A 72,089-nucleotide genomic window follows, 5' to 3' on the forward strand; every position below is an offset into this window, starting at 1 on the left:
ATGTATGAATGACAGCGATGCCCAATTCTTCGTGTTCAAAAAGTTGTTGCATGTCCTCCTTTGCAATTATTTCGGAATGAGCAATTCCGAAAACACCTTCATCAAAATCTACACTACGGATGGCGCCGTGCATGATATCGGACTCTTCCACCATTTTCTCAAGACGCATCATAATTTGAGATTTTGTCCCGGACGTCGTTGGAATATCATTACCAGCTTTTTTCAACTTTCGACCGGGAACCTAAAAATTCATATAAATTAAATCATGACTTTTTGTGATGCAACAGAATCGTTGCGTATATAATTCAATGGGTATATATATTTGTACCTCTTTTTGAGATGCAACCGACTCGATGCGTCTTGAAATCCCTTTACCAGCTTTATGTGTGGGTCTTGTAGGAGTCTAACATTACCATGTAATAAGGATTGATTAAATATCATAATTGTAGCTGAATTGAAATGTGAATACTAAATATTCATAATCATTTAGAACATATATACCTCGGCATCTGGGAAAATTAGATCTGACGGCCATCCAACAAAGGATCCGACTGCATCTCGCATCAACGTTGTCTCTGAAACAACGTCAGGTAATGGTAGAAGCGCGTCGGTATCTAATACAAGGTCAACCGAAACTTTCATATATCCCACCGGGAGGAGATTATGGTGAAGTAATTCACCCGAAGTGTTGCGCACTTTTCCCTTGCCAACTATGCGATAAGTTGGTGACGATAGATACAGCTGACAAGGTGTAATGCCCTAAACCAATAATAAATGTTATTGTTAACGTGTATATGTGTCAAGTAAAAAAGTGCTATTTTAATTTCATAATAACATATATAATTACCTCGGGAAATTTCGGTTGACAATTGATACTAGCTCGGTCACTAGTACCTTTTGCCTTGGAACCGCACCTTTCCTCTCTATACCTTGCATTCTCCTTTTGCAGTTCGAGTACTTGTGCCCTTAACTCCGCCAAGGTCTCCATCACCTCTTTGTTGGTAGGATTTTTTGTTTTTGGTTTTTTACAAAATGACGACGGAGTCACACCAAAACCCTTACCCCTCACACGACCGGAATACTCAGGAACATTTAGTACTCGACTAAGTACGCTCCTGCAATCCTGGACCTCGGTTGAAGGTAAGGTTTGGGATAAAGTCTCCTGAAATATTATTAGAGGAGATTAAAAATGAATTATATGTCTAACAAAATTTTCGATATAATTAAAGAAATAATGTTACATATACTTACACATTCGTCATAAACATTTTGAACCGCTTCAACGACAGCCCCATCCTTCCCAACCCGAGCAGCCTTCCACAATACGTGCTCCGGAAGAGATGTTGCGTCACTTTTCTCCTCGACTAGCTACAAATTGAATCAGATTATAAGATCATCAATTATAACATATTGTGACAATGTATAAGCTCATAGCATTTGAATATACTCACAATTCTTTGTTGTAACCGTGCATATCCCGTACGCCCTTTTTTGTACGGATACGCGGGTTTTGATGCCCTTTTCCGATTTTTGTCGCTTACTTCCTGGATAAAAAAGTTTAAGGCATATTAGAACCAAGTAACTTAACAATTGTATAATACCATAATTAATAGACATTACATGGAATTTTTTCGTTTCTTCGTTTGGCGACAAAGTTATCCCATTTTTCGGCTGAAATAATCTCCGCATACTTCATTGGCCGTTCTGCTTCAACAAAGTTTCCTTCCTCATCCTTGAGAAATTTGTTGGACAAAAAGGATCGAAATCCTCGGAGTCTTTTTCCGGCCAATTGAATACAATATTTTTGTCGGCTTTCATCGATGTGAAAGGATCTCTAAAAAACATACAAATGGAGTGTGTTATTATAAGTAATATTATAACAATATATGGTCAACAAATAGTCAACAAAAAAACATATAATAATATATGGTAAGTACCTGTATCTCGGACCATATTTTTTCTTTGTCAACCTTCAATTCCAGACTTCTCCAATTATCACATGTAATCGGAATATGTTGTCGAACAAGGGAACCAATGTAACTTGCCAACATTGAACCGTTAGGCTCAATTAGTTGGTCTTCAACACTCCAATGTACTTCGAATTTTTCACCATTGTCTCTTGCACGAATGATTGACTTCATAACAGTCAATCCTCGTTTGATTTCTTTTTCAACATTGTTACGTGATCCACTCGCGTCATGGGTATCGTCTTGGTTAGCCATTTTATCTGTAATATAGAAATGATTCAATAAGACCCAAGTAAGACAATGACCATATTCGTGAAGCTACACAAAAAACACATTCATATACCTTCCATTTCTCTCATGTTACAACAATCTAAACTCTCTTTTTTTTTCATCATTATTGAATACAAACTCACACACACCTACTGCATACAAAAGACCAATGCAAACTTATGGTGTTTGGAACATGAACAAACTTGCATCCATAATCATCAAACTTCCAAGCACAAGCTCAAACACACTCCAAATGACATCAGTTTTCAATCAGAAATAAAAAACCTTACAACAAGGTGCTCATGAACACCATATAGTGCTCGTTTGCCCTAAACAACATTAATCAACATAATGCACAAAATGTAAAACTCAGTTTAAAAAATGCCCTAATCAAACACCTGAAGAAAGTGAACGGTAACGATGGAGAAGAGAAATACCTTCAAGGTGACGGTAACGATGGAGAAGAAAGTGAACAGCGACGGTGGACGCAGATAACTCAGTGAACGTGAACGCAGCAGCAGAAAAAGGCGACGGCGACGACGACGGTGAGGGAGGGAGAACGAACGGAGGACGAGAGTAATCGCAGTAGAGAGTAATCGTAGTAGAGAGAAAACCCAGTTACGTAAACGAAATAGCATATAGAGAGGGAAAATAAAGAGACATGCAGTATATATGTTATAATTTTAATGTTTAATAAAGGGGACCTTAGAGGGCGCTTGTGTAAAAAAAGCGCCCTCTAAAGGGGGCCTAAGAGGGCGCTTCTAAAAGCGCTCTCTAAGGCTTTCCAAAAGCGCTTTATAAACTGGAAATGTACATGGACTTAGAGAGCGCTTTTTTAAAAGCGCCCTCTAAGGGTACCCTTAGAGGGCGCTTTCATAAACGCGCCCTCTATTGGTGTCCCTCCATTTCCTCATTATTTTTTCGCTTCACTTTAGAGGGCGCTTTGTTACAAAAGCGCCCTCTAAAGTGCGCTGTCTATTCCTCCTTATTTTTCTCTTCACTTTAGAGTGCGCTTCTTTAAGAAAGCGCCCTCTAAGGTGCGCTGTCTATTCCAGTTTTTGGCGTAGTGCATAGTCATCATCCCATCTTTCGGATATTATAGGAGAAACCACTACTCGTATTCCAAAAATATTCTCAAGAGAGACTTCTTATGAGCGTAGTATCGCGTAACAATCGTATCAAATCTTACACTTGAACGACTTTCGCACTACATCCTAAAAATAGGCCAAGATGGGCTTGGTAAACTAAGGTCCTTGGCTTCTAAGGTCTATATTGGAAAGACTAATGTCTAACCACAATACTTGTGGTTAATTATTGATCCCAACATGACCTCCACCAAGTGAATGGACTTGCAAGTCAACTTGCTAAGGAATAACTCCACACAAGTCAACAAGGCTATGTCGTTCTCCTATCCTAAGTGCACTCGAGTTCGGGTATAAAACTCATCTCACAAAGATCACCAAGCACACAAGTTATTAATATCAAGCAAATCAATCATTACATACAATGCAGTAATCCCAAATTGCACAAAAACATGTCAAAAAAACAAATATACAATACAATACAACAAATATGAAAAGTAGGCAAAACCCACTAGGAAAATGATCCCCAGCAGAGTCGCCACTTTTCTGTAGCGGGGTATTCGTTACCATTAGAGATATTGACTAAATCCAAGGTAAACCATACAAGTCGAGTCGCCACCGTACTTCTATTTATCCAAAGGAATGGTTAGAAAGCGAACAAAAACCTAAAAGTTTTAACAAAAACTAGTAAAAGAAACAGAGATCTGGGTAAGGGGGTTGGTTATGCAATGGGAAGGTGTTAGGCACCCAAAACATCCTAGGTACTCCTAGGGAGCCCTTTTCACACTTGTTTTAAGGTTGGTATTTTGTGAAAATTGGTTTGTGCAAACATGATTGAAGAGATGAGAAAAGAATATACAAGTTATTTACATTTTGTGTTTGAATGGATGAACCCATTGCCTACGTACCATCTTATAAAAAGATTAGGATCAAAACCTCGTAGTTCGGGGTAAAAATCTCAAAAAACAAGTTGGTGAATTAATTGGTCCAAAAGCCATAAGGTCTTTTGTTATCAAAGGGAGAAAACTCAACCAAACCACAAATCCACCATGTGAGGATAACTTCAACATGCTAGTGAGGGGTTAACCCTATAATAAGCATGGAAGACTCATTGTCCATCACTAAGGACATAAGTGAGTATTACATCTACCACAAAGATAACTCAAACCTAATAGCTAAAGGTTATGGAAAATTGATTAAGAAAGTGGCCATTGGAACCACAAAAGCACTTTTGAATGGGTTATATTTACCAATTAGAAGTATATACAAAAATGGTCAAAGTTGCCTTAAAGATTCAATTCAAAATAAGTGTTATGAAAAGAAAGTTTGAAAATCAAAAGCATAAGGCTTAGATTTCTAATGTTTGAAAATAGTAGTTAAATGTTTGCACAAAAGTTTTGGCTTGGGTTAGAGTGGAGAGAAGAAGAAGAATGGCTAAGTCCTAAGTAAAGCAAAAAGGTAAGGGATAAGGAATGAAACCACACTAGGAGTTCCTCTCTTGAGATCATATTGATGATCCAAGTAGCTCTCATCCTTTGGAACAAGCAACCACAAAGCAAATATTTCAAGCAATCAAACACAAGGTCATGCTTCTAAGAATCCTCCAATGGCTTTTGTATCTCTCTCTTTAGATGAACATGGCAATGGTCTTCCAATTAAGCTCAAATGGAAACTCCTAGCACAAAAGCACACACATCAAAAGTTCCATGAAGTAAAACAAGAATGGACAAGAGTGAGTTTAGAGATTTGGTTCTTTTAATCCATCTTCATCATTAAGATCCTTTTACTCCAATTTTGCATAAGGAAGGTCCTAGAAACTAAGTCCAATTCTCCATTTCTTTGCATAGGGAAAGTCCTAGAGACTAAGTCCAATTCTCCATTTCTTGGTATGTGGTTCACAACAAACAGACAAACACAAGCACAAAAGATATATACACAATTATAAACCCAAGTGGGCAAAAGGCAAATGGCATTAACATAAACATGTGCTCAAATGAGCAAAAGAAAAAAGCAAATGAATAATATGTGCAAGAATAGTAAATTGCATAAAAGTAAATTGCATAAAGTAAATGTTAATTGTCAATAGTTAGCGTTAGTAGTTAGTGTGCCATAAGGCAAATTTAGCGCTATGTTAAACAATCGTAATTGGACTTATGTAGAAGTCACAACTATCTGAGGCCGGTCAATAATAGTGTAGGCAACAAACACAAGTTAGGAGTCTTGATTAGTGAACCAAGTCCCAACAACTTGCCATGCCAAAAAGAAAATGAGAATTGATCTTGTATTGGTTTAAGCCTTTTGCATGATTTAGGAAACAACCTATCCTTAATGCAAAGCCATTCACTTGATCAATTGATCAAGATGAATTAGATTTGGATCAAGGAAGATTAAGTCTCCATAATCAATGCTAACTTATCAACCTTCAACTCATTGATAAAAAAAAAGAAAAAGAAGAAGAAGAAGGAGATGAATATGAGAAAAGGAAATGACAAAATAAAAGTGCATTAAATGAAACATCATGTACCAATCCTCATATGTTGACCAATAACATTGAAAGCCAAGGTCAAACAATCAAAAACAGAAGTGAGATGAAGATTGGAAGTCAAGAAATGAATAAACTATTTTTGGCATTTTTTAATATTTAAAATAAACTTGAATTAAAATATTAAAGAAAGGTCAAACTTCAAAATCACTTCAAATCAACCTTGAAAGGTTCAAGTGATTTATCCTAAGTTCAACAAGGTCAAACAAAGTTTGACAAATTTTTTAGCATTTTTAAAAGTCAGAAACTATTTTTAATCAATTAAAAATGAATAAAAATAACCTAATTGAACTAAAATCTCAAATAAATCTCAAATCAATTCAAAAATTGATGAGAATATTTTTCATAGATCCATCATCATTCAAATAGGTTAGGAAAATATTTTTGCATTTTTTGAATATCAAAAACTATTTAAAATGAATTAAAAATAACCAGAAAAGAGAAAATTCACAAAAAATATCAAATGATGAAATAAAAAAATAATAAAAATCATAAATAGAAACTAGAATTTATTTGGGAAATAATGCAATTGGTCCCATAATTTTTGGATAAAAAATGAAAGAGATATGATTTTTTGAAATAAAAGGAATTTAAGAAAATAAAAACAGAAATTATAAAAATGCAAAAAAAAGGAGGAGCGTTAGATCTGAGCTCATTAATTGAGTTGGCAGATCACACGCTCCTAAGGCGCGCGCCTATGGTGGTATTTGGTCAATGCATGCACAGGGAAAAGAAATAAAAGTCATAACAATGGATGCCTGGGATCGAATCTGGAAACGCCATCACACGGTCCAGATTTAAACTGGAGATGATGAAGCCACCGGAGCCACCGTCTTCTCCGGTGAGCTCCAGGATTCCGACCAAATTGCAGAAACTCAAACCTCCATCAAAACGTGCGATCTATACATCATTAGAAAGCTGGGATGATGTACATCATCCCTGTACCATCTATTTTCCCTCTAGATCTCCATAGTGTGAGAAATCAGAGATGGAAAAATCTGGTGTTCATCATGAACTCAATGAATTGCAAAAATTAAAAGCATAAACATGATGCCTCTATTGAGAGGACTTCAACCAACACAAAATCTAAGCCAATAGGTCAATGGATTAGGAGAATCGAAGGAAATGCCAGTTGGAAAGTAAGCTTGAGTTCTGGTGATTTGAGCTTGAAACCTTGCTTGCTTTATCAAAATAGAAGTTCAATGAAGTGTATGATGAAGGTCTAGAAGCATTAGATCTAAGAATACAACCAGATGAAGCTGAATTCTAGATCTGAAATTTTTTGAAGAAAATGCAATAGCTTCTTTAGTGATGGTTGGGGAATGAATTCTGCAGCATTTCAGGTTGAATTAGGCGTGTGAAATGGAGGGAATGAAGTCTCTATTTATAGAGGAAATGGCAAGGAAAGTGTGGAATGATCCGTGTGCATGGCATGTGAAGCTTCATTGTATGGGATTGCATGATCATGCACAAGGCCCAAAACAATGCCAAATGAGTTCCGCATACCAGCCAGATGGAATTGGACGTGTAGCTTGCAAGGCAAATGCTCATGTAACAAAATTTCAAGTGAATTCTCCAATTGTACCTAAATAAACATCTCTTCAAAAGTACCATTTAGAAAATCCAAGCATAGGCATATGGGTAATGGTTGGAAAGGTATTTGTATGAGGAACAAATGTTATGTTGGACAAAAACTCATTTGGAGTGTGGAAATTTATGAAATTTGAGTTTAAAGTGTGATGTGCAAAACATGTCAAGGCAAGGTTTCTAAAATTGGCCAACTTTCAAGCCCTTCTGTTTTGATGACGCAAGCTTCAAATAGAAAAACCTCCAACATCAAAGCTGTAGATATTTTCAATACAATCAAAATGGACTTAAATTTTTTATCATTTGGATTTTTGATAAAGAAGGTATGGGCACTTGAAGTTGGACTTTTTTGCCTTTTAATGCCTTTGGTCAAAAAGGACCTATAATGTCTTGCATTATCACATGTATTTCCTTTGAGATTTTGAAATTTTGTTCAACATAAAATCTGATGTAGACATCTTAAGCTTTCCAATGCATTTAATCCCACCTCAAAATCATAAAAAATGAATGAGTTGTGTCCATGGGAATTTGACCCAAAATTAGGGTTTCAGTCAAAATGACCTATAATGTATTGGAATGGCAGATGGTTTTCCAAGCTTCAAATCAAATTTTGATGAACATGAAAGTTATGCATATTGTCCTTAAGAACATTGTTGCTTTTGGACCCATCTCAATTTGACCAACACATAAAACGTTAGGTCTCAGTGCATTTCAAAATAGTCAGATGAATTGACTTATCAACTTTTCAAATCCATAACCCATATCTTGATGAATTGATGATTGAGCACACTAAAATGAGTTCAAACATGCATGAAATGATGAATTAAAGAACTTCCCTTGATTTTATTTGACCATGGGCTGAGGTTGCTTCATGAGCAAGGCATTGTGGTGCACAGATGAATTAGGGCTTCTCTGGGGCACAAACCTCAAATCCCTTGACTTGCTTTGATCAAATATGATGAATTAAGATGTTAGGGAGGAATATTTGATGGATGAGAGATTTGGGAACCATTACCATGCTTGCTTTCATCTCCTCTTGGCCATGTCATTGCACAAATGACCTCCTTGAAGCTTTTGATCTTGTGATTGCTCAAGCTATAAACAAGAAATGTTAGTGACATATTTTTGTGCTTTTCGTTAGTGAACAAAAATAAGAAAAGCAATGATATACAATTCAAGCATGCTTGGTGATCTCAAACCACTCACAAGGAGTCCCACCCTAAGGCAAGGGGAACCAAGATCCTTAAAGATCCTTGAGGCTATGCAATGCAATGTTATGATGCCATGAGGGATCTTAGGGACAAAATTGGGGTCTTACAAGTAGCCTATATTGCCTTTATTGATTGTGCTTCTACCAAGTGGTTAAACTTTGAAGTATCGTTTAAGCTTACTGGTTAAGCTTTATGCCATTTGTTGGCTTTGTTGATGTGCTTCTATCTTATGATAGTTGCTTTGTGCCCTTTGTTGACTTTCTTGATGTCCTTCTATCTTATGATAGTTAAGCTTTGTGTCATTTGTTGGCTTTTTTGATGTGCTTCTATCTTATAATAGTTAAGTTTTGATTCTTCTGTTAAGTGGTTAAGCCTTGAGTTTTGGCTTTTATTTAACGGTTAAGTTTTTTCTCATTTGACTTTGATCTTTGTCGATGTATTTTTGACTTCTATTGTATTTTCTTTCGTTTTGATGTCTTCTTCGTTGCAAGTTAAAAGAGTTGTGAACACCTTTAACTTGTGAGGGACTATTAAAAATTAAAAATATAAGTTATTACATATTAATCCGAGTGAGATAGTAGTATATATATATATATATATATATATATATATATATATATATATATATATATATATATATATATATATATATATATATATATATATATATATATATATATATATATATATATATATACTTGTAATCACCTCATTAAAAAAATACTTTTCTTATATTATAATATTTCTTACTATCATCAATAGTTATTGTACTTTAATATTTCTCTCTCTTTTTCTATGGATACCATGATTCTTAACTGATGCAAGGGTGAAGGATAGTGGTTTAAGGTTATGGTATTTTTTTTAGAAATACACACGTGAGGGAGAGAGATTTGAGAGTTTTAGTGTGAATAAAATGTGTCCATTTTATTTTATAAAATGTGTCATATTTATATTAACAATTAGGTTAACTAAAAGAAGTTTTTTTTTAAATATTCAATTTTTTAAAAAAATAATTCAAAAATAGACATATTTTCAAAAAAAATACACAAATGGGCATTTTTTGCCCTATTTTCTTCATGGGCGCCACCCTAGTTGGCGCCTACCCTTAAAGGTAGGGCAAGTCGGCACTAGGAGTGGCGCCTACACTTGTTTTTTTTTTTTAAATTATTTTTGGATTGTTTTTAATTATTTTTTAATTTTTTAAAAATCTTTTTTAAGTTATTTTAAATTTATTAATTTATATTTATTATAAATTATATTAATTTATATTAGTACATATATATAAATAATATTATTTACAAGATATATATATATATATATATATATATATATATATATATATATATATATATATATATATATATATATATATATATATATATAAATTTATATATATATTAATTTAATTTATAAGTAATTAATATTATTTATAAATTTTTGGGAGAATTAGGGTTAATCATGTTAGGGTTAATTAATCAATTATAATTAGGGTTTATTGATCGGTTATAATTAGAGTTTGGTAGTTATGACCTAATTAAAACCGTAATTCCCCCTAAGACTAATTAATCAAGTGCGACACTAACTAGGGTTAAGTACATTGGTGTACAACCTAGATCTTTTCCTATAAATAAAGTGGTATTTCCTTGCATTTTCTTCACCACTATTTCCTATCACTTTCTATCAAGTTGAGTTCATGGCATCCCCCAGACCGTCATCATGGCAGCGAACATCATCAAGGCGCCCGGATCTTGAACCTGTAATCTTAAAAAGGGATGGGCATGTTATTTTCTCACCTATGAAACCCCCAATGGAGATGAAATTTTGGAACATCCGTTCGTTGGACCAACTAAAAAGGTCCTTGATGTCTTGGTTAGAGGGAGATTACGAACCTAGTGAAGTCATCAGAAGGATTCAGAGGCTTAGAAGAAGTATCTCATTTGAAACTGGAGAAACAGTATGTTCGTGGGTTGATGTTGAAAGAGATATTGATTTCATCCAAATGATGCATGGATCAGACGACATAGTGTTAACTGTTGTAATTTCCTAGATTTTAATGGTTGTTTGTGTTGTGGTTGTTGTATTTGTTATTGTTCTAGTACTTTTCTTGTTTTAGTACTTGTTCTTGTTTTAGTACTTGTTCTTGTTCCAGTATTTGTTTTTGTTTTAGTAATTGTTGTTGTAATGTTAGATGTTTGTGTTTGTTGTTCCAGTGTCATCTTCCATTTGGAATAAAAAGTAAACTTTATTGATAAATAGCATTGGTACACAAAGTTATGAATATGAAAACTATGTTGTGGAACTAGATCCACGATATGGACATTTGTTCTTATTATGCCCCAGTTGTCGACATATGCTACACTTCCTCTACATTTTCTCTGCGACGTCCATTTCAGTTCTAATGCGCCTGCTGTTTGGGCGACCACTTTTATTCCGCCGCATCGATTCGTTGTGCCAAACAATTTCCCCGTCATACTCTGGCCAATATGCCTCCAATGCTACCACTGGAAAGGGATTGTCGTATACATTTAGCAATTGTTGCAACTTTGTAGATGGGAGACACTAGCGACAATGCATCGAAGTGGCTGTGTGAACAAGCTGCAATGACATGGGAACAAGGCATACGATAGTCCTGAAATTGACCACAGTCACACCAACAGTATGGTATTAGGACCCTATACTCTTGTCTGGGCAGCCCCTGGTTGTGGTCAATTGTTTCCTTGACACTAAAAGTGTGGCCATGGCGGTCGAATTTCGTAACCCGGTGGCTGCTGGCTTTGGCAGATTCCTGCCTCATAAACTTCATGTAGGCATCACTATATACTTGACTCGTCTATAACACTTCATGCCAGCGCTTCCCTCTTTTTACGAACAACGTTGCCATCCGAAAATAGGTCGCACTCACCAAAGCGGTTACCGGGAGGTTACGTATGCCCTTAAAGACGCCGTTCATTGATTCCACAAGATTTGTTGTCATGTGGCCCCACCTCACCCCATCGTCGTATGACCTAGTCCACTTTGCTCTGTCAATATTATCGATCCACCTCCCTGCATCAGAATTTGCCAACACTATTTCCCGACGGTAGTATTGGAATCCAGGTTGGTTTAATGCATACCCCGCGTTTATCAAATTTTGCTTCAAGAAATTATCTTTGAACTCCCGCACAAAATTTTGAGCAATATGCCTGATGTAGTAGACATGCGTAGACGGGGGGTCATGCCAACCATTTGCTGGATTATTGTATGCACAGTCTATAGAAGCGTGCCTGTCAGAAATCACACAGATGCCACCTTGTGGAGTCACGTGCGTTCGGAGATTCTTAAGGAAGAAACTCCAAGCAGCAGCCGTTTCTCCTTCTACCAATGCAAAGGCTATTGGGAAAATATTAGAATTTCCATCTTGTGCGACCGCCATCAATAACGATCCTTTGTATTTCCCATACAGCCAAGTTCCATCGACTTGAATAAGCGGCTTGCAGAATGTGAAACCGATGATGCAGGGACAGAATGCCCAGAAAAGTCTATGGAATATTCCATTACCTTCTAGACGAGTTCTGTCAGGGGATTGTGCCGGCAAGGTCTCCATTATAGAAACCGTCCCAGGTGAATACAAATGTAGTGCAGCCAGGTAGCGCGGAAGTTGTTTGTATGATTCCTCCCAATTACCGTATACCAGTTCAATTGTCTTGGTTTTCGCTAACCAAGCCTTTCTGTACGACGGTGTATATTTGAAAACAGCAACACAATGGGAGATAATAGTTTTGACCTTGAGTGATGGGTCAGCTTCAACAAGAGGTATTATGGAATGGCAGATCAATCCCCCCATCAACATCAACATTCCCAACACCTACCACAAACTCAATCCCCCCACCAACACCAATCCCAACACTTCCATCACGACGATGTCCCGGGCTCTTCCAGTCCTCCACTTAGCCGCGACACAGGTATACAAGAGGATTACCAACAAGACTACTACACACCACAACAGACATTGCTCTTTAGCCAACCCGATTCAACCCTCAACTACCAAAGGCCACATTTCGAGGGCGCACCCAACATGAGTCAGTTTGTTCCACCGAGACAAACCTTTGAGGGCGTAGAGGGCACCCGCCTTTCCTACAGCATTGAAGGAACTTCGACCCAACCACAACGGCAAACTGCAAGGGGACGCGTTAGGACTAGGGGTGGGAATAGGGAAGCACCACCACCACGTGAGTCGTCTAGACGAGTCGTTAGACCTCCCCCGCGCGGATCGTACCAGGGACCGCATAATATGTGATAAATCCCAAATTAATAATGCATTTTAATCATATCTTTATAATATTTGTCTTGTGTATTATTTTAATATAAATATATTGTGTTTATTAATATAATTTATATATATATATATATATATATATATATATATATATATATATCTTGTAAATAATATTATTTATATATATGTATTAATATAAATTAATATAATTTATAATAAATATAAATTAATAAATTTAAAATAACTTAAAAATGATTTTAAAAAAATTAAAAAAATAATTAAAAACATTCCAAAAATAATAAATAAAAAAAATAGAAACAAGTGTAGGTGCCACTCCTAGTGGCGACTTGCCCTACCTTTAAGGGTAGGCGCCAACTAGGGTGGCGCCCATGAAGAAAATAGGGCAAAAAATGGCCATTTGTGTAATTTTTTTGAAAATATGTCTATTTTTGAAATTTTTTTAAAAAAATTGAATATTTAAAAAAAAACTTCTAACTAAAAAGCAAGAAAACAATATTGTATGTAAGTGCAAAAAAAAATTAAAAGAATTATTTGCTCAAATTATTTTCCTATATTATCAAATGTGATTCCTTACTTACTAAGATTTGAAAAAAAATAAAAAATAAAAAAGTAAATAGAATAAAACAAATAACATTTTTTTTGTATTTTTATATTTTAAGAAATAAATTTTAAAAACAAAGAATCAAACTATTTTATTAAATAATTTTATATTAAATAAATATAAAAATAAAAGTCCAACTATTTCAAATTAAATAAATACAAGAAATTAAATAAAAATGAAACTATATATTTTTTATTTTTTAGGAGATAACAAAAATCAATTAACCAAATAAAAAAATCTAAAACCTGAATAAAATTGAGATACGACAACATCATATTTGACTTTTCTCCATCACCACCTATTGAGAAAGTGATATAACAACTTAAGTTTAAAATTTTGCAATGTATAGAATTATATTTTAAATAAATGAAAAATATAAGTACTTTTTTTATAATATATTTTTAAATAGTTTTAATTTTAAAATATACAATAAAAAATTTAAACAACTTTTACCTTTTATTAAAATACATTTACAACTATATTTACCTTTTTTTAAAATAAAATATTTAATCCCATTTAAAACTTTAATAATTATCAATATAAGTATATATTATATAATATATGTTAAGTAATATATTCATATTATTTAAATTAATGATATAATATATTATATAGTATTTAATTTGTAAATAAACTTTTATGAACGAAATCAATCCAAAATTACTTGTTCAATAGTATATTTCAAGACTAAAATATAATTTATTCATGAACAAACATTAAGGTACAGTTTTAATTTATTGATTATAGACAACACAAACAGAATAAGCTCCTGTACCATAATCAAACCTACAAGCTTCTTTCTCATTTACGATCCATTTGCAAACTCTGCATGCATTATAATCCCTTCCTTGTGACCACATATCAAACCATTTGAGGTTGGAACCATCCCATTTAAGGCTACAATAATACTTACTCGATTTTCCAACTACTCTTGGCCTGAATGCAAAGTTGAGTTTCCCGCCGGGTGGGAGTATTAACTCGCCTAGATCTTCGCCATATCTTTCGTAGCAATGAATGGTTAGCTTTTTGTTATCAGATAATTTGTTGAGGAGCTCTATGTCCACTCGATGGGGAAAGATAGCTGCTTCTGATACAGCTACTAGCAGTAAAACAAGTGAGAAATGAGCAATAATTCTCATCAGCGTTGGAGACATGATGTATATAATTTATTTCAAATGCATTACACAATTTTTATAGCCACTTCTTATTTCCTTTACATGTATATTCGCTTTTGCATATAGACGTGTCTTATTTTAATTTTAGAGCATATTTGGCACCAAAAAACAGTCCTTTTAAATGAGATATTCTATAATAGACAATTTTTTTGAACATATTTATAGTCGGGAAGTTTGACTGATAATATACTTTTATTGAATAAAAAAACAAATGTATTTAATATTTTATTTCTTTTGGGACTAAAAGTAGTTTTTATAGGAAAATATTTACATATGTTTATTTCTTAGTAAACATTATTTTAATGACTCATTCTCAGACTCCTTCCTAGTTCAAGGATCAGCCACGTGAGGTATATGTTTTGGGGAAATTATTTGTAAATCACATCTCGTGTGCTATGGATTGTTTGGTTAGTATCTCTGTTTCTGCTAGGTGGTATTTCTTAGGGTTGATCTTGAACCATATCTCTTCTCGGTTCTCAGTAGTACCTTGGCTCAATTATCTCAATGTTTACGGGTTATTTATTTCTCTTTTCATTCAGATGTTCTTGATCCTGCTCTTGTGATTTCCTTGCTCATTGATTCTATTTCTTAGCCTTCAAAAGATCACCCTACTTCTATAGTCCCCTTGTGAAAGTCATGTTTCATACTCGAGCGCAGATTCTATTCCGGATAAGATGTCGACGGTTTTCTCCTCTTCTCCTCTTGGTATAGGTAGTTGTGATCCTTGTACTTCTATTGATTTTTGTTTACATGATAGTATTCTTAGACCTGTTCCGGTAGGAGGCTTGAGTTCTCAAGTGTTTTTCTTTATCTCTATGCTTGCAAGGCACTTCTTCGGTGCTTTTTCCTATTTTTTATGACTCTGATTTCATCCTTAGTGGGGTCTATGATGCTTTCGAGAATAGAGTGACAACTAGGGTTCTAAAGGTAACCAACCAATTAAGGTGTTCTTTGGTTACGAATGAGGAGACCGAGTTAGCTAAGTAAGTGGATCTTGAAAAGAGAGATAAGTATAGAATGAGAACCTCGTTGTCTAGAGGTGTGTTTCAATTTTAATTTCCTCTTTTAATTGTCAGGTTTGGGCGGGATGATCAATAAAAGTACATTGAGGGATCTAATCAGGTTTGGGTGGGATGATCAAGTTATCATATATACCTTTTTATTTATTCCCATCTCTTTGGGGAAAATAGTTTGGTGACTAGAGTTTCTCACTGTCTATTGGAAGTAGTCGCGGTCTCCTTTCGATCTAGTGTAGTTCGAAAGGGAGAGCTTTGTTTTCTTTCTCTGGCTCAGATTATCTGCGTACTTGTTTAGGGTGGGGGCGTCTAGCTCTGTGTGTTTTATGATTAATGTGTACTTGATGTATTCTCTAGCTAATAAAATAGCTATGTGGAAGGATCCGATCTCTAAGAAAGCCAATTTTGGAGATGCGCTTTGGTGTGTTTTAGGGGTTTCATTTCAACCTCCAACATTCATGATATGGTTGGAGTGAGGCTCTCTTTGACTTCCTCTAAGAGAGTTGAATGTTTGGAATTTTTGAATTTTATCTCCTGATATAGGTTTTGGATCTACCCCTCTTGGATAGAAAGTTTGCTTAGCTTTAGCCCAAGGGCGGGGCAGCTAGTAGGATTGATCGTATTTAGCCGAGGGAGGCATATTAGTGGACTTTTCTGAAGGATGTTTCTGATGATTGCACCATCATATAGAAGTATAATAACCATGCGTAAGGCCCTAAACCTTTTAGAATTAATAATCAGTGGTTAGTATCGTACCTCGAAAAATGAGAACACGACGCTCACGAAGCGCAATCGCACGCTCGCGTGATGGACTAAACAGAGTCTCCACCGAACTTTATTTATTGCTAAAATGAAAAGGGGAAATATAGCTAAAACCCAAGAAAGAACCACAATGATTATGGTTGTTACAACCAAATTAGGGTTCAGGAGTCGATTACGCAAGGGGAAGGTATTATCACCCCTCACGTCCATTGTACTCAACGGGAACCGTTTGGTTGGTTATGTGCGTAGTGTTAGCTTAGAAATGTTAGGCTTCTCGAGTTATTAAGAGAGAAAGAAGAATAGGACCAAAAAGAAAAGAGAAAATGTTTTTGGAGTTTTTTATTAATGTATCTAACAAGATTAACAAATCCTGCTCTTACGTATCTCCGGGTGCATTAGAGAACTCAAGGCTTACGTAGTTCTAGGTAAAAAATATTTTTTTGTTGGTCGATTTTAGTGAAAGCTACTTTGTGTAAATCGAAAAAAAATATTGTTGGCTACCCAAAGCAAATGGAGAAAGGAACATTTCCATCACATATGAATGTATTTACAAATCAAAATTCGCGGGCAACGTTGCAAGCTTACTCACACGTTCATGTGGACCAAACCTGTCATTTACAAAGAGGGTTTGAGGATCAATCACACTGCTGAGAGAAAAGAGTTTGATTGGTTGAATTTATTTTGAGTAATGAAGAGCTAGGATGGGCGAGATATCCATCTCGAATCTTAGTCTCTGGATCTGGTGGTATCCGCCACGTTTCATTTCCATCTTATTTGCAAAAATGTTTGATATTTCTTAGATGTTTTAAGATATGATTGAGAAAGGGTTTGAAGAAGTTAGATTGAATGTTTTGAATGATGGCGAGAGCTAGGATGAGCGAGATATCTATCTCGAATCTTAACCTCTGGAGCTCGTGGTATTCGCCACGTTCCGTTTCCATATTTATTGAAAAATGTTTAGTAATAATTAAGTGTTTTTGATTTTTGACTTGGGAAAATGGCTTGACGTTGGATTAAGATTTGGTTATCGTTTGAATGGATTATGAAAAAGAAATGGTTTGACGTTGATAATGAAAATAGTTTGATTTGAACTGATTATGAATGAAATCGAATTGATGGTTCAATATCGTTATTGAAATGGTTTTGAAATGATCAGGACATAAGTTGATAAATTTTTAATTAACAAAATTAATGGATTAAAATTTAATTAAATCACTTAATTAAGCTAATCAAAATCAATCATCAAAATTGTTTGATTAAATTAGTGTAATCAAATTATCAAGTTAACTAAAATTGGTTAACAAAATTAACTAATTAAACAAAACTTTAATTCATTAATTAATTTAAATAAAAAATAAGCAACACTATCGAGTGGAAAATAAACGAAGCAAGTTAACCGCAATGTGCTAAAAGTCGGTTTGTACATAGTGACAACAAAATTGAAGTGTCGTACGTAACGATCGAAACACATCGAAAATATCATATTGACGTATTGAAATTTTGGAGGCATAGCAATATAAGTTTGTCGAATCCGCGGATAAAAAATCTGACTTTAAACTTAATGAAGTTTTATTCTCATCATGGTTACAACATTTCCAACAACACGCACCAAATTTGTATCAATACTCGGAATACACGAAATGAAAAAAAAAATCCAACATAGGCTCAACATTCAAGCTAAACCGTAACTTATGAATGAAGATAAGTGAATAATAAATCAAGTTTGACTTGTCGAACTTCAATTTGAAATAATCAGCAGAGTATCAAACACAAACTATTACCACAACAAAATCAACAAACACTATTGGTTATGCTTCCAATCAATGTTGTCATAATCGAGATCTTACATAAAATCGGAAAAGGATATCAAAATCGTAAAATACAAAATCGTAATTAAGATCGAAAGATCCTACTCATTTATTTTTATAGAATCGATAGGGTATAAAAAATCATAAAACATAAAATTGTAATCAAAGTAGTAAGATTTTACCAAAATAAAAATAATCCTAAATATATATTATGTTATATATTCTTAAAAGAAAAGATATAAAAGTTATACGAAAAAGAATATGAAACAAAAAAAAAAAGAAATTAGTTATTAAAATTTCAAAACAAAAAATAATTAAAAAAGAAAAGAAAAGAAAAAGGAGATGTGTGTGGTGGAATGTTTGCGATGTCGTGTCAGTCACACTGCAAAAGAGAAAAGTTAATCTATACTAATATATAAAGGGAAAACATGATTTTGGTGTAGCTTTTTATCCTTCCAAATATACCCTTACCAATTTTATTTTAAATTTTAACTTCTCTTTCCCACAAACGGCGGTTATAAAATGGTTTATTATTTTTCACACTATTATCTTTATAAATAATTAAAAATAAAATTAAAATTAAATAAAAATATAATACGATTTATATTTCATACGAATCAGTATTTGAGAAAGCGGACATACAGGCACGTGAGTGCCCGTCTAGACGCTAGTTTGTGATAAAGCCAAAACAACTCCCTTTTTAAAAGCCCACCTATCGCGCGACTGTAAAATTACTTATGTAAAATGCTTTTATTTCAAAATCAAAACAAAAAGCAAAAAATAATAATTCAGAAGATGAAGAACAAATCTAAAGATGAATGTTTCAGAAGGCAAAACTGAAAACGCAGGTAAACGTAAATGAAGACGAAAATGAAAATGAAAAATGCAGGTGTAGACAAAAATGAAGTTTGAAGCATTCATTCCGGAATGAGCAAAACCAGAGAAGGCCATAACAGAAAAACATCGGGTTGCAAACAGGGTCGAAATTGACCCGGGTATTTAAAGCTCGGGATTCTGAAATATTTCTACAAATAATCTGATTTCACGATCTATTTTCCAAAATCGAGATTTTTGCGCTATTGTACGATCTTGCTTACGATCCAGATCAGTGGAGGTGGTTGAGATCGCAAAATCGTGCGACTCCACGATCTGGATCGCGATTTTGATAACATTGCTTCCAACAAGAAATAACAACAGCTTTGAACATGATACAACCAGTATACCCGAGAAAAGTTAATCGATACTAATATATAAAGGGAAAACATGATTTTGGTGTAGCTTTTTTTCCTTCCAAATATACCCTTATCAATTTTATTTTAAGTTTTAACTTCTCTTTCCCACAAACGGCGGTTATATAACAATTTATTATTTTTCACACTATTATCTTTATAAATAATTAAAAATAAAATAAAATAAAATAAAAATATAATACGATTTATATTTCATGCGAATCAGTATTTGAGAAAGCGGACATACAGGCACGTGAGTGCCTGTCTAGACGCTAGTTTGTGATAAAGCCAAAACAACTCCCTTTTTAAAAGCCAACCTATCACGCGACTGTAAAATTACTTATGTAAAATGCTTTTATTTCAAACTCAAAACAAAAAGAAAAAAAAAAAAATTCAGAAGATGAAGAACAAATCTAAAGATGAATGTTTCAGAAGGCAAAACTGAAAACGCAGGTAAACGTAAATGAAGACGAAAATGAAACAAAAATGAAGTTTGAAGCATTCATTCCGGAATGAGAAAAAACAGAGAAGGCCATAACAGAAAAACATCGGGTTGCAAACAGGGTCGAAATTGACCAGGGTATTTAAAGCTCGGGATTCTGAAATATTTCTACAAATCATCTGATTTCACGATCTATTTTCCAAAATCGAGATTTTTGCGCTATTGTACGGTCTTGGTTACGATCCAGATCGGTGGAGGTGGTTGAGATCGCAAAATCATGCGACTCCACGATCTGGATTGCGATTTTGATGACATTGCTTCCAACAAGAAATAACAACAGCTTTGAACATGATACAACTTGTATACCCGACACAACAATATTGACAATACCGAATCAAAAGAAAATTCACAATTGAAATTCAATCATCATAACAATAACATCGAACACTATAACTTCAAAGCACAAATATAGCATCAATCATCCAGTTAAATCGAAACAGAACTAGAAACGAAATCCAACAGAAAACAAAACGCGGTTATGTTACAGTACTGAGTAGTTTGTTGAGTAATTCGAAACTTCTTGTTTTTGTGAATGTTTCTAGTACTGCAAGCGTGAACGGGGCTTTAAGAACATGTTATGGCTCTAACCCTGATGATTGTGCATCCCACATTTCCGTTTCGTGCTTCTAAAATCAACTTATATAACTATAACCAATTTCCACCCTGCAAACAAACATACACAACAAAAATACATAATAGATATTGTACGCAACTAATTCATGAAATTCTCAACACTCCCTTAACCATTTTGAAACAGATTTGGCAATGAGATATAGAGAGGTCCGTTTGTTTGCTTGAAATACGTTTGAGGGAAGAAGAAGAGGGTTATTTGAATGGCGGAACTTTTGTAAGTTACAGAAGGAGATTCATGGTGTTTATGGAGGTTTAACGATGAGTTTGTGGCTGACCAAAAAACGTCGGTGATGAGATGAGCTTGGCCGAGATAGTTGAATGATGGAGTTAATGGAGGTTTCTATTGTGTGTTGAAGGGTGGTCACAAGGTGAGTTTGGATCGGTGAACAAAGGGAGGTCATTATTAGATTTAATTATTAGATTTAATTCATATTTAAGTTTGTTAGATATTAGATTTAAATATTAGATTTGATTCATATTTAAGTTTGTTAGATATTAGATTTAAATATTAGATTTGATTCATATTTAAGTTTGTTAGAGGCTTATAAATAGGGTGTCAATCATTGTAACTTTTAATCCTTTTTGTAGCCATCATTCTCTGAATAAGAATATTTCCATTCATCATATATTCTACCTTTGCACCAACAATTGGTATCTAGAGCTCCGGTTCGGATTCATTGGGAAACACGGGAAACACGAGTGAACGTGAGGTCTTGTGTGTTTGATTTTGATTCTTAGATTCGTGTTGAATCTTGAACAAAATCTGATCAGAATTTTAATTCTGTGGGTTGGGAAATACTGTGTGAGAAATCTGAGTGTACTGTGCAAGGTAGAAAGATGAACGAAAACGGCAACATGAACACCAAACTTCCAGTATTTGACGGTAAAAACTGGAATCGTTGGATGATCCAAATGCGTGTATTGTTCGGTGCTCAAGATGTTCTAGATCTTGTCACTGATGGTTATGTTCCGGTAGCAGCAGATGCGACGGATGAACAGAAAAACGCGCAGAAGGAAGTAAGGAAGAAGGATCAGAAAGCATTGTTCTTCATTCATCAATGTGTTGATGTAAATGTGTTTGAGAAGATTGCAGATTCAACGACAGCAAAGGCTGCGTGGGACACACTGGTTAGATGTTATGGTGGTGACGCATCAGTGAAGAAGGTGAAGCTTCAGTCCTTGAGAAAGCAATATGAGAATCTCAACATGAAGAATAATGAGAAAGTTTCTGAATACATCTCCAGAGTGATTCTGATCACTAATGAGATGAAAGCGTGTGGAGAAACTCTTTCTGAAGAAACAATCATGGAGAAGGTATTGAGATCCCTTACCTGTCAATTTGATTACATTGTGGTAGCAATAGAACATTCCAAAGATCTGAGCACCATGAGAATTGAAGAGCTGCAGAGCAGTCTAGAAGCGCAAGAGTTGCGTTTGACTGAGAGAACTTCTGAAAGGGAAGTAGAGCAGCAGGCTCTGAAAGCAACTTCTGATAGAAGGTATCAGAAGCAGTCAGAAGCCAGGAGAAGATCTGATGGTGGTCAGAAGTCAGAAAGCTCAACCTCTGATAGACAAAAGAATGCTCAGAAGGGAAAAGAGAAGTATGACAAGAAGAAGATCCAATGTTACTGTTGTAAGAAGTTTGGTCACTTTGCTAGAGACTGTTGGTCAAACAAGGAGAGAAAATCAGAAGAAGCAAATATAGCCAGAAGTTCTGATGACGAATCTGTGCTATTGATGGCCTCTGAATCTGATGATATGGATCTGATAGACTGGTGGTATATGGACACTGGTTGTTCAAATCATCTTACTGGAAACAAGAAATGGCTGGTTGACTTTGACTCTGAAAAGAGGACAAAGATCAGATGTGCTGATGACAAATATCTTAATGCAGAAGGTATGAGAAATGTCAGAGTGACTCTGAACAATGGGAAAACAGCATTGATTCAGAACGTGTGGTATGTACCTGGCATCAGAAGCAATCTGATGAGTGTGGGACAATTAATTGAGAAAGGTTTCTCAGTTACCATGAAGGACAATCTTCTGAAGCTGTACGACTGTAATCAGAAGTTGATTATGGAGTCAGAACAGGGAAGGAATAGAACATTCAAGGTGAATGTCAGAACTGCAGACTCAGAATGTCTTAGTGCAACAAGTGCTGAGAAGGAGAGTGAGCTGTGGCACAGAAGATTTAGTCATTTGAATTTCAGAAGCTTAAAACATCTGAATTCAAAGAAGTTGGTACATGGAATTCCTGCAATTAAGAAGCCTGAAAAGTCATGCAAAGTTTGTATGGAAGGAAAACAACCACGATTGCCATTTGCGTCAGAAACTGCTCCAAGAGCAAAACATGCCTTGGGAGTTGTACATTCTGATGTGTGTGGTCCATTTCCAGTAGCATCGATTGGAGGGAATAAATACTTTGTGTTATTTGTTGATGAATTCTCAAGAATGACATGGGTATCCGTTATTAAGTTTAAACACGAGGTGTTTGATGAATTCAAGAAGTTCAGAATGAAGGCTGAGAATCAGAGTGGTCAGAAGTTGAAGATTCTTAGAACTGACGGTGGAGGTGAGTATAACTCCAAAGAATTCCAGAAATTCTGTGAGGAGAATGGAATTGAGCATGAGGTTACTGCTCCTTATACCCCTCAACACAATGGTCTTGCTGAAAGAAGAAACCGCACTTTGCTTGATATGGTGAGAAGCATGCTAAAGGAGAAGAAACTTCCTCAGAAGCTCTGGGGAGAAGCTGTTGCCACTGCAACGTATGTACTCAACCGATGTCCTACGAAGAAGTTGAAGGAAATAGTTCCAATACAGAAGTGGACTGGAGATAAGCAAAGTGTTAGTCATCTGAAGGTGTTTGGTTCTGTTTGCTATAAACATGTTCCAGAAGCCAGAAGACAGAAGCTGGATGATAGAAGCAAAGTGATGATTCTGATAGGGTACCACAGTACAGGTGCATACAAGCTCTATTGTCCAGAAACCAATAAAATTGAATTCAGCAGAGATGTGATTGTGAAGGAATCAGAAGTTTGGAATTGGGATAAGTCTCAATCTGATTCTGATGTTAGAACTTCTGAAGAAAGGTCAGAGTTCAGAATTTCTGAGGTTGGAGTAAACTCTGACGTTGATTCTGACTCTGATAGTGATCCAGAATCTGATGTTCCAGACTCTGATGTTTCAGACTCTGATGATCCAGACTCTGATGACCCAGACTCTGATGGTAATCCAGATTCTGGTGGCAATTCAGACTTTGGAAATATGCCAGAACCTTCAGATGGTCAAAGTTCTGGAGGAAGTCAACCATATGAAGGTAGAAACTCTGAAGTTGAAGACTCTGAACAAGTTCAGAGACCACAAAGAGTCAGAAACATCCCCAGAAGATATGCAGAATTTGATATGCTGCAAGACACTGAAGTAGACTCTGAAGGAGAAGTTATTCAGTGTGCCATGTTAGCAGACTCTGAACCCATAAGTACAGAAGAGGCTCTTAAGCAGAAGCTCTGGCTGAAGGCCATGAAAGAAGAACTTGATGCTATAGAGAGAAACAAGACTGGAAGTTCTGAACAAGAGATAGCCAAGTTCAAGAAAGTTCTGATGAATGAATTCGAAATGACTGATCTAGGCAAAATGACATACTTTCTAGGGATGGAATTCAGATACTCTGAGAAAGGTATTATTTTGCATCAGCTCAAGTATGAATTAGAACTTCTGAAGAGATTTGAACTGGAGAATTGTAAGATTGCTGTCACACCTTCTGATACAAATCAGAAACTGGATTCTGACTCTGATGGAAAGGATGTGGACGCTACAACCTTCAAACAGTTGGTTGGTTCTCTGAGGTATTTGTGCAATACCAGACCTGATATTTGCTATTCAGTTGGGATGGTTAGTAGGTTCATGAGTAAACCTAAGTGGTCCCATTACCAAGCTGCAGTCAGGATTCTGAGGTATATCAAGGGAACTCTGAAGTATGGAGTATTATTTCCTTCTGGAAGAAAGGATGAGTCAGAACTTCTGAGTTATTCAGATTCTGATTGGTGTGGAGACAGAGTTGACAGAAGAAGTACGTCTGGGTACTTATTCAAATTTCTGGGAGGTCCCATTTCTTGGTGTTCCAAGAAGCAACCTGTTGTGGCGTTGTCAACTTGTGAAGCTGAATATATTGCAGGTGCTGTTACTGCATGCCAAGCTGTGTGGATTCTGAATCTATTGCAGGATCTGAAGATTAAAGTAAACAAACCTCTGAAGCTGATGATTGACAACAAGTCTGCAATCAATCTTGCCAGAAACCCAGTGTTGCATGGGAGAAGCAAGCACATTGAGACCAAGTATCATTTTCTGAGACATCAAGTTCAGAGGGGAGTGTTAGAAGTTGTACACTGCAGCACTCAGAAGCAGTTGGCAGATGTTCTGACGAAAGCTATCAAGACTGATCAATTTCTCAGATTAAGGGATGGAATTGGTGTTACAAGTTTTGATGGAATATGAATTAAGGGATGGTATTAGATTTAATTATTAGATTTAATTCATATTTAAGTTTGTTAGATATTAGATTTAAATATTAGATTTGATTCATATTTAAGTTTGTTAGATATTAGATTTAAATATTAGATTTGATTCATATTTAAGTTTGTTAGAGGCTTATAAATAGGGTGTCAATCATTGTAACTTTTAATCCTTTTTGTAGCCATCATTCTCTGAATAAGAATATTTCCATTCATCATATATTCTACCTTTGCACCAACAGTCATGGTGATTGGTGAAATCCGAAACGGTGGTCGGAGTGAGAAGAGGCGGGGTTTTAGTTGTCATGTGAGACTCAGATCGAAGGGAGGGTTTTTCAACGGTGGAAGAAGGTGATTTACGATGGAGTTTTGAGTGTTGGTATTTTGTGTTTCACGGTGGTGTTGAAGGCGGAAGGATGACGAGATGGATGGTGGAGTTAAAGTGAAGTGAAGATTGAATGGAGATGAGGAGGTTTAAGGTAGAGTGATAAGAGAGCTTACGGTTGTGGTAGTTGTCGGAAGAGAAGAGGGTGAAAGGACTAAGCATAGATCTTCTAAGAAAAGCCAAAAAGAAATGTTTTTCCCTTTTTTTCTTTCAAAATCCAGTTTTCCTATTTTTTATCATTGGCTGTGAGTGAATTTGGAATCAGGAAAAAGTGACTCTTCCTTTCCCTTTTTCGGAACGTATCTTTTTTCAATCAAAGAACAATTCAGTCTCTCCGAAAAACCAACGTTGAGACTATCCGAAAAAAATACTATGCTATCCCTATTTGCCATGTGTCCTCCTCAATTGAAAATACCCTATTTTTTTTAGTACCTTGGCTATATTACCTCAATGTTTATGGGTTATTTCTTCCTCTTTTATTCATATGTTCTTGATCATGCTTCTGTTATTTCCTTACTCGTTGATTCTATTTCTCAGCTTTCAGAATATTAACCTATTGCTATAGTCCCCCCTTGTGAAAGTCATGTGTCATACTCGAGCGTTGATTCTATTCCTGATAATATGCTTGCGGGTTTCTCCTTTATTTCCTCTTGGTATAGTTAGTTGTGATCCTAGTATTTCTATTGGTTTTTGTTTGTAGGATAGTGTTTCTAGACTTGTTCTGGTAGGGGATTGAGTTCTTAGGGTTTTTCTTTATTTGTATGCTTACAAGGTGCTTCTTCAATGCTTTCTCCTATTTTTGTGGCTTTGATTCCATCCTTAGTTGGGGTTTCTGATGCTTTTGCGAAAAGAGTGGCAACTAGGATTCTAAAGGTAACCAACCAATTAGGGTTCTAAAGGTAACTAACCAATTAGGGTTCTAAAGGTAACCAACCAATTAAGGTGTTCAATGTTAATTTCCTTTTTTAATTCTCGGGTTTGGGTGGGATGATGTTAGATGCCCAAAAGTGCTTATTTGAGCTATCATATGTGGGCATCTTTCACTCTATTTTCCTGCTAAAATTGTCAAAATCACATTTGTTTTACATGAAATGCATTACATTGATAAACAAGCTTGGTGCCTTTGATTTGTGTGTTATTGTGCAGAAAGAAGGCATGAAATAATTGAAATTGAAGACACAAGAAAGTTGGCAAAGGAACCAAAGCAAACAAGCATTCATCAGCCTGCTCGCTAGGCGAGGGCTGTGGCGAAGCACTGGTTCGCTAGGCGAGCACCAAGCGAAAAGCTCCAGTAAATTGTCAATAAATTCGCCAGGCGAGCTGACAGCGAAGGTGGTAGCGAGTTCGTTCTGTTTTGGTGAAAAGCGCAACCAGCACTCACTCGCTAGGCGAAGCTCTAGCGAGTCCCCAGCGAGCATTCCAGTAGCAAAACCTCTCAACCTCGCTGGGGCGAAGGTTGAAGCGTGTCCTTCGCTAGGCGAAGGTATGTTCGCTAGGCGAACATGACAGTTCAGCAGACCCTGTTTCTCTGGGCGCAGGTGCCTTATGTGCCCATATTAGACCCTCGCTAGGCGAGCCATTCTGCTCGCCTAGCGAGCATGACAGCCCAGCAGAGGTCTATAAGTAGCAGGTGCCACTTTTGAGCACCATACCTCATTTTTACCAACTTTTTCCACTTTTGTACTTTGGAGAGATATTTTACAGCATTGTTCTAGGGGATCTTTTATGCCCTAATTTTCATTTTCTCTTCATCTTAGAACCATCTTCTACAAAAAGAAGGTGGATTCCCATCCAACTTCGATTATCCGACTTGGATGTTGATCAACCTTCTTTCCTTACTTACCGACCAAGCTACCATGAAAATGAGTAGCTAAGTCATCCATTTGTCAAGGTTAGATGTAGGTGATTACTAGCTTTGTGTGTAAATGTAAGGATCCTCATATGTAAACTCTTTAATGGTAAATATATGATGAAAACTTTGTTTCTATTTAAAACTCTTTGTGTTGGTTTATGATCGAGAGATGTTTACCGACTCTTGACCTAGGGTTTCATCCAAACTTGTTTGTTAGCTAGAGATAGTAATGAATGATTTTGTTCACCATAAGGTTGAACCAAAAAGTTGTCATTTTGATAGATTGTGTTTGAGAGAAACAATGGATCAAAATGGTAAAACTCACAATGTGTGTTCGAGAGAAACATATTGAGAGGACTTTGTGAAATGATTTATCATCTAAAGGAGTTTATAAGATTGTTGACCGAGCAAATACATGCAAAGTGGTCATTGAAACCTAACTTTGGCAATATTTCTCATTTATTCAAACCAAAACTTTTACCGCAATTTATTACTTTTTATGCAAGATAACTTGATTAAAACCAAAACCCTATTGTTACATTGAGCTAAGATTAATACAACCATCGAACGGCGGTGATATCTTACAATCCCTGTGGATACGATAACAAAAACCCGACACGAAATATACTTTCAACAAAATGGCGCCGTTGCCGGGGATTGTAAATTGATATTGCGAGCATCGCAATGGTTTTTTAAGTTTTAGCTTGTGAATTTTTGACTTGTGCTTGTAATTTGTTTGGTTTAATGTGCAGCTTACGTTTTATGCGAGGGCAAATCCCTGTGGACGAACTTCTTTTTGATCCTGAGATCGAGAGAACCGCAAGGAGGCTCAATAGCAAAACGAGATGTAGGAGGCAACAGGCTAGACAACGCCAAGAGCAAGAAGAAAGTTCTTCAACCACAAATCCACCACCATTCATACCAAACATGGAGCCACAACCACCACCACCTATTTCTACTCCATGCATCAATAGTCCAAGGAACACCGCTCAGTTTGCCAACCACACCGGAAGGCAAGCTGAGATGAAAACGGGAACTCTAAATCTATTATATGGAAGTCCATTCACCGGAATGGACCATGAAGACCCATTTGCTTTTCACACAAAATTTTATGAGATAGCATTGGCTGCCGGAGTGGATCAGGCTCAGGAGCTTCCGTTGTTCAGACGATTATTTCCCCACGCTTTGCTCGGTAAAGCAAAGGATTGGTACCTAGATCAAACACCAGCCATAATGACAGACTGGAACGTGTTAGAAGAGAAATTCATCGAAAGATTCTTCTCCCATAACCGGTTCATGGAATCCAAGACGGCCATCTCGGTGTTTTCACAAGGAACCAGTGAATCTTTGAATGAAGCGTGGGAAAGATTCAAGTCCATGCTTCGGAAATGTAAAGGGCATGGATTTGATGAAATGACTCAAATCCATATCTTCAGAAATGGACTTCAACCAAACTGCAAAACGTTGTTGGATGCTACCTCGGGTGGCTCTTTATTGTCAAAAAGTGCTGAAGAAGCCACGAACATTATAAATCGAATGGCTTTGAATGATCTTCAGAGTCAAAGTCGAGGAAATTCTTTGAAGAAGGCGGGAGTGCTTGAGCTAGGGACGAACGATGCCATCCTTGCCCAAAACAAGCTCATCTCACAACAAGTGGAACTCTTAACGCAACAAATCAAAGAGTTAAGAGAACCGTCAAAAGCTAAACAAATAGCTTGTTGCGAACTTTGTAAAGGTGAACATGACACCGGATTTTGTCCACCTCCCGGTTTTGACGAAGTAAACTACATGGCCAATCAACGGGACTATCAACCGAGACAACAACAACAACAACAACAACAACCTTATCAACCGTGTAACACCCTTCTTAATACCCCAATTATTTAATTAAAATAATAAAAATATCAATCAGAGTAATTATGCCCCGAGGGTGCCACATAATCATTTCATAACAATCATCAAAATATCCTGTCATGCTCATTTATTTAATCAAATAAAACATTTGCATAATTCGCAGCGGAATAGAATCCAACATCAATACAAAACATGTAAGCTTATTCAGCAATCATCAATGAAAACAAGTCAAACATCCCGTCCCGATGTTACATCTATCAGAGCATGACCCACTAAAGAACTACTCTAGACTCCAAGTACTAGCTCCTACTCAATCACTGCTCGTTACCTGAAAAACAGTTGTAAGGGTGAGTTCCTCAATCAATATAATAAGCATTATAAAACATTATGTAATGCTAAGTAATTTTAACACATTTCATCACCCTAATCCAAACATATATTCAGTAACAGCACATCAACTCAACATAATACTCAACACCAACACAAACACACGTATAATATTGGAATACATCCATTCATATTATACGCCATACATAATTTATGCAATGAGACTCCACACATGCGGTACCGACTATTCTTGAACATATAGTTCAAGCTCACCGATCAATCCAGATATGGCTACTAAGCTCACTAGTCCCACTCATTTGAGATATAATGACTCACTCACTAATTCCTCACCATGGGAATTAGCTACAGCCCCGAAGGCTAGATTATGCACACTAATCATCTAGCATGCAAACATCAACAACAAATCCACAATGGTTCACTCACTAATTCCTCACCATGGGAATTAGCTACAGTCCCGAAGGCTATGCTATGCACGCTAATCATCTAGCAATGCAGCATCAACAACAATTCACAATGGACATATGCTCACACTCTAAGCCATACAACAGTCCATTCACAAATACATGCATAATATATACATTCATAGCATTATGCATATCATCATACATCATCAACACATGTATCAACACATCATTATCATGTCAATCAATTAAACACGGTATTAGCACACTCTACTAATACCTATACTGCTCAAAACAGCGGGAAATAATCCCTATTACGTCATACATCAGCTAAGTTACATCACTCAGCCTAAACAACCAAAAACTGCACAACAACAGTTCAGGAAAACCACAAGTCTGCCCATACGCGTATTGCCTATGCCCATACGCGTATTGCCCATTCCTGACCAAATCCATACGCGTATTGCCCAATCCCATACGCGTATGCTACACGTACCACATTCTCCTACGCGTACCAACAGAGACAATTTCACGTTCAAAACATCATCTTTCTCACTCATACGCGTAAGGCCTCATCCATACGCGTACCAGCCATATCATACGCGTATTGCCTAGTGCCATACGCGTATGACCAGAAACCAGCATTTCCAGATCTGAAATGGCTTTTCCTGCTACGAGATCTATCCAATTCAACCTTCCACAGTCCAAATTTTACACACAATTCATTCATCTCATCTAACACGAATTATCCACTTTCGATTTCACAAATTTCTAACGTTTCTACCTCTAATTCCTACGAATTTCTTCAATTTTAATCCAAATTTCGTTCATCCCAAAAGTTCACAAATTCATCATACATCATTCAATCAGAGGCAAATCAATGGTTTCTCACTACCCATCACATATTATCCCATAATACCCATTAATCGATGATAAACCCCCCTTACCTGAGTTAATCCGGCGAATCTTTAAGCGTCAAGCTTTCCTTCCTTCAACCCTTGTTCCCTTGCTCTTTTTCCACTTTCTGTCTCTTTTCCCTTTTCACGTGAAAATAACCTTTTTACCAAAAAATGGGATTTTCTAAATTCCAACTTATATATTTTCCAATAATTATTATCCCAATAATAATAATAATAATAATAATTCAATTATCTAATTAAATTAATAAATATATTATTAACTTAATTTAAATAATTATCATATTATTATCGGGGTGTTACAACTCTCCCCCACTAAAGAGTTTTCGTCCTCGAAAACATACCTCAAGCGAACAACTCTGGGTAAGACTCCTTCATCTTACTCTCCAGTTCCCAAGTCACATTGCCACCTGCTGGTCCTCCCCAAGCTACCTTCACCAAGGCAATCTCTTTACCCCGCAACTGCTTCAACTCTCGATCCTCAATCCTCATAGGTGATGTTTCAACAGTCAGGTTATCTCTCACCTGTACATCATCTACTTGGACTACATGCGACGGATCATGAATGTACCTCCTCAACTGAGACACATGAAAAACTTCATGCAAATTCGCAAGCGACGGCGGTAAAGCGATACGATAGGCTACTTCCCCTATCCTCTCCAAAATCTGATAAGGACCAATAAATCGAGGTGTCAACTTCTTCGACTTCAAAGCTCGACCAACACCAGTTATCGGAGTAACACGAAGAAACACATGATCTCCCTCTTGGAACTCAAGTGACTTCCTCCTCTTATCATGATAACTCTTCTGACGACTCTGAGCAATTCTCATCTTCTCCTGAATCATCTTAATCTTTTCTGTAGTCTGTTGAACAATCTCCGGTCCAACCACAACACTCTCACCGGACTCATACCAACATAAAGGCGTCCGACATCTCCTACCATACAAAACTTCAAATGGTGCCATACCAATGCTCGAATGAAAACTATTGTTGTAGGTAAACTCAATCAAAGGCAAATAACAATCCCAAGCACCTCCCTTTTCCAAAACACAAGCTCTCAAAAGATCCTCTAATGACTGAATCGTCCTCTCAGTCTGACCATCAGTCTGCGGATGATATGCAGAACTCAATCTCAGCTTAGTTCCCAAAGCCCTCTGCAAACCTTCCCAAAACTTCGATGTAAATCTAGGATCTCTGTCCGAAACGATACTCGACGGAATACCATGCAAACTTACAATCTTCTCAATATACAACTCAGCTAATCTCTCTAACGGATAATCCATTCTGATCGGAATGAAATGAGCCGACTTCGTCAATCTATCCACAATCACCCAAATAGCTTCAAAATTCCTACTTGTCCTCGGTAAACCCGAAACAAAATCCATACTGATACTATCCCACTTCCACTCTGGAATAGCCAACGGTTGCATTAGCCCAGACGGCTTCTGATGCTCAATCTTTGACTTCTGACAAGTCAAACAGGAATAAACAAAACTTGCAATTTCTCTTTTCATCCCCGGCCACCAAAATAACTTTTTCAAATCATGATACATCTTCGTAGCTCCAGGATGAATACTCAAGCCACTACGATGTCCTTCCTCAAGAATACTCTTCTTAAGCTCAGTAACATCCGGAATACACACCCGACTACCAAATTTCAAGACGCCATTCTCATCAACTCTGAATTCACCACCTTGGCCTTGATTCACTAAAGTCAACTTATCAACCAAAAGCACATCGGATTTCTGACCCTCTCGAATCTCATCCGAAATACCACTCGTTAACTTCAATATTCCCAATTTAACACTATTGTGAGTACTCTCACACACCAAACTCAAGTCTCTAAACTGCTCAATTAGATCCAATTCCTTAACCATTAACATAGACATATGTAATGATTTCCGACTCAACGCATCAGCCACTACATTTGCTTTACCCGGATGATAATTCAAACCAAAGTCATAATCCTTCAGAAATTCTAACCATCTCCTCTGTCTCATATTCAGTTCTTTCTGATCAAACAAATACTTTAAACTTTTATGATCACTGAAAACCTCAAATCTTGACCCGTACAAATAGTGTCTCCATAACTTCAGAACAAATACCACAGCTGCCAACTCTAAATCGTGTGTCGGATAGTTCCTCTCATGAACCCTCAGTTGTCTCGAAGCATAAGCTATAACCTGCTTATTCTGCATCAACACACCACCCAAACCCAACAATGAAGCATCACAGTAAACTTCAAATGGTTCCGACGAACTCGGTAATATCAGAATAGGAGCAGTAGTCAACCTTCTCTTTAACTCTTGGAAACCTTCTTCACATTTTGAGTCCCAAACAAATGCTTGCCCCTTTCTAGTCAACATCGTCAACGGTAACGCCAACTTAGAAAATCCCTCAATGAACTTCCTATAATAACCAGCCAAACCAAGAAAACTTCGAATCTCAGCAACAGACTTCGGAGCTTCCCACTTAGATACCGCTTCTATCTTAGAAGGATCAACAGCAACACCACCTCTTGAAATCACATGACCAAGAAAACTCACCTCTTCTAACCAAAATTCACACTTGGATAGTTTAGCAAATAACTTCTTTTCTCGTAGAACTTCTAAAACCACTCTCAAATGCTCAGCATGCTCTTCTTCAGATTTCGAATACACCAAAATGTCATCAATAAACACCACAACAAACTGGTCTAGGTACGGATGGAAAATCCTATTCATATACTCCATGAATACTCCAGGCGCATTAGTCACACCAAAAGGCATTACAGAATACTCATAATGTCCATACCTTGTCCTAAAAGCAGTCTTCTGAATATCCTCAGTTTTCACACGTATCTGATGATATCCCGATCTCAAATCTATCTTGCTGAACACACTCGCACCAACTAACTGATCCATTAAATCATCAATCCTCGGCAAAGGATACCGATTCTTGATCGTCACTTTATTCAGTTGTCTGTAGTCCACACACAACCTCATAGTACCTTCTTTCTTCTTAACCAGCAACACTGGTGCACCCCACGGTGACACGCTCGGACGAATAAATTTCTTATCCAACAGATCTTCCAACTGACTCTTCAATTCAGCTAACTCAACCGCAGACATACGGTACGGAGCCATCGATATCGGTCTAGTACCAGGTACCAAATCAATCGAGAACTCAACTTCACGCTCTGGCGGCAATTCATTCACTTCTTCAGGAAACACATCAGGAAAATCACACACCACTGCTAGATCGCCAATCACCAGTTTATCTTTAGCCTCCAGAGTCGCTAACAGCATAAACAACTCCGCCCCATCTGCTACTTCCTCATTCACCTGCTTTGCTGATAGAAACAAACTCTTTCCTTCTTCGATCTCAGGAAATATCACAGTCTTATCAAAACAGTTAATAGAAACTCGGTTAAACACCAACCAGTTCATGCCCAGGATAACATCAATCTGCACTAGTGGAAGACACACAAGGTCTATCCCAAAGTCTCTACCAAAAATACTCAAAGGACAACCCAAGCAAACTGAAGTAGTAGTCACTGAACCCTTTGCAGGAGTATCAATCACCATACTACCATACATCTCAGATATTTCTAACTTAAGTTTCACAACACAATCCAAAGATATAAAGGAATGAGTAGCACCGGTGTCAATAATAGCTACAAGAGGAAAGCCATTAATATAACACGTACCTCGGATCAAACGATCATCTGCAGAAGTCTCAGAACCTGATAAAGCAAAGACCTTGCCTCCTGACTGATTCTCTTTCTTCGGCTTAGGACACTGTGGACTGATATGACCCAACTCTCCACAGTTGAAACAAGTTACAGTCTTCAACCGACACTCTGCAGCCAAATGACCACCTTTGCCACACTTGAAACACTTCATCTCAGCACTGGTACACTCATGGACACGATGTCCAGCCCGACCACATCTATAACACTTAGCAGGAGCACTAGAGTCTCCCCCACTAGGCCTCTTCATCCCACTCTGACTCTGAAAACCTTTGCCAGCTGCATACGGTTTCCCACGATCATTCTGATTCTTGCCTTTCCTATCAACTCTCTGTTGATAGCTCTCTGCTCTGGCTTTGGAATCCTGTTCAAAAATCCTGCAACAGTCAACCAAGTCAGAAAACACTCTGATCCGCTGATATCCAATAGCCTGCTTGATCTCAGGACGCAACCCGTTCTCAAACTTCACACATTTCGAAAATTCTCCAGCAGCCTCATTATAGGGAGTATAATACTTTGACAGCTCTGTGAACTTAGCAGCATACTCAGTAACAGACCGGTTACCCTGCTTCAATTCCAAGAACTCTATCTCTTTCTTTCCTCTGACATCCTCTGGAAAATACTTCCTCAGGAATCTCTCTCTGAACACCGCCCAAGTGATCTCAGCATTCCCAGCAGATTCCAACTCAGTGCGGGTAGCAACCCACCAATCATCTGCTTCTTCTGACAGCATATGCGTACCGAACCTGACCTTCTGGTTATCGGCACACTCAGTCACTCGGAAGATCCTCTCGATCTCCTTCAACCACTTCTGAGCACCATCTGGATCATATGCTCCCTTGAACATTGGAGGATTGTTCTTCTGGAATTCACTCAGTTGACGAGCAGCTCCCATTCCCATAACATTCTGATTCCCTCCAAGTACTCCAGCTAGCATACCCAGAGCCTCAGCAATTGCAGCATCATCTCTACCTCTTCCAGCCATCTCTATTCTGAAAACCCAAACAACTAAAACAATGAGTACTGATAGGGTTACACAACACCTATCTCGTACAGGGAAACATAATAATTACGACTCGACTCGACCGACTATGCTCTGATACCACTAATGTAACACCCTTCTTAATACCCCAATTATTTAATTAAAATAATAAAAATATCAATCAGAGTAATTATGCCCCGAAGGGTGCCACACAATCATTTCATAACAATCATCAAAATATCCTGTCATGCTCATTTATTTAATCAAATAAAACATTTGCATAATTCGCAGCGGAATAGAATCCAACATCAATACAAAACATGTAAGCTTATTCAGCAATCATCAATGAAAACAAGTCAAACATCCCGTCCCGATGTTACATCTATCAGAGCATGACCCACTAAAGAACTACTCTAGACTCCAAGTACTAGCTCCTACTCAATCACTGCTCGTTACCTGAAAAACAGTTGTAAGGGTGAGTTCCTCAATCAATATAATAAGCATTATAAAACATTATGTAATGCTAAGTAATTTTAACACATTTCATCACCCTAATCCAAACATATATTCAGTAACAGCACATCAACTCAACATAATACTCAACACCAACACAAACACACGTATAATATTGGAATACATCCATTCATATTATACGCCATACATAATTTATACAATGAGACTCCACACATGCGGTACCGACTATTCTTGAACATATAGTTCAAGCTCACCGATCAATCCAGATACGGCTACTAAGCTCACTAGTCCCACTCATTTGAGATCTAATGACTCACTCACTAATTCCTCACCATGGGAATTAGCTACAGCCCCGAAGGCTAGACTATGCACACTAATCATCTAGCATGCAAACATCAACAACAAATCCACAATGGTTCACTCACTAATTCCTCACCATGGGAATTAGCTACAGTCCCGAAGGCTATGCTATGCACGCTAATCATCTAGCAATGCAGCATCAACAACAATTCACAATGGACATATGCTCACACTCTAAGCCATACAACAGTCCATTCACAAATACATGCATAATATATACATTCATAGCATTATGCATATCATCATACATCATCAACACATGTATCAACACATCATTATCATGTCAATCAATTAAACACGGTATTAGCACACTCTACTAATACCTATACTGCTCAAAACAGCGGGAAATAATCCCTATTACGTCATACATCAGCTAAGTTACATCACTCAGCCTAAACAACCAAAAACTGCACAACAACAGTTCAGGAAAACCACAAGTCTGCCCATACGCGTATTGCCTATGCCCATACGGGTATTGCCCATTCCTGACCAAATCCATACGCGTATTTCCCAATCCCATACGCGTATGCTACGCGTACCACATTCTCCTACGCGTACCAACAGAGACAATTTCACGTTCAAAACATCATCTTTCTCACTCATACGCGTAAGGCCTCATCCATACGCGTACCAGCCATATCATACGCGTATTGCCTAGTGCCATACGCGTATGACCAGAAACCAGCATTTCCAGATCTGAAATGGCTTTTCCTGCTACGAGATCTATCCAATTCAACCTTCCACAGTCCAAATTTTACACACAATTCATTCATCTCATCTAACACGAATTATCCACTTTCGATTTCACAAATTTCTAACGTTTCTACCTCTAATTCCTACGAATTTCTTCAATTTTAATCCAAATTTCGTTCATCCCAAAAGTTCACAAATTCATCATACATCATTCAATCAGAGGCAAATCAATGGTTTCTCACTACCCATCACATATTATCCCATAATACCCATTAATCGATGATAAACCCCCCTTACCTGAGTTAATCCGGCGAATCTTTAAGCGTCAAGCTTTCCTTCCTTCAACCCTTGTTCCCTTGCTCTTTTTCCACTTTCTGTCTCTTTTCCCTTTTCACGTGAAAATAACCTTTTTACCAAAAAATGGGATTTTCTAAATTCCAACTTATATATTTTCCAATAATTATTATCCCAATAATAATAATAATAATAATAATAATTCAATTATCTAATTAAATTAATAAATATATTATTAACTTAATTTAAATAATTATCATATTATTATCGGGGTGTTACAAACCGCACCCTCAAAATCAACAACAACAATTCCAAGGGAACCAAGGGTTCCAGCCTAGAAGCAACTATTATCATAACCAAGGTTATGGAGGTGGTTCTTCTAGCCGTCAAAACCCTCCCCAAAATCCTTATCAACCTCAACCTCAACAACCGCCGGTCGTAACTTCTAAATTGGAAGAGACATTGACGCAATTCATGCAAATGTCAATGGCTAACCAAAAGAGCAATGACGCGGCCATAAAAAATCTCGAGACTCAAGTTGGGCAACTTGCTAAGCAACTCGCGGAACAACAAACCGGTCCTTCCTTTTCGGCAAACACGCAAACAAATCCTAATGCACATTGTAAGGCGATTATGACGAGAAGTGGGAGGGAGTTGGGTAGTGAGAATAAAAAAAGAGTTGAGAGTGAACAAAGAGAGAAAGAAAAAGAAATTGAGGAGGAAATAGTGGAGGAAAATGTTGATGGTGAAGTAGGAGTGTGGAGTGATGAGGAAGAAGTTGAAAAGAATAAAAATAATGGTGAAGTTGAAAAAGAGAAAGGTGTGGAGATGAAAAAAAATACAAGTGATGAGGTAATAAGGGAGGTAGTGAAAAAGCCTAGATGGAAGAGTGCTAGAATTGCAAAGGGAAAGGAGGTAGTGAGCGCTACTCCTATCCAAAACCTTCCTTATCCTCATGCTCCTTCCAAAAGGGAGAATGAACGGCATTACGCCCGGTTCATGGATATTTTTAAACAGTTGCAAATCAACATTCCGTTTGCCGAAGCCTTGGAACAAATGCCTAAGTATGCCAAATTCATGAAGGACATACTAACCAAAAAGCGGAGGTATACGGAACCGGAGACCATCGTCCTTGATGCGAGCTGTAGTGCCATTATTCAAAGGACGCTTCCTAAGAAAGAGGCTGATCCGGGAAGAGTTACATTGCCGGTTAAAATTGGTGACGTGTATGTCGGGAAGGGACTTATTGACTTGGGGTCGAGCATTAATCTTATACCTTTGTCAATTATCAAGAGGCTTGGCAACATTGAGATTAAGTCCATCCGAATGACGTTGCAATTGGCGGATAAATCGACAACCCATCCTCATGGCGTAGCCCAAGATGTTTTGGTGAAGGTCGACAAATTCTTTTTCCCGGTTGATTTTATTGTTATTGATATGGAGGAAGATGATGATGCTCCGCTCATCTTGGGCCGACCGTTCATGAAGACCGCGCGAATGATGATAGATGTTGATGACGGTTTAATGAAGGTGAGAGTTCAAAATGAGGAAGTCACATTCGATCTATTCGAGGCAATGAAGCATTCCAAAGATAGAAATGATAGCTTCCACATCGATGTGATCGAAGACGCTATTATGGAAGTTTCAAAGCATATTCATGAGATATCTCCTATGGAGTTAGCTCTTGACGACTCATTGGAGGTTTTCACTGTTGAAGAAGAGCTAGCTCTTGAGGAATGCTTAAAGGAACTTGATAGTTTAGACGACCTACAACCATGGGAAGTAGAGGAGGAAAACTTGAAAAAGGAGGTTATTGACGAAAAAGCGCCAATTGAATTGAAAGTGCTACCCTCTACTTTGAAATATGTGTTCCTAGATGAGACCGAGGCAAAGCCGGTCATCATAAGCAACCTTTTGACAAACGAAGAAGAAGCCCGTCTAATCGTTGTGCTCAAAACAAATCAAGAAGCTATGGGTTGGACTCTTTCCGATCTAAAAGGAATTAGTCCATCCTATTGTATGCACAAGATTTTGATGGAGGAGGATTTCAAGCCGGTAGCTCAACCACAACGCCGCTTAAATCCTACCATGAAAGAGGTTGTTCGAAAGGAAGTTGTGAAGCTGTTGGATGCGGGGATGATTTACCCGATCTCGGATAGTCCATGGGTTAGTCCCGTGCACGTGGTTCCGAAGAAGGGTGGAATGACCGTAATCTGAAATGACAAGGACGAATTGATCCCCACTAAAGTTGCAACGGGGTGGAGAATGTGTATAGATTATAGACGGTTGAATACCGCGACTCGAAAGGACCATTTTCCACTCCCATTTATGGATCAAATGCTCGAAAGACTATCGGGCCAACAATACTATTGTTTTTTGGACGGCTACTCCGGGTACAACCAAATTGCGGTTGACCCGGTTGATCATGAGAAGACGGCTTTCACGTGTCCGTTTGGAGTGTTCGCATACCGAAAAATGCCCTTTGGGCTATGCAATGCACCAGCGACCTTCCAACGATGTGTCCAAGCCATTTTTGCCGATCTGATAGAGAAAACAATGGAAGTCTTCATGGATGACTTCTCGGTATTTGGTGGGACGTTTAGTCTATGCTTGGCAAATTTGAAGACGGTGTTGGAAAGATGTGTGAAAACCAATTTGGTGCTTAATTGGGAGAAGTGTCACTTCATGGTGACCGAGGGGATCGTGCTAGGCCACAAAGTCTCTAGAAGGGGGCTTGAAGTGGATAGAGCTAAGGTTGAAGTAATTGAAAAATTACCCCCTCCGGAGAATGTGAAGGGCATCCGTAGCTTTCTGGGGCACGCGGGGTTCTACCGGCGCTTTATCAAGGACTTCTCAAAGGTGGCTAAGCCTTTGAGCAATTTGCTCGCCAAGGACCAGGTATTTCTCTTCACCGAAGATTGTTTGCAAGCTTTTGAGGTTTTAAAAGAAAAATTGGTTACCGCTCCAATAATAGTCGCTCCCGATTGGAATGAAAATTTTGAACTAATGTGTGACGCGAGTGACTATGCTGTTGGAGCGGTACTTGGCCAAAGAAAAGACAAAACTTTCCATGCGATACATTATGCGAGTAAGGTTCTTAACGAGGCTCAAATAAATTATGCCACAACGGAAAAAGAACTACTTGCAATAGTGTATGCGCTAGAAAAGTTTAGGTCTTATCTTATAGGGTCTAAAGTCGTTGTGTATACCGACCACGCGGCGATTAAATATCTGCTAACCAAACCGGATTCGAAGCAAAGGCTCATCCGTTGGATCCTCTTGTTACAAGAATTCGATGTGGAAATCAAAGACAAGAAGGGGTCGGAAAACTTGGTAGCGGATCATTTATCCCGATTAGTGAACATGGAGGTTACCGCGTCTGAAAAAGAAATCCGGGAAGAATTTCCTGATGAAAAACTGTTTAAGGTTCAAGTTAGGCCGTGGTTTGCAGACTTTGCGAACCACAAGGCTAGTGGTTTTGTGCCTGCCGACCTAACTTCGAACCAAAAAAGGAAGTTCCTTTCGGATGCGAAGTATTATGTTTGGGATGACCCATACTTGTTTAAGTTGGGTAGTGATAACCTATTAAGGAGATGCGTAACTGGTGATGAAGCCCAGATCATCCTTTGGCATTGTCACAACTCGCCTTATGGTGGACATTATAATGGGGTTAGAACGGCCACTAAAATTCTTCAATCGGGATTTTATTGGCCAACTATTTTCAAAGACGCACATACCCATGCGCAAAGTTGTGACAGTTGCCAAAGAAGCGGTGGGATAGGTAACAGAGATGAGATGCCTCTCCAAAATATCCAAGAAGTGGAAGTATTTGATTGTTGGGGCATAGATTTTGTAGGACCTTTCCCACCCTCTTATGGGAATGAGTACATGCTTGTCGCTGTCGATTATGTCTCTAAGTGGGTTGAGGCGATTGCCTCACCTCGGGCGGATGCCAAAACGGTGATAAATTTTTTGAAGAAAAACATATTCTCCCGTTTCGGAACCCCCCGAGTGTTGATAAGTGACGGAGGGTCACACTTTTGTAATGCACCTTTGGAAACTATTTTAAAACATTACGGTGTATCGCATAGGGTGACAACTCCGTATCACCCTCAGGCTAACGGGCAAGCTGAGGTCTCTAATCGAGAGATTAAGAGAATCCTCGAAAAAACCGTGTCTAATTCAAAAAAGGAGTGGTCCCAAAAATTGGACGAAGCATTATGGGCCTACCGTACGGCCTTTAAAGCTCCAATTGGCCTAACTCCCTTTCAATTGGTATTTGGTAAAACTTGCCATTTGCCGGTTGAATTGGAGCACAAGGCCTTGTGGGCCCTAAAGTTTTTAAATTTTGAACATGAGTTGGCCGGTAACAAAAGGAAAGTGCAACTACTGGAGTTGGAGGAGATGCGCAATGCCGCATACCACTCAAGTTGGTTGTACAAGGAAAAGGCAAAGAAGTATCACGACAAGAAGCTCCGTAACAAAGAATTTGTGCCCGGACAATTGGTCCTATTGTTCAACTCCCGGTTGAAATTGTTTCCCAGGAAGTTGAAATCAAAATGGTCGGGGCCATTTCGGGTGAAAGAAGTAAAGGAATATGGGGCTATTGTCATTGAAGACATAGACCAGAAAGATAGTTGGACAGTGAATGGCCAACGATTGAAAATTTATCTCGGCAGTCATGTGGATCGCGAGAGCTGTGCTCTACCGCTCGATGCTCCTCTGTGAGCATCGCACCGTCGAGCTTAGCCGACGTTAAACAAGCGCTTGTTGGGAGGCACCCCAACATTGTAAGTATTTACTGTTTTTGTGTTGTGTTGTGTTGGGTTACCTTATGATAAAACTGTTCTGGATGAACTTGCAAGTGCTGCATTTGATAAAAGCACTTGCTGTCATGCTCGCTTGCAGCTCGCCAGGCGAGTCAGTAGCGAGCGGGTTCGCTAGCTGCTCGCTAGGCGAGGCAGCAGCGAGCGCTGCATGACAGTTTGTATTTAAATCTCAGCAGGGCAACCATTTTGCCCCAAACTCAAAAATTTTCTGTACGGCTCTGCTGAGGAATTTTTGATAAGCTCTTCACACTCTCTCATTTGCATCTCTATCACCAACACTTGCTCTATTCGGTCATTTGCAAACTCTACTATCTTCACATTTCCGAATCCGTGTAACTAAGGTTTGCCCTACTACATTTTTCTTGTTGTTTGCATTCTAAATTTCAAATATGAACAGCAATTAGGATGAGTGGAGTATGGGAAACTTTAGCTTTGCATGTGGTATTTAGGGTTTTGCAAATTGGGATTTTAGGTTTAGGAATTGGGGATTTTTAGGTTTTGAATGCAAATATGTAGTCCCCAATAGCATAGAACGATTATTTACTTGATATATCATTAGGTTGTGATGTTAGAACCAATTGAGTATGGGTTTTGGGGGAGAATCTCTGAACATGCTGAAAAACCCCAAAACCCGTAAGGTTCGCTAGCACTCGCTAGGCGAGCCTGGGGCGAGCGTTCGCTGCCACTTCGCTAGGCGAAGCAGCATCGAGCATGGCAGTCTTTTAAATTATGCTTTGATGTCTAATCTGTTTGTTTGGTGTGTGTTGTTTCCTCTCATATTTTGCAGAATGGAATCTAGGTCTGGAGCGGGTAAGAAAAGAAAGGGAGCGACTACTTCTCGGACAGTGCCTATCCAGTTTGACCAAGACAAGTTTGTCGGCCCAAAACAGGCTGCACGGTACATCGCTCTGGAGAAGCGAAAAATACTTCCAGAGAAGCGATTTCTGATCAACCCACAGGGCACTTACAGAAATTTTGCCGGGTTGATTGACGCGAAGAATTGGGATAGGTTGATTAATCCCTTAGAGCATTACGACATAGCGACAGTGCGTGAATTTTATGCTAACGCACTACCCGACGACGACGAGCCCTTTACTTGGGTATCTAGAGTTGCCGGGCGTCTAATTCCATTTGACCGGGATGCTATCAACCGAATCCTTGGGGAACCGCTCCAGCTGGGAGCTGAAGAGAGAGACCAATACCACATTGACCTACGGCTTCACCGTGATATTGAAGCAATTACTGCCGCCCTGCTTTTACCAGGGAAATCGGTTGAGCTGAACCCATCTGGGGTTCCAATGAGGTATCACCGGGAGGACATGACTCCCATGGCTCAACTGATACTGCTCTTGGTTTTGACCAACATCCAGCCTAAATCACACACCTCTACTGTGCCGATCCCAGTGGCACATTTGGTCCATTCCATCCTCACCAATGTCGAGATCGATGTGGCGAGGATCATCGCAAATGAGCTGAAGTCCGTGGTCGAGAGCGGGCTTAAGTCGGGGGCTCGTGTTAATTGTCCCCTAGCTTTCCCGTGTTTGATCATGAGTTTATGCGTTCAGGCAAGGGTGAGACTTCCGTCTCGTGGGCAGGTAAGGATCCCGTCACCTATCGATGATCGGTATGTGGCCAAATATTGTAGAGCAAAGACTACCGGCGGCAGTGCAGCCTCAGGAAGTACTCGGGCTTCTGATGGTCCTGGTACTTCTACTCCTAGACTTGATCCGTACGTCCAAGCTGTGTGCAATTACAGTTTGGAATGGATGGCGGCATCCCAGAGAGTCATGTTGGATATGCACGACTCTATGCAGCGGTTGCAGCTGCAAGGAAGTGGTGCCCATGCTTTGATGACGCGTGAGCAGTTTCTGCTTCACGCCAACTGGCCTGTGGACACGCCAGTGTATAGTGAGGGGGTGGGCGCTGATGCTGATGATGATGATGATGTTGATGATGAGGCTACCGGTTCTGAGGCCGGTAGCGAGGAGGAGTCCTGAGCCCTTAGTGGGTTAAGTTTTTGTATTTTTTCAGCTTTTATGTCATTTCTATTTGTATTTTCGGATTTTGTATCTTGATTTTGGTGTTGTACTATTGGGGTGTTTTGTCCCCCATGAACAAATTATATTTTCAGTTAATGTTATTTATTTATGTTTTTAATTTTGTATGTTTAATAAATTTTCGGTTGATTAAGTGGCAAACCCTTCTAGATTGGTTGCTCCTCAAGAAGTACCCAATGAAGGTGCATCCGAGCTTGGATGGCAATGATAAGAATAAACAAGTGAATGAAGCTAAGGTACATGGTTACCTTCGGCTAGAATTTTAGAATGCATTAGGAACTTTACTCTTTTTGGTAAATTGAATATTGTCTTTTTGCAACATAATTGAATGAATGTTTCATCTAGAACTTAAAACCACAAATTGTGAGGAAACCTCCATTGTACACTTAAATGCTGGATTCTAATAAGTTTTATTGATTCATGAGATTCATGCTTTGTCTTTTATTATTGTGAAATTGTGGAAGCAATTAGAAATGATCAAGGCACTTGTTTTCTTTTGAGCACAACTACATCCAAAAACAACTTACCTGTGAGCAGAGAGAGTATTTGTTAACCCCTTTGAGCTTAAACAGTTGAATCTCGTCTTGAAATAAAGCGAGATCTCAAAAATATTTTTTTTTACAACCCGGAAAATCTTGATTATTGTTCTTTTGCCGTAAAAAGTTAAGAGCATTCACTTAGGGTGAGTAAGAAATAAGTTGGGGAGAACGAAAAAGAATCGGTAAGTACCACAACTCTTGAAAAAGAAAAGAAAAACCGAGCAAGCATAGAAAAATATATGTATAGAAAATATAGAAAAGAAATATCTGTTTTGTATATATGATGTGAAAGAAAAGAACAAAAATAAAAAGAATGAAAATGAATGCTTGCTTGGAAGAAAAATACTGAAAAATAAAAATTGAGTTGTGGAATATGTGTTGTGAAGGTTTCAAATAAGAAACAAATGAAACAAAGTCGAGTAGTGTGAATAATACTGTGAATGTCTCTTTTGCATCGGCACTTTCGTTTCAATGGCCTTAGAAATGACCCTTGTTTGTTAACCTAACCAAGCTTCAACCGAAAAGCCCTTAGTGATCTTTATGCTTCCACAGTACCATTTATAATTGTTAGACATTGTATGAATCTATTTGATTTCTTCATTGTTTGTTAGAGAGTGAGATTAATCCCGCGGTTGCAAACGCGTAAAATCTTCATTCCTTATTCGAAGAGGAGAGATAGGATGATTCATTCAGAATAGTACTGTTGTAGATAGATAAATATTTTGCATTGCTATTTATGTTTTAGTTCTTGTGTATTATTTTATTCAAACCGTTGGAAACTTGTATTTGCTGATTTCGCTTGTGTTTGAGCCGTTTATCCAACTTCGGAGAAACCATTTTCTTAAAGCAAATCCTCTTGTCCTTCAAGAGGCATACCTTGCTTGAGGACAAGCAAGAATCTAGTTGGGGAGAGTTGTTAGATGCCCAAAAGTGCTTATTTGAGCTATCATATGTGGGCATCTTTCACTCTATTTCCCTGCTAAAATTGTCAAAATCACATTTGTTTTACACGAAATGCATTACATTGATAAACAAGCTTGGTGCCTTTGATTTGTGTGTTATTGTGCAGAAAGAAGGCATGAAATAATTGAAATTGAAGACACAAGAAAGTTGGCAAAGGAACCAAAGCAAACAAGCATTCATCAGCCTGCTCGCTAGGCGAGGGCTGTGGCGAAGCACTGGTTCGCTAGGCGAGCGCCAAGCGAAAAGCTCCAGTAAATTGTCAATAAATTCGCCAGGCGAGCTGACAGCGAAGGTGGTAGCGAGTTCGTTCTGTTTTGGTGAAAAGCGCAGCCAGCACTCACTCGCTAGGCGAAGCTCTAGCGAGTCCCCAGCGAGCATTCCAGTAGCAAAACCTCTCAACCTCGCTGGGGCGAAGGTTGAAGCGTGTCCTTCGCTAGGCGAAGGTATGTTCGCTAGGCGAACATGACAGTTCAGCAGACCCTGTTTCTCTGGGCGCAGGTGCCTTATGTGCCCATATTAGACCCTCGCTAGGCGAGCCATTCTGCTCGCCTAGCGAGCATGACAGCCCAGCAGAGGTCTATAAGTAGCAGGTGCCACTTTTGAGCACCATACCTCATTTTTACCAACTTTTTCCACTTTTGTACTTTGGAGAGATATTTTACAGCATTGTTCTAGGGGATCTTTTATGCCCTAATTTTCATTTTCTCTTCATCTTAGAACCATCTTCTACAAAAAGAAGGTGGATTCCCATCCAACTTCGATTATCCGACTTGGATGTTGATCAACCTTCTTTCCTTACTTACCGACCAAGCTACCATGAAAATGAGTAGCTAAGTCATCCATTTGTCAAGGTTAGATGTAGGTGATTACTAGCTTTGTGTGTAAATGTAAGGATCCTCATATGTAAACTCTTTAATGGTAAACATATGATGAAAACTTTGTTTCTATTTAAAACTCTTTGTGTTGGTTTATGATCGAGAGATGTTTACCGACTCTTGACCTAGGGTTTCATCCAAACTTGTTTGTTAGCTAGAGATAGTAATGAATGATTTTGTTCACCATAAGGTTGAACCAAAAAGTTGTCATTTTGATAGATTGTGTTCGAGAGAAATAATGGATCAAAATGGCAAAACTCACAATGTGTGTTCGAGAGAAACATATTGAGAGGACTTTGTGAAATGATTTATCATCTAAAGGAGTTTATAAGATTGTTGACCGAGCAAATACATGCAAAGTGGTCATTGAAACCTAACTTTGGCAATATTGCTCATTTATTCAAACCAAAACTTTTACCGCAATTTATTACTTTTTATGCAAGATAACTTGATTAAAACCAAAACCCTATTGTTACATTGAGCTAAGATTAATACAACCATCGAACGGCGGTGATATCTTACAATCCCTGTGGATACGATGACAAAAACCCGACACGAAATATACTTTCAACAGATGATCAAGAAAAGTAAAGTGAGGGATCTAATCAGGAATCACTCCTTAGAGTTTCTAGTAATCCAAGAGACTAAGTTATCAAATATACCTTTTAATTTATTCTCTTATCTTTGGGAAAACCAATTTTGTGATTGGAGTTGCTCCCTATTTATGAGATGTAGTCATGGTCTCCTTTCGATCTAGTGTAGTTCAAAAGGGAGAGCTTTGTTTTCTTTCTCTGGCTCAGATTGGCTCAGGTTATCTGTGTAGTTTTTTAATGTGGGGCTGTTTAGCTCTGTGTGTTTTGTGATTAATGTGTACTTCAAGTCTGCTCTATTTGATAAAAGAGCTATGTGGGAGGACCCGATCTCTAACAAAGAAAATTTTGGAGGTGCACTTTGGTATGTTTTGGGGATATCATTTCAACCTCCTCCTCTTATCAGATGGTTGGAGTAGGGCTCTCTTTGACTTCCTCTAAGAGAGTTGAATGTTTGAAATTTTAGAATTTTATCGATCAAGTATACATTTGAGATCTACCCCTCTTGGGTAGAAAGTTTTTTTTAGCTTTAGGCAAGGACGAGGCATCTAGTAGGATTGATCGCATTTAGCCGAGGGAGGCATCTTAGTTGGCTCTTTTGGGGGATATTTCAGATCACTGCCCCATTATATCGAAGTACAATAACTAGGGGTAGGGCCCTAAACCTTTTAGAATTAATAATTTGTGGTTAGCTCATAGTGGTCTTCCAAAGATAGTTTCTAATTTCTAGGACACTATAGAGGTTAATAGTTAGAAAGCTTTTGTACAATTTGAGAAGGTTAAGACTCTCAAAGGGGTTCTGAAATCTTGGAAAAAATAGGTTTTTAATAATCTTGATTCTAGGATATATAATGTTAGCCAATAAATTCCAAAAGAGGACATTCGATGGAGAAGCCAACTAGAATTTCTCCAAACATAGAGTAAGGTCAAGGTGATTTGAGACCAAAATACCTACCATGGGAACAACAATATTTGACGTCAAGCTCAAATTTAAGGAATTTCAGTCATGCGTCAAGTTTGACGGGTCGAAGGGGTTCGATTATAGGCGAATTCAAATTTCAAAGCTGAAGTAATTGTTTTTTGGTCTTATCTAAATTGCAAGGGACACATGGAAATCAATTGAGGGTCAGTCACACATAAAAATATGAAGTGTCCGAAAAAGAAGCATTTGAAAGCTAGAAGACCGTTAGTTCATAGCATTATAAATAGAGATTCTAGTGGTAGGATCATAGGTCGAAAAAACATTGTAAACTTCGACATACACTCAAAGTACCTGCACATAAGAGAGAAAAAGGTTTTTTGGAAGAAAATATACTTAACTACCACTTTTACATTTATGTAAATAAATCCCTTTTCTATTTAAAGTTTTCTTTACTTGTTTTCTTTAATATTCAAAATACTAATTTTGACTGTGTCAGAATCAATTAGTTAGTTTATTTCTATAACATAGTTATTTTACTAAAAAATACCCAACATTCATTGCAAGCAACCCGACAACATTAAATTCATACTTTCTCTTCTAAGAAACTTAGCACAAACTTATCCTAGGATTTACCATTTTGATCTTTCAAGGAATTTACCTAAAAATAAGCGATTGTTTACCAAAAACACTGGTGAACAAATTGGCACGCCTAGTGGGCCCCTGTCTGTGCAATTTTGAGTTTATTTCGAAGAGGATTCGCATTTTGTATGTGTTGTAATTTTATCTTGTATTTAATAATGTTTTTTAAATCTGGATTTGTATGCGCTTGAGGAATATTAAAACTTTAGTCAAAATGGTTCATCCCAAGAATACATCACTTCCCCAAAAATAGTGCTCCAGAGAATGAACAACTTAACTTATTGACGATTGGAACGACAAAAAATACTAATCCCATAGGGACTAATGGATGTGTCCTCAACCCAATAGAGATTACGACATCGATGCCAGGGGTTGTAGCGGTAAATTCATGACCATCAAGATATGGATAAGCTAGACATCAATTAAACTAGAGTCGCCACCGCGCTTTTATTGTTTCCAAAGGAAAAGGGAAAAGTACAAACAAAACCCAAATATAAGAAGTTTTCAAATCAAAACTAATAAAATGCCAGAGATTACAGGTAAGAGGGTTGGTTACATAGAGGGGAAGTGTTAGCACCCAAAGTGTCCTAGGTACTCCTAGGGAGCCCTTTTTTGTGTGCATATGTGCTTTTGTATAAAATGATGTTTGCAATCAATAAAGTGGAGGGATGAGAAAAGAATTCATAAATTATTTTTGTGTTTGACAAAACCTTCAGACTTGTGCCTACGTACCAACATAAAATGAGGGATCAAAACCTTGTAGTTCGTGGTAAGAATTTCAAAGTGAGTGTATTGCTTTTTAACAAAATTTAAGTTTAACAAAGGCACAAAAGCCTAAAAAGATTTGAATGAGTGTTATTTCTTTTTGTCTTTTGCAATTTTAAGTCAAGTATAGTTAAGTTCATTCCCAAGTTTGATTAAGAAAAAGAGTTAAAAAATGCAATGGCATAAGGCCAAAGTTTCTAATTTGCAATATGGTTTAAGTTTATAAAGCACAAGCAAAGAAGATTTTAAAAGGAGGGAGAGATTTGAAATTAAAGAAGTGGGGAAGAGTTGAAGAGACTAATCCTAAGCAAAAATTATAAGTTAAGAGTTGAAAAGATCTGACCAATGGGCTGCAATCCAATAGACAAAAATGTCATATAGAAACCCAAATTTCCCTTGGACTTCAGAATCAAGAAATACCAATACACAAATAACAGGGTGAAGAGAAAGGCATCAAATAAAGATAGTCATATCCAAGCTTAACAACTTCATGATCTTCTTCGTATCTCCTTGTATCAGATGAACTCAAAGATAGACACTAGGCACAGGTTCAAAGTAACAACTTCAATCAAACCATGTAGCAGATGAACTCAAATGGGATCACAATACTTGCCTCAGATGAGGTTTCAAATCAAAAGCACCTGGTTTCATGAAAGTTGGCATTGGCCAAGTCCTTTTTCATAGGGAGTGTTACCTAATTCTAAGTCCAATGTCTCAGATCAAACCAACAGTCCACACAAAATGTCTTTTAGGGTTTTTGTTGTTATTATATACATTAAGGTCAAAAGACCCCAAACACAAACAAGTATATACAATCACAATATAATCACAAGATAAGGCTCAAATGAGCAAAGTCAAAATGACATTAAAGTAAACAAGTTAAATGGTATGAATAATGGCAAATGAATAAAGACTTAAAAATTGAAGTGCATAAAAGTAAGTGACTTGAAATTAAATGTTAATTGTTAGTTGATTAGAAGTTAGTATTGCTTTTGCTTTTTCTTTGTTTAAGTCATTCTTTGGAGAACACTCAATCCACTATTCACAAGCATGGATCCTTGAACCAAGACATCTTCCAAAGGAAGGAAAAAATGCCAAGTTTCCACACAATACCATGAAAGAGGGGAGACTTACAATCTCACTTACTAGAATGTTATACCTTTTGTATCAAAATTCATCGCTATGTTAAGCAATCGTAATTGGATTGTAGAAGTCACAATTATTTGAGGTCGGGCAATAGAAATTTTAGTGTTAATACATGTTAGAGATATGGTATTATGAACCGTACTCCTAAAACATACCACACTTAAAAAGAATATGCAAAAGGGGTGAACCTAATCTCATCCGCACTTATGTTGATTTTGCAATCAACTAGCCTTAGGATATAGAGACATCATAGGTCCATGAAATGAATGAGAAGAGAATGGGATTAAGATCAAGAGGGAGGGTAAATGGAATCAACAAAAATTGGTCAAAGGAGGACTTTTATCAAATTAAAATCATTCATTCATTTTGGGGGATAAAATGTAAATTTCATCAATCCCCTAAATCCAATGATTTTAACTCAACAAAGTCAAATCAACCTTGACCAAGGCCCAACAACACAAGTCAAGCTTAACAAGTCAATATCAAAAGCTCAACACAATTTATTTTGCAATTAAATAATTAAAATCAATTAAATAATGCATTAAATTAAATTATGATTGGTCAAAATCCTAAAACATCATCAAAACACCAAATAAATGACCATGAGATTTATCATAGGTCAAACGAGGGCAAAGGACCTTGAAGAATTTTTTTCATTAAATTTGGAAACTTAAAACTATTTTTAAACAATTAAAATTATTCACAAAAACAATTAAATCATGAAAAATATTATTAATGATCTAAAAAATAATTTTAATTCAGAAAATGAAAGAGCAATTTATTTAAATTTTTTTGATGAAACTCTCATATTTTTTGGATCAATATTAAAATTAATATGAATTAATGAAAATAAATCAACTAAAATGAAAATTAGAAAATATGAAAAAACGTGGACCACTTGATATCCCTCATTAATTGAGGTGGCAGATCAAGTGGCTGCTAGCGCGCGTTCCATGATGGACACAAGTCAAAGCACTATAGGGATGGTATGCAAAACCAAGGCACACAATTAAAACATTTGAAAAGGATCCCGTGGTTCAGATGAGTGCCAGCACGCCACCGGAGCCAAAGCTTCGGTTTCTTCTCCGGTGAGCTTCACCGGACTGGTTCACCCACAACCATCACCAAAATTAAAAGGAAGGACATGAATTTAAAGTAAAAATGCTCAGGAGCTCGAATCTGGCCTCAATTTTATCTAACCCCAAGCATATTGAGAGATACAGGGAGTTGAATTTTGAGGTGCATGATCTAAGTTGCTTCGATTTGACCTCAAAGCAACTCAATCTTGTTGCCTACATTGGTAGGACTTCAGACAACCAAAGATCAAGAAGAATTATGGAGAATTGAGTGATAATTGAAGAGATGAAAATTTCTAGAAAATACCTTAAATGCAGGTCTGTATAGACTCGATCTTGCTTCAATTGCTCTTGATCTTGCTCATGACACTTGATGGAGTGAAATTGAATGATCGAAAGGCACAGGACTCTTGGATATTTGAATCTCAAAACAATGAGATTCAAACTCAATTTCTAATGGAAATTCTCAAGGTTATCCTTTGAATGAGAGGGTTTTGGAGGTTGGGATTCAAAGTTGGCGCTCAGGGTCCTTATTCTGATGGCAATGGATTCTGTTTATAGCCATATGGATTGATATTTGCACACTTGAATCAAGGTTCCAAAAATAGCAATGTACATTGCATGAGTGCATAGACGTGTGATAGGCCCATGTAATCACTCCTTCTGGTCCATAATCGAGTACAAACATTGTTGAAGTCATGTTGGAAAGCTATGCATTTGTGTATGGAAGGTTCAAGTTCACTTATGCCAAATGATGATCCAATGTTCAAGCCATGCGCAGGTCACTCATATCTTGTCCAAATGGGATGAAACTGGACTTTTTAGAAAGGTTGGATCAAGAGGAACAACATTCATATTGAACACTTTTTCATTTGAAGTTTGGATCATGATGAATTTTGAGGTGGAAGTTGGGAAAATTAAACATGTCAAAAAAAATTCTAACTGTCAAGCCATATGTTCATTTATTCCACCTTTGCTAACTTTTTATGTGAGCTTCAAATGAGAAACATTAATTCATAAAAGTTGTAGCTATCTCAAATTAATTCAAAATGGTAAAAAATTTGACCTCATTTGGATTTAATATGAAGGAGTTATGCATTTTTGAAGTTAAGGAAAACCACTTGTTCAATGGCATTGGTCCAAAATAACCTATAATGTCTCCTCATATCACATGCACATAAAAGTTGAATTTTCTCTTCCTAAAAACATCAAAGTTGAATTATGCATCTTGAATTTTATTTTGCAACTTGAAAATATTTTATCTCATAAAAATTGAGCAAGTTATGGTCTTGGGAAGTTGACCTCCAAATTAGGGTTTAGAGAAAATGACCTATAATCTTTCACCATAAAAAATGAGTTTCCAAGCAAAAAAAATCTCTATAGCTCAACATTAAAGTTGTTTGTAATATAGTTTAGAGTAATTTGTCTCTTGGAGTCTTTTTCATATGAGAAAAATTGTAGGAGATACGGTCTAGGGAACCCTAGTTTTGATCAGATGAATTCTTCTGGTCAACCACCATCAACCAACTTGCTATCTTGAAATTCTCTTGACTTTTGGGACTCATGGGAGATAATATATACATAATGTAATACCACAAAATTTACCCTTCATTTTTCCTGAAAAAAAAAAAAAACGAAAAAAAAAAAACGAAAAAAAAAACGAAAAAAGAAAAAAATTAATTAATTAATTAATTAATTAATTAATTAAATAAATAAATAAAATAAATAAATAAAATATAACAAATTATTTTGGACTTGGGTCTCCCTCATTTGAGCCCACTACCCACGAAAATCAGTCTATAAATACTGAAGTTTCAGTAGAGGAAAACACACTTGGAGTTACACTGGGAGATTCACTGGAAAAAGATAGTGAGAGAAAGAAGACAGAACAAAGGGGGATTTTAAGGAGAAACAAAACACTCTGAGGTTTCCTTGGAACAAAACCCTGAGGAAAAAGATAGTGAGAGAAGACCTGACAGAGAACTCAGAGCAGCCTCCAAACCCCGAAGGGAACTCAACTTGTAAACCTCACGGGTGCAACTCAATTTCAATCAAGCTCTCCAATCAGGTTTGCCCTATATCCATCATCTTTATGCCTTTAATTTGAATTCTCTAAATGTATGAGGTATTATGGGTGAATTTGATACCTTTTTTGTGAGCCTTTTGTGAATTTTGATGGAATTATTCATGTGGTTACATTTTGATTTAGGGGCAACTCTGGGTTACCCTATTTTGTTTCTCTAACCTGTCTTTGCGTTGCCATGGCATTGTTTTCCCTGGATTTCACCTTGTTTGTCTAACCTTTCTGTTGAGTTTTCGTGAGGGCTCACATACTCTTGCAGGGATACCATCCGGAGGTTTATCCTGATTAATCGTATTGACTGATTTTCTTTGATGGTCTAGCTGGAGAGATCTCAGGGTTGCTAATCCTTTAATTGCTGTAACTTCGGATCTTTATCCGTGTGGTAATTTTTTCCTTTTCTCGTACTTTATCGCTTTCTTAGCTGGAAGACCTCGATAGGAGGCAATGTTTGGGCCCCTTGGTGGCATTTTACTTTGAGATACATGTTTTGTGTTTTGTATTCATATCCCCACATGTAGCGCGGTTCCTTCGTCAAGGACTGCCTGTTTGCCCTCGAGCATCCCAAACCCTAAAACCCAAAGCAACACGTTTACTCCTTCTACTACAGGCGAGTAAGTCTCCAAAGGTCGAGCATCCGGTAGATTGCGTAGTGACGTCGTTCGTCCAAAACCCAACCCATAACCCCGTAGTTAGCCGAACTACGGCTTGCTCTGATTCTCATTCCAGATGAGATACGTAGGCATAAGACGCGATGTCTTAGCGAGCACACATCCCCCCCAACCCATAGGTCAGCCGAGCTACGAAGACTCTGATTCTCATATTCAGATGAGATACGTATGCAGTGGATGCAACATTCGCGCGAGTCATTTTCATTTAACCCTTTTTTGTTTTTTTTGGCAAACAGCACAAGATAAACCCACACCCTTTAGACAAGAACTACAAAAGTGGATCCCGTAGAGTACTACGGATGCATAGGGGTGCTAATACCTTCCCTTCGCATAACCGACTCCCGAACCCAAGATTTGGTTGCGAGACCCCGTCTTGTCCTTTCCGTTTTCAGGTTTACTTCGAGCGTTTCCTTTCCCTCCTTTGGGATGAATAACGCACGGTGGCGACTCTTCTGTCTTTTTCTTTCGCCGGTTGTTTTTTTTCGCACTGTATTTTTTAGGTTGCGACAGCTGGCGACTCCACTGGGGACTTTAAGAAGTTGACCTCTTGCTGGTCCATCTTCCCTAAGCGAGTCCCTCCTAGCTTTTGTAGTTTGTTTGTTTATTGGGTGTTCATGCTTTTGTAGAGTTATTTATTTACCTGCTTTACCTTATTACATTGTGTACATATCATTGTTGTATCTGTTGGTTGGCTATGGCTGCTTGGTGATCTTTGTGAGATGAGTTCTATACCCGAACTCGAGTGCACTTAAGATAGGAGAATGGCATAGTCCTGTCAACTTGTGTGGAGCATTCCTTAGCGAGTTGACTTGCAAGCCCATTCACTTGGTGGAGGTCATGTTGAGATCAATAATGTCACATAAGTAAGTTGTGGTTAGACATTACTTGTTCCAATATAGACCTAAGAAGCCAAGGACCTTAGTTTACCTAACCCATCTTGGCCTATTCGTAGGACGTAGTGCGAAAGTCGTTCAAATGTAAGATTTGATACGATTGTTACGCGATACTACACTCATAAGAGTCTCTCTTGAGAATATTGTTGGAATACGAGTAGTCGTTCCTCTGATAATATCCGAAAGATGGGATTATGACTATGGGAACCTTTTGTAGAACATGTTTGGCAGGTTTAAACCTTAGTACACTCCTTTTGGGTGGTTCTAAACCTAAACTCCATGCTCGTGACTTGCGACAAACCCTTGATTCATGGTTGATCCGATCAGGTATCCTTAATATCAATGAAACTCGGGTATTGATAAGGTGTAAACCATAATCCGCCAAAATGGGTGGTTGATATTAAGGATAATGTGATCCATCCCATGACCTTTGTTTGGTGTGCTCTTAATTTCTCTCCAGACAGTGCAACCTGACAGATGTTCAAGCAGATACAGCAATCCTGATTGACATGCCACTGCATTGCATTCACATCGTTGCATCACATCATTTGCATTCATATCATTTAACACATGTTTATCCATTTTTGTGGGGTTTATATCCTCTACTTGATTCTAGTCGGAATTTTCTTGGTTCTCATCAACGGCTTAGTCTTTTTTTTTACACTGTTTATCAAATATGAGACTGGAATCAAGGGGGTAGAATACTTTTGGAATTGATAAACATGTCATTGCATTTGCATAGTCATCCACATGTCTTGCATAACAGGTACTGCCGCAGGGGTGACCATTCCAGCTGCAGCACCACTACAACAACAACAATCACAACGTCAACCAGCTCAGTATCAACAGCAGCAACAACCGGGTAACAGACCCGCTTATCAACAGAGGCAAAGGATGATGGACCGGCGTTTCGACACCCTTCCAATGTCGTACGCCCAGTTGCTTTCTAGTCTTCAACAACTACAACTTGTGCAATTGCGCACTTTGGCTCCTCCTGTTGGTAGACTTCCGGTGGGTTACGACGCCAACGCTAGGTGTAGCTTCCACTCTGGGGCACCTGGCCATGACATTGAGAACTGCAAAGCTTTTAAGCACGTAGTTCAGGACCTCATAGATTCAAAGGCCATCGACCTTGCACCAGCTCCGAATGTCGTCAACAATCCCATGCCCCAGCATGGTGGTGCGAACGTTAACATGGTAGAGGGAGAATCCAAGTCCATTAAGGATGTGTTGAAGTTGAAGACTCCATTGTTGGATATCAAAGGATGCTTGTTGAAGGCCGATGTCTTCCCCGGTTGTGGGAAGGGTTGTTTGGATTGTGCCACTCAGAGTGGAGGTTGTTTGAAACTACAGCAGGGTATTCAGGCCTTGCTCGACAAAGGTATCCTCCAGGTTGAAGATTTGTCTGTCCAAGAGTTTGTGGAAGGGGTTGAGGAAGAAGGGTTTGAAGATGCTACTGATGAATTCGCAGATGTTGTTCCTACTGATTCTGTAATCCATGATGTAATTGAACTTGATTCCGATGTTTCGGACATGTGTACTTCAACTCTTCAGACTCATCAGGGGCCGATCACTTTCTCCAGTGCTGGCATCATTCAGTATGGTCAAGTCTCTGCAATCAACGAAGAAGATGGGGATAGTGATTGTGACATTGACAACTGGGTGCGTTCGAGGATCCCGGATGAAGTCATCAACAATTGGTCTTCTGAGGAGATTATCCAAGTCACTCTTCTTGAAGAGTAATTTTCTTTGTTTATTCATGCATATCCAAGTCTTACGTTCCGCCCAGGGCGTAATGACTCATTGTAGGGCCCATCTATGTGACGCTTGCATTTTTATCATAAATAAAGGACGTATTTTTGCATTCAAATATTTCGTTCCCTGTCTTTCTATTTTTGCAGTTTTTCAAAATAAAAAAATGGCAATGTTTTGTTTAGTTTTCACTTCTTGCTCACACTCATAAGCACATACCATCACTCATGCAGATGCACATCACCGGATCCTATTGATAACGGTTCTGCTATGGCTCGCTTCGACTTTGAAAATCCAATCTTTCAAGCTGAAAAAGAGGGTGATGAAGACTGTGAACTCCCTGAAGAACTTACCAGGTTATTAAAACAGGAAGAAAGGGTCATTCAACCGCATCAAGAGTCTGTTGAAGTGATTAATCTCGGCACCGAGGACGCCAAGAGAGAAATCAAGATAGGGTCTGCTTTAGAAGACAATGTGAAGAAAGGGCTGATTGAATTGCTGCAAGAATACGTTGACATCTTCGCCTGGTCTTATCAGGACATGCCCGGGCTGGACACAGACATCGTGGTACACCGCTTGCCTCTCAAAGAAGGTTGTCCTCCGGTCAAGCAGAAACTCAGAAGATAAAGACCAGAGATGGGTGTCAAGATAAAGGAAGAAGTGCAAAAGCAGTTGGATGCAGGGTTTCTAGCAGTCACCAATTATCCGCCATGGGTTGCAAACATCGTCCCAGTACCTAAGAAGGATGGAAAGGTACGGATGTGTGTCGACTACCGGGATCTGAACAGAGCTAGCCCTAAAGATGATTTCCCATTACCTCACATCGACGCTTTGGTGGATAATACAGCTCAGTTCTCGGTATTCTCCTTCATGGATGGCTTTTCTGGCTATAACCAAATCAAGATGGCACCAAAAGACATGGAAAAGACAACTTTCATAACCCCATGGGGCACCTTCTGCTATAAGGTGATGCCGTTTGGTCTGAAAAATGCCGGAGCAACATATCAGCGAGCGATGGTGACTTTGTTCCATGATATGATTCATCATGAAATCGAGGTTTATGTGGATGATATGATTGCCAAATCTCAGACAGAAGAAGAACATTTGGTGAATTTGCAGAAACTGTTTGAGCGTTTGAGGAAATTCAAACTGAGACTTAATCCGAACAAGTGCACTTTCGGGGTGAGATCGGGAAAATTGCTGGGTTTTATTGTTAGCGGAAAAGGGATTGAGGTGGATCCTGACAAAGTGAAAGCAATACAGGAAATGCCTAAGCCAAGAACAGAGAAGCAAGTCCGTAGTTTCTTAGGGAGGTTGAACTACATTGCAAGGTTCATCTCTCACCTAACAACCGCGTGTGAGCCAATTTTCAAATTGCTGAGGAAAGATCAGGCTATCAGGTGGAATGAAGATTGTCAAAGGGCTTTCGAGAAGATAAAAGAGTATCTACAGAAACCTCCAATCCTTATACCTCCAGTTCCTGGGAGACCTCTGATAATGTACCTGTCAGTGACCGAGAACTCGATGGGGTGTGTATTGGGATAGCATGACGAGTCTGGTCGAAAAGAGCATGCCATATACTACCTTAGCAAAAAGTTTACTGACTGTGAAGTCAAATATTCGCAGCTTGAGAAAACTTGTTGTGCTTTGGCCTGGGCTGCTCGCCGACTGAGGCAGTATATGTTGAACCATACTACCTTGTTGATTTCTAAGATGGATCCAGTGAAGTACATCTTTAAAAAGCCGGCTCTCACCGGACGTGTTGCCCGTTGGCAGATGATTTTAACAGAGTATGATATTCAGTACACGTCACAGAAGCCCATCAAAGGTAGTATTCTGTCAGACTACCTTGTCGAGCAACCGATTGATGATTATGAGCCAATGAAGTTTGAATTCCCTGATGAAGACATCATGTTCCTCAAGATGAAAGACTGTGAAGAGCCAGTTGTTGAGGAGGGACCTGATCCAAATGAAAAGTGGACTTTGTTGTTTGATGGGGCTGTCAATGCTAGAGGAAGTGGAATTGGTGCTGTCATTACAACTCCGAAAGGTGCCCACATACCTTTCACCGCTCGTTTGACTTTTGAGTGCACAAATAATGAAGCTGAGTACGAGGCCTGTATTTTGGGTATTAAGCAAGCCATTGATTTGAGAATCAAGACTTTGGACATCTTCGGAGATTCAACTCTGGTGATCAATCAAGTGAATGGTGATTGGAATACTCTCCAACCCACTCTGGTCCCCTACAGAGATTACACGAGAAGACTTTTGACTTTCTTCACAATGGTAAAATTATATTATATACCTCGTGATGAGAACCAGATGGCAGACGCACTTGCTACTCTATCCTCCATGATCAAGGTAATTCGTTGGAACCATGCTCCCAGGATCGATGTGATGCGCCTTGACAGGGCCGCGTATGTGTTTGCTGCTGAACTGGTAGTCGATGACAAGCCTTGGTATCACGATATCAAGTGCTTTCTGAAGAATCAAGAGTACCCTGCAGGGGCATCCAACAATGACAGAAAGACTTTGAGAAGATTGGCAGGCAGTTTCTTCTTGAACAAAGACGATGTGCTGTATAAGAGGAACTTCCACATGGTTTTGCTCAGATGTGTGGACAGACACGAGGCGGACATGTTAATGCAGGAAGTTCATGAAGGTTCCTTCGGTACTCATGCCGGCGGACATGCAATGGCTAAGAAATTGTTGAGGGCGGGTTATTATTGGATGACCATGGAATCAGATTGTTTCAAGTATGCTCGGAAGTGCCATAAATGCCAGATTTATGCTGATAAGGTGCATGTACCACTGAATCCTCTGAATGTGATGTCTTCGCCGTGGCCGTTTGCCATGTGGGGCATTGACATGATTGGAAAGATTGAGCCGACTGCTTCCAATGGGCATCGCTTCATCCTTGTTGCCATCGACTATTTCACCAAGTGGGTCGAGGCAGCGTCGTTCGCGAATGTCACCCAACATGTGGTTGCCCGTTTCATCAAGAAAGAAATCATTTGTCGCTATGGGATTCCCGAAAGAATCATTACTGATAATGGTTCTAATCTCAACAACAAAATGATGAAGGAGTTGTGTCAGAACTTCAACATTCAGCATCACAATTCTTCCCCTTACCGCCCTAAGATGAACGACGCTGTTGAGGCGGCAAATACGAACATAAAGAAGATTGTGCAGAAGATGGTCGTCACGTAAAGAGATTGGCATGAGATGCTACCCTTCGCCTTGCATGGGTACCGTACTTCATTACGTACATCGACCGGGGCAACCCCTTACTCCCTTGTGTATGGTATGGAAGCAGTCCTACCTGTTGAAGTGGAGATTCCTTCCCTAAGAGTCTTGTTGGATGTCAAGCTAGACGAAGCTGAATGGATTCGGACAAGGTTCAATGAGTTGAGTCTTATCGAAGAGAAGCGAATGGCAGCCATTTGTCGTGGGCAGTTGTATCAGAGTCGGATGAAGAGAGCCTTTGATCAGAAAGTGCGTCCTCGTTGTTTCCAAGTTGGAGATCTATTTTTGAAAAGGATCCTTCCTCCTCAGACAGATCACAGGGGCAAGTGGACTCCTAACTATGATGGACCGTATATTGTCACCAAGGTTTTTGATGGTGGGGCTTTAATGCTTGCAACTATGGATGGTGAAAACTTCACTTCCCCTGTGAACTCATACGCAGTTAAAAAATACTTCGCATAAAATAGACCCGCTGGACAGTAAAAAAGAGTAGTCCAGGCAAAAATGGGCGTCCCGGCGTACCAAGAAAATGAAAGGGTTCGGGCAAAAATTAGGGACAACAATAAAAAAAGATTGTACACCCGGTAAGTTGAAAACCTGAAAAGGCAACTTAGGCAAAAGTGGGTATCCCGGTGGATCGAAAACCCGAAAAGGGCGATCTAGGAAAAAGTTAGGGATTAAGCGAATGACTGCGTTCTGAGTAGTTCTGAATCTCATCTCGTGCCAATGACTGGACATTTTTGAAGGATAGGAAACAATCCAATCACTCTTTCAGAAAGCTGATCATCTGGAGGATCTTGAAGACGGGCAAGTCATAGCAGAATTGGAACCCAATAGAAATCCATTTCACATTGCCATTAGATTAATTTCTGTTTTTATCTATTGTGCGATTACCTCTTTCCAGGGATTGCTTCTTAATGTAAATGCCTATTCAGAGGCCATTCAATCAATAAAATCATGTTATTCAGTATATCTCTATTTTCATTTTCATTTTACTGTTTTGTTTGCAAAAATGACGTCCGAATTTTTGATAAACATTGCATCATGACACATAAGGGCTTTAATGGTACATGCTTAATAAATATTTAAAATTGCTGTAAATTTTAAGTGCTTTGGATCGTCTATTCAGAACAGATACCCTCAGAGCATTTCCTTAAAATCCCCTGTAGATGACCGTGAATATCTTCCCCATTGAAGTCGCCAACAGACAAATTCGGTGTCTTATCACTGCAGAGCTTATCAGAGCGTTGGATTCTTCAATCCCCAGCAGTTTCTCACCACCGTACTTCCCCAAGCAGTTGTTTCAGGACATACACTCCCCAATAGAGTTGATAGTACCAGACTACATATCCCCAACGGGGTTGACAGTGCCAGACTTTATCTTCCCAGCAGAAGTGGCTGCTCCTTAGAGTTCGATGCCAGATCGATAATCCCAATGCCAGATCCATGGTTTCTTTCCTTGAAGCAGAACCTCGGTACCGTATCAGTGTTTGCTCCCCCTGCGGAGTCATCTCTCGCAAATCATGGTTGCCAGAACCATTGTAGCTTTCCTCAGCAGCAGGCTTCCAATGCCATTCTTTCCCCGATCAGAGTCTCGGTATGGCCAGAACACCGCATGGCTAGTCATCTCCCCACAGAGTTCTTTGCGTTGTGCATCTCCAACAGCCTTGCCAGGGTCCAGAAGATGGTGATCATTTCCCCAGTAGATCCCCTTGCCTCAGCTTGGCATTCTACCCAGCATTTCGCATCCCTGCATGTAGAATCATATTGCATTGCATCCTTCCAAATCGCGTAGCATTTCCATTTTCATGGAGCATTACGCCATTGAAAAATTCAAACATACGCATGTAAGCATAAAACATTCTCGGTATCCCAAGTGATAAGCTAGAAGTTGTTTCCAGTACTCAGACTGAAGATTGTTCATGACTTACCTTTGTTATCCCCAACAAGTGTCATTGGCCCATGCGCCGCCTCTATTATCATTCCTTATTTTTGCCAATGCTGACAGGCATGAAGTTTTCCGGTATCCAGACCGAAGTGGCATTCAGGCCAGTTTTCCGAGATCCAGACCGAAGTGGCATTCAGGCCAGTTTTCCGGTATCCAGACCGAAGTGGCATTCAGGCCAGTGTTCCGATGTTCAGATCGAAGAAGTTTCCGACGGTCAGGTCGATGCGACTTGTGGCATTCAGGCTAGTGTTCCGATATTCAGATCGAAGTGGCATTCAGGCCAGTTTTCCCGATATTCAGATCGAAGTGGCATTCAGGCCAAGTCTTTCCGATGTTCAGATCGAAGAATTTTCCGACGTTCAGGTCGATGCAACTTGTGGCATTCAGGCCAATTTTCCGATGTTCAGATCGAAGTCATTTCCAGTATTCAGACTGATGAGCGGCATTCAGGCCATGGTTATTTCTGTGTTACCATTTATTTTGGTATCCAAGTTAACATTCTTTTTCGGTATTCAGACTGACTATCACCGTACCAGACGGATTCTTCTTTCAAGACCACCTCTTTGCCGATTCTGACAGACATTGTTACTTCACTTCACTTCAGTGCAAATTTTTGGGCTTTTATTGTATTCAATCCCTTGATACCTCGAAAGCACGAAAGCAGCTGCCATCTTCTTTCCGGGTCTCCAGTTGATTGAATAGGGGCAGCTGTAATACCCCAAAATTTACCCTTCATTTTTCCTGAAAAAAAACGAAAAAAAAAACGAAAAAAGAAAAAAATTAAATAATTAATTAATTAATTAATTAATTAATTAAATAAATAAAATAAATAAATAAAATATAACAAATTATTTTGGACTTGGGTCTCCCTCATTTGAGCCCACTACCCACGAAAATCAGTCTATAAATACTGAAGTTTCAGTAGAGGAAAACACACTTGGAGTTACACTGGGAGATTCACTGGAAAAAGATAGTGAGAGAAAGAAGACAGAACAAATGGGGATTTTAAGGAGAAACAAAACACTCTGAGGTTTCCTTGGAACAAAACCCTGAGGAAAAAGATAGTGAGAGAAGACCTGACAGAGAACTCAGAGCAGCCTCCAAACCCCGAAGGGAACTCAACTTGTAAACCTCACGGGTGCAACTCAATTTCAATCAAGCTCTCCAATCAGGTTTGCCCTATATCCATCATCTTTATGCCTTTAATTTGAATGCTCTAAATGTATGAGGGATTATGGGTGAATTTGATACCTTTTTTGTGAGCCTTTTGTGAATTTTGATGGAATTATTCATGTGGTTACATTTTGATTTAGGGGCAACTCTGGGTTACCCTATTTTGTTTCTCTAACCTATCTTTGCGTTGCCATGGCATTGCTTTCCCTGGATTTCACCTTGTTTGTCTAACCTTTCTGTTGAGTTTTCGTGAGGGCTCACATACTCTTGCAGGGATACCATCCGGAGGTTTATCCTGATTAATCGTATTGACTGATTTTCTTTGATGGTCTAGCTGGAGAGATCTCAGGGTTGCTAATCCTTTAATTCCTGTAACTTCGGATCTTTATCCGTGTGGTAATTTTTTCCTTTTCTCGTACTTTATCGCTTTCTTAGCTGGAAGACCTCGATAGGAGGCAATGTTTGGGCCCCTTGGTGGCATTTTACTTTGAGATACATGTTTTGTGTTTTGTATTCATATCCCCACATGTAGCGCGGTTCCTTCGTCAAGGACTGCCTGTTTGCCCTCGAGCATCCCAAACCCTAAAACCCAAAGCAACACGTTTACTCCTTCTACTACAGGCGAGTAAGTCTCCAAAGGTCGAGCATCCGGTAGATTGCGTAGTGACGTCGTTCGTCCAAAACCCAATCCATAACCCCGTAGTTAGCCGAACTACGGCTTGCTCTGATTCTCATTCCAGATGAGATAGGTAGGCATAAGACGCGATGTCTTAGCGAGCACACATCCCCCCAACCCATAGGTCAGCCGAGCTACGAAGACTCTGATTCTCATATTCAGATGAGATACGTATGCAGTGGATGCAACATCCGCGCGAGTCATTTTCATTTAACCCTTTTTTGTTTTTTTGGCAAACAGCACAAGATAAACCCACACCCTTTAGACAAGAACTACAAAAGTGGATCCCGTAGAGTACTACGGATGCATAGGGGTGCTAATACCTTCCCTTCGCATAACCGACTCCCGAACCCAAGATTTGGTTGCGAGACCCCGTCTTGTCCTTTCCTTTTTCAGGTTTACTTCGAGCGTTTCCTTTCCCTCCTTTGGGATGAATAACGCACGGTGGCGACTCTTCTGTCTTTTTCTTTCGCCGGTTGTTTTTTTTCGCACTGTATTTTTCAGGTTGCGACACATAAAATGATGAAAATTGAAGTATCCCTTGATATATTTGATCAATTGTTGAAGAATCTTGTTGAAGAAGTCACACAAGATACCCAGATGAACTAGGGTTTCCAAGGCAAACCAATTATAAACTCTTGATGAATCTTTGACCAAAATAACCTGTTAAGCTCATGGGGACTAATATATGATGTCTAGAGCCATAGTAGACCAATCTTGATTGAGATCCTTGCAATGAGGGTCTTAAACCCTAGATATGAGCTTGATGAATCAAAGGTGAGTATGTGCACTACATACAAAAGAGTTAGACAAATACAAAGACCTATTTTTGGTATTTTTGTTAGTAAATGATAAAGGTACAAAGTATGATACAGTCAAATAATGCTTGGTGATCTCTCCCAATACAAACCCAATGAATGGGGGGAAAGGAGGATGCCAGGATGTGATCCCAATGCCAATGCATATGAGGAGATAGCATGAGGGATCTTAGGGTCTAAATTGGGGTCTTACAGGGGTGGTGGTTGATTTTCACATGGAAACAAGTATTCCAACTACTCCCAAACCGACAAAAGATTCTTTGGTGGATCCTAGGCCTTTTTATTTACCAAGTTTCACAATCCCACTAGTGTCGAGAGACTTTCACTATGGTATGACAATTGCAATGATGGCAGGATTACAGAGTAATGTTTTGACGTTTGTAGATAATAAGGAAATGATAGCATTCCTTTTGAACCCATATGTGGCGTCAGGGTCTGCAATTAGTCACCCTAGTCGAGAAACACAACATGAAGGGACTGCTAAAGAAGTAGTAAGGAACATTCAACAAGATAACTTGAGGGACCATATTAATCTAGCCCACATAGTTGAAAATATCCTTTTTCTAAATGACCTTAATGTCGGATTACATGATCCAAATTTTGTTTCTCCCTTGACTGAGTAATTTTTGCAGACACAACTGCCTAATGGATAGAAAGTCCATAAATTCACTAAGTTTGCAGGAGACATAAGTGAGTCGACTGTTAAGCATATCTCCCAATATCAAACTGAAGTAGGCGATATATCAAACAATAATAATTTATAAATGATATTCTTTCCAAATTCTCTAACAAAAAATCATTTTCAATGGTTTACAATGCTCCTTCCTCATTCCATACAGAATTGACTCAGTTGGAGAGGGTATTCGATGAGCATTTCAATATGGGGCAGTCAAAATTTAGTCTCAAAGAGTTGGCTAGTGTGAGGCACAATGTGCCCAAGTCAATTGATGATTACGTAAATAGGTTTAGGTTGTTAAAGACAAGGTGCTTTACCTAAGTGCCTGAGCATAAGCTGGTCTAAATGGCCGTTGGGAGTCTGGATTATTCTATTCGAAAGAAACTAGATACCGAATATTTGAGAGATATGGATATATTGGCCGTCAGAGTTCGACAGGTCGAACGCCCGAAGGTTGAAAAAGCCATAACGAGAAAGTTCCACAAAAAGGATAAAGTTGCCTACATAGAGGCAGATGAGAGGGACCAGGATTATGACATAGGATATGATGAGAAGCAGATGAGAGGGGCCAGGATTATGACCAAGAGAAAGTTGTTGATTGGATCCAGGGTTTTAGGTTTGTAATGTGTGATTTGGATAAGGTTGAAGTTGTTTATGAGTCAGATTGTCATACCTTGACCAATCTTATACGCACATGCACTTCGTTGTTTTCATACACCCCTAATTCAAGCCTTTGATTAGTTGACCTCTGATGGTCAACTGATCCAACGCTCCCATAGGGATCTTGACTGGCCTAAGTAATAAAATCAGGCATTGATTTGCACCCCACTGCATTTCAGCTCAAAAAACCTTAACTAAATTTGCACCCTCTTTTTATTTTGATATTACCTTTATTATTTTTATTTTATTTTATATTTTTTAAAATAATTAATTATTTAAGTAGCTTTTAATTAGGTTTAGATGTCTACCAAGTCATGTAATTAATATTAATGGTCTCTTAATAATTTATCTAATTTTAATTAGTGTAATCATCTTATTAATTAGTAATATAAAAATGCACAATATCCTTTTTTATTAAATTAACTTCTTTTTCCATTTAAATTTAAATTGTAAAATATATATAAAAAATGTTTTCATCTTATTTTTAATTTAAGATAAGTCACAACCATAAATTTTATGTTCTCAGATTTATAAGTATTTAATAGTATATATATCATTAAATCATTTTCGTAAAGTATATTAAATCAATATATTTTTGTAAATGGTAAAATGGGTACACATCCATTGCATCTTTAAGTGATCAATTAATTAGTTCTAGCCGCGTCGATCGATTACTTAATATCAAATCAACTTAAAAACAACACGACTCATCAAACTCTTTTATGCGTTGTGTACCATTCAACAATATTTTTCATGAAAGGATGGTTAAAGTTATTCTCAACGTGAAACAAAAACAAGTGCTCAAGCCTCCATCTTACGAGCATACAAGCCTACGTTTAAACGCAAGAGTAACTTAAATCCTATCCTATAAAAGTAACCAACACACAAACTTTTTAATAAACTACGGAGCTCTAATTTTATCATTGCACTATGAGAATATGTTGACATGAGGGTTTGAATCATTGGCTAGCTCAATAATTAAAAATTTTATTTTTCTTCTTTTCTCTTATAAATATTTTCCCTATTTAAATACTTTAATAAACATTTAATAAATAAAAATAGAATAAAGAAAACACCCCCTTAAACAAACAATCAACCTTAAAACTATAGAAGGTTCCTATTTAGTACAACGGATGTGAGGGGTGTTAATATCTTCCCCTCGCATAACCGACTCCCGAACCCTAAATTTGGTTGTTATGACCATCTTATCCTTTTCTTTTCCTAGGGTTTTACTGTAATTTCCCTTTTCTTTGCGCTTCACGAGATCATATTTTTCGAGATTCGATAGTTGGACACTCAATTGGGGAGTTTTGTCTCCTAAAGAGATTCAAGCCTACCCTTTAGATTTGGGGTTGTTTTTTTATTCTTATTTTTATTCTTTAACTTGTTATTTATTTATTCATTTTATTGAATTATTTTATTTTTTATTGTTATTTTCCTTATTATACCTCCTTTGCAAATCAATTTCAATCATACCTAATAAATAAAAGTCTAAATTCCCTACCTTGTTTCAATCCTCTTTCATTCATGACAGCCATATCAAGGCCTTTTATCTCTCATACAACATGGTAGGCAGTTTGTTAATGATTATGGTCAAAACTTTTTTTTTTCTTTTCGATTTTAAGAATTTTCCCTCTTTTACAAATGTGCATTTTTCTTTATTTTAAAGGATTCAACCATATTTCTTTGGATTAAATGATCGGGTAAGAGTCACCTAACTTAGCAAAATGCGGCTTTTCCTTTTTATTCATTTTTTTCTTTTGCACAAAAGACCATTAACTTATTATTCGTCGACTGTCCTACTCAGTGACTACAAATGGTGCCTGACTAGATAGAGAAACTACTTTAAGGATATGGCACGCCTACATGCTTAGGGTGTGGCACGCCTACATGCTGCATGTACAATAGCTAATCGTCCATCCCAACCCTGACTCCTACCATCTAGTTGATCAGGTCTGCCATGGTATGCTCGGTGCACTTTTCATAATCAAATTGTTGTGTCCATATTTGCTGGATGGTGGACATCATCTCGATCTGCTGCCTTAACAATTTAGCCTGTTGCGCCTGCATATCCTTAAGTAGTTGGTCGTGTTTAACATTTGCATTGTGATTACCACATAGCTGGTAGTGGATGTCGTCTAGTGAGGTTTGGATGCTCACATAGTCATACTCCTCGTGGGACTGATCTGTAGAGGAGGTACCTGCAAAATGGTCAATAGAAAAATGTATGGTGTGTGCATGTGATATAGGAATATGGGGTCAGTGAGGTGGTGGTGGTTATGCTGGAAGGTCATTCCATATCGATTCCATATCAATATTTGCCCCATCCTTAAGAGGAAGCTGGTTAGCATCCTCATCCTCGTTGTCTTCTACATCAAAGGTCCAATTGTGATTATCGTGCACATCAATGCGCCTAAGGTCAATCAACACAATGATAGAAATCTCACAATGAGAGATCATGAGGGTATATCTTTCGGGGCTCTTGGCCCTAACAATCTACTGCAAATGACACGCAGCGATGTCAAGCGCAGAGGAGCCCAAAAGAGCGAGAAGGGGCTTGAGCTAGGCCTTTAAGTCTATAGAAACAGCAAGAGAGGTGATGAAACCTCCAACAATTATGGTCCTTGAGGAGGCTCTAGATACCGTCCTCAAATGGGTGAGCAAATATTTCGCCGCATTAACCTGAGAAGGTCGAAAAACATAATAAATGAAAAACAATTGTCTTTTATTCACATTGCCACCACCCCCACAACCGAAAATTATATTACATGGAATCTCTTGAAAATAACAAATCGCGGGGTTATGGATATGTGAACTTTTCTTACCATCCATATCGAAGATGATCTCATATGTTAGGTGTAGCGGTGTATTCGTCGCTATATGATTTATTGATTAAACCATAAGCAAAGCATACAATGAATCGAGTCGCCACCGCACTTTTATTTATCCTAAGGACTGGTTAAAAAGCGAACAAAAACCTAAGAAGTTTTACACGTAGAAAACCAATAAAAGATCAGAGAGTCTAGGTAAGGGGTAAATTACGCAATGGGAAGGTGTTAGGCACCCATCACGTCCTAGGTACTCCTAGGGAACCCTTTTCACACTTGTTGTATAAAAAATGTTTATTTGTTTTGACATATTGTGCAAACATGAATGGGATGATGAGAAAAGAATGTACAAGTTAGTTATTTTTGTGTTTGAACGGATGAACCCGTTGCCTACGTACCTTCCATCAAAGGTAAGGATCAAAACACCGTAGTTCGGCTAAAAGATTTCCAAAATATTAGTGAGTTCATTTTAAAACACAAGCTCTAAGGCTTTTCATTACCAATGGGAGAAAACTCAACCTGAATCAACAATCCACCATGCGAGGACGGCTTCAACATACTAGTGAGGGGTTAACCCTATAATAAGTATGGAAGACTTACAATCAACTCACTAAGGATAAGGTAAGATTTACATCAACCACTATGGTAATTGAAACCTATGGCTAATGTATGAAAACATATTAACAATGGACAAAGCCAAAACAATTGAATGGGTGAAGTTAATTGATTATGATTATTCAAAAAATATTGTCAAGGTATGATTAAGATTCAATTCAAAGAAGTGTTATGAAAAGTGAAGTTTGAAAAGTCAAGGACTTAGGGTCCAGGTTTCTAATTTGAAAAGACATGAAGATGTTTGCACAAGTCAAAAGTTTTTGAAAGCAAAGTGTGAAAAAGTTTAGGACAAAGAGGGTATGGATGATGGAATGTAAAACTTCTTAGAAAGGTTCACCTCTTGAAATCATATAGAAGATGATTCAAGTGTGTCCTTAGGAATAGGCAACAATGCAAGTAAAAATAAAGCAAGGTGATACCGGATGCCATCAATGGACTTATACCAATCTCACAAACAAAAGCGGATATCGGATACCAATAAATGGGTTTACACCAATCTCCTAAAACAAAACAATGATACCGGAAGTCAATAAATGGTCTTACTCCAATCTCACAAAGCAAAAGCGGATATCGGATACCAATAAATGGGTTTACACCAATCTCCTAAAGTAGAACAAAACTTGGATGTCAGACGCCAATCTATCTGGACTTATACCAACCTCTAAAGGATGATCATAGGAATACAAATGCCAACAACATGGACTTATAATTGCATCCTCACATACAACAAACAGACAAGCATTTAAGCAATGGACATAAGTGGCTAAGTGAAATGGTCTTACACTCTATCCCTTCCAAATCATAGGAACAATGGCCAAAGAACATGGTCTTATGATTGTCCTCAATGGGTAAACCAAACATGGATCACAAGAGTATGAAATGATGATCATGCACTAATTAACAATTTATGATGATAAGTGCACAAAGGCAAGCAAGCATGTACAAATGCAACAAGCAATCAATCAAACAAAGTCATTTAGCACTCACTATAACCAAACAATTAGGCTCAATCAAAGGGTTAGACTTAAAAGTCAACTGGAATAGGGTAAGTGGTGCTCTTAACCTTGACATTGAGAGCCAAGGTGAAGCAGATGAAAGGATATGAGGGGTGTGCCTCATCACTCTTATCCCTGGTCAGGGAGAGTATTGAATATCAGAAGGTGTGGGAGTTCAGAAAGATGGAACTCTCTCCACAAGTTAAAGACTCGATAGATCTTGGGCTTTTACTCACTATGCATCAACACATGTGGTGTGAACAAGGTGAGTGACTCACAGAATAGTAGGAGACAGGCTACATATCTCTTTTGTCTACCAATTGCCTCATATGAGGTCTTTTCCTGCTTGGGGACAAAGTTAAACAATCACAAACATTGCCTCTTAAGGAGGACTTCAGACAGTTGCCTGGCTAAATAACAAGCCAGGTCTTCCAGACTACATGGAGACAAGAGAGTCTACCTCAATGCTTAAGCAAAGCAAAGCAATAGCAAGTTCTCAAAGGAACTATTAGCAACTATGGTACCTGAAATCAATCAAATACAATCAGTATACCAATCACAAAGTCAAAACAAACAGCATAAGAACCAACAGACAACACAATCCATCACATGTGCAAAGCACAAGCTCAAGGCAAGTGAGCTAAGCATCCTACAAAATGAGACAAGTTAGTTCATAACAATCAACCAAATTAAATCAACTTGAATTAATCTCCTCAAAGCATTTGCTTCTTAACCTGAAAAATCAAACTCAAACATGAGAAGTTAGACCACTAGGACAAGCCTAGGGTCAAAAGAGGTGAAAAATTCAAAACAGCAAGTGAAAATTGATCAAAATCAATATTTATCAAACAAGAGTAGAATCCAATTGGTCTCACATCAAAACTATGCACCAAATCCAATTCATAAGCTAAACATGTCAAATTATGCATTTTGGAATCACATTGGAGCAAACAGAATGATCATAATCAAACCAATACCAAAATAGCTCAATAAATTTCCAGAAAATTCAAGCTTAAACAGAACACATTCAATGAGCAACATACCAAATTTCATGCTATTTGGATAAGAGGAAGTATGGAAATTAAATTCATGAAGTCATGGCATGCAAGAAAAAACTCAAACTAGGCCACAAATGGTGCATCAACTTCAAGCGACCATAAAACAGTGAAAACAAATGATAAATGAATGAGA

Source organism: Lathyrus oleraceus, chromosome 2 (genome assembly GCF_024323335.1).
Source record: "Lathyrus oleraceus cultivar Zhongwan6 chromosome 2, CAAS_Psat_ZW6_1.0, whole genome shotgun sequence".
Classification (NCBI taxonomy): domain Eukaryota; kingdom Viridiplantae; phylum Streptophyta; class Magnoliopsida; order Fabales; family Fabaceae; genus Lathyrus; species Lathyrus oleraceus.